Source organism: Neoarius graeffei, chromosome 1 (genome assembly GCF_027579695.1).
Source record: "Neoarius graeffei isolate fNeoGra1 chromosome 1, fNeoGra1.pri, whole genome shotgun sequence".
Taxonomy (NCBI): domain Eukaryota; kingdom Metazoa; phylum Chordata; class Actinopteri; order Siluriformes; family Ariidae; genus Neoarius; species Neoarius graeffei.
Genome location: NC_083569.1, coordinates 78,042,087 through 78,114,175, shown reverse-complemented (window position 1 = coordinate 78,114,175; position 72,089 = coordinate 78,042,087). Strand labels below are relative to the sequence as shown.

At 41.6% G+C, this 72,089-nt stretch overlaps 1 protein-coding gene across 1 annotated transcript; it reads right to left on the bottom strand.

Moving 5' to 3' along the window:
- Positions 1-16,988: 16,988 nt before the first annotated feature.
- zgc:109889 (uncharacterized protein LOC553542 homolog) lies at positions 16,989-57,546 on the bottom strand. Its single transcript, XM_060924993.1, has 9 exons — positions 57,414-57,546; positions 50,113-50,247; positions 34,731-34,884; positions 27,687-27,804; positions 22,797-22,880; positions 22,338-22,516; positions 21,684-21,962; positions 21,217-21,557; positions 16,989-17,146 (listed from the first exon to the last, which is right to left on the bottom strand). The coding sequence occupies exons 1-9, from the start codon at positions 57,544-57,546 to the stop codon at positions 16,989-16,991; spliced, it is 1,581 nt and encodes a 526-aa protein (XP_060780976.1).
- Between the last annotated feature and the right edge of the window lie 14,543 nt (positions 57,547-72,089).

The window sequence follows — 72,089 nt, the reverse complement described above, 5'->3', positions numbered from 1 at the left end:
TGTCATCTATGTTCTATTCTGAATAAAATATGGAATTTTGAAACTTCCACATCATTGCATTCCGTTTTTATTTACAATTTGTACTTTGTCCCAACTTTTTTGGAATTGGGGTTTTATATATATATAAAATCCCAGCTGACTATGGGCGAAAGGCAGGGTACACCCTGGACAAGTCGTCAGGTCATCACAGGGCTGACACATACCCCTTTTCCACCAAATCAGTTCCAGGGCTGGTTCGGGGTCAGTGCTGGTGCTGGTTCACAACTCGTTCAACTTGCGAGCCAGCTGAGAACCAGTTTGCTTTTCCATCGCTCGCGGTGCTAAGCGGAGCCACGTCATTACGTAGCTGTATACGTCAGTTACGTCGCTGTATATGTCATTACGTCGCTGTATACGTCAGTTACATCGCTGTATATGGAAGTTACGGCGCTACGTTTACATAAACCTTGGCACGAATATCAAAGCAAAAACAACACGGAAGAAGCAGCAGCGGCAACAATAATAATAATAATAATAATAATAATAATAATAAATGACTTCACGTTTGTACAGCTGCTGCTTCTTGTCGCTTAAAAATGGCAATCTTTCGTGGTCTTGTTATTGTTGTTGGTTTTAACAACTCCGCCCCCCCGCTGACGTAAGTGGTTCTTTCCTCTGGCCCAGCAGAGAGTTGGTGCTAGCCTGGAACCGGTTTTTCTGGCCCCAGAGCCAGTTCTTTGTCAGTGGAAACAGAAAACCCGGTTCCAAACTAAGCACTGGCCCCGAACCAGCCCTGGAACTGCTTTGGTGGAAAAGGGGCAACATAGACACAGACAACCATTCACACTCTCATTCACACCTACGGTCAATTTAGAGTCACCAGTTAACCTAACCTGCATGTCTTTGGACTGTGGGGGAAACCGGAGCACCCGGAGGAAACCCACGCGGACACGGGGAGAACATGCAAACTCCACACAGAAAGGCCCTCGCCGGCCACGGGGCTCGAACCCAGGACCTTCTTGCTGTGAGGTGACAGCACTATGAGAGAGAGAGAGAGAGAGAGAGAGAGAGAGATACACCAGAAACATGAAGGAAATTAAAATGTAGGTTCACGTTAAACACAAACTGCATTTGTTCATGAAACATTCTCACATTATAAATACTTAATTTTATAAATACCCCTCAAATAGACAGACAGACAGACCACTCTTACCATCACTACCAGTTTTAAATTTCTTGAGCATGGTTTCAATAGACACACAAATGCTGCTGGTTGGAGGAATAATGGATTAAAACATCATTTAACACATGACTGTGTATATGCAACAAGAACCACACTGGTGTTTCTCTCCGTGGGCTTTTATTGGCCATTGGGACATGCATGTACTGGCCTACAGCTTCTTCTTAAACACACACTGAATGCCAGCTTTCTTTTACTGAGACACTCTGATCTCTTACTCCAATTACTTTACAAGCAGGCTTAGTGAAATTTTATTTGGCCTTGTATACAACAGTGCAAAAACAACAACAACAAAAACCTATAGATCATATTTCCAAACCTTTAAAGCCTGCCACTTCCTTTCTGTGCAGCCATCAGTAGCATAAATAAGCTTTTGAATTTAAAAAAAAGAAAAAAAAAAGTAAAAAAATATTTAAAGGGGACATGCCATGGAAAATTGTTTTGTTGTTTTTGAAATAAGATTGGTCGATGTGACTTGGGGACGTACTGGGCCTTTCAAAGTGGACTGTTACCCTCCCAGTCTGTAATGGCCATAGAAAGAAAATAGGCAGAGAGAACAGGCCAGTTACAAGAGTCTGTTTCCTATGTAGAAAATTCCCTTGGTACCACCCCTCATTAACATATGACAGCCCATAACCTTCTTACCTCGAAGGAACAAGCGGAGATGTCGGGGACAAAGTGCAAGTGTGATGTTCGAAGATGTACAGCATAAACCCCGAGTCTGGATATTCTTCCAAAGAAGTTTGCACACAAAAAGAGTGGCTCAGCTTTAGTTTCGGGGACGTCGCTGAAAATTTCAGCTTGACATTAGTGTTGTGTTCAAGCGCATTTTAGTTCTATCAACTTTGGGCTAGATCAGATGGGCTTTGCTACAAATCTGGTATTGAAAGATGGAGCTCTGCCAGTTCTGTTGGAGTTGACCACCAGTCACAAACTGGAAGGAAAACAAACATTCAAAACATTCAGGCACTTAGCTTGGGAAGGTAGCTTACCCAATGTTCGGGATGTGACAGGGCACACAAACTATGTATGTAAACATAGTATGTGTATAGTTTCTGGCAGGGGCGCTGTCGGGGGGGTTAGGATGATTCTAAAGGCCCAGGCGTTGTCGAGGGGCCCTTGGAGGACAATATTTTTAATAATTTTGTTTCTGAAAATGAGCAAATGCCGTCTGGTTTGGTTTTCCATTTTTCCGTAAAATTATTAGAATAGATCGTCTTTATATTTCACCCCTCTCCCTATTCAGTATACGGCAGGGCTCGAAATTCGCAGTGGTCCGGTCGCCCGAGGCGACTTGTCATTTGGCGGGTAATTCCTGTCACCCGGCTGGCTAGTTGAAAATAAAAAAAGATATATGAAGCGAAGATTCAGACACACCGTCAACTAAAGCCGCCACATATTAAGCGTGTGCCGTGTCTGTGTTAATTGGCAGGACGGTCAGGCTGTCGGTTTTTTCCACTACTGCGCATGCATATAACAGACATCCCAAGTCTCCCGGAAGTTCCGGGAGTCTCCCGCATATTGATAGTGGCTCCCTGATGCCTGCAAATTAGATAATATCTCCCGGAATCTAGAGCAAGAGCATGCACGCGAAACATTAATGTCTACATCGCGCATATGACGGAGTGTGCGAGAGAGACTGTGTGTGTGCCTGTTCATGAAGCGCATGCTAGACAAAGAGCATCCTGATTGGTTTACAGACATCCCAACCTGCAGACCCCCACCCCCCCCGCTGATGGGGAAAAAATTCCAATATATTATTATTTGTTGATATCATATTATGGTGCTCTGTGTTGTTCTCATTTATGTATTTAACAACAGTATCAAAATACTCCGGTTCTTGAAATAAATGCACATTAGTCATGAACAATGGTAACTACTCTCTTTTGTGTTATTTTTGACAGAAGTAAAATTCATACATGAACAAATTTTGGCTTGTTGATTTTCTGTTTGGCTAGTTACTTTGGAAGGTAACTAGTCCGGCTGGCTGGTGAAAAAACATACGAATTTCGAGCCCTGTACGGTACAGTCTTGTGTAAGCAGAGCCAGAGCATGGCCCTGCGTTAGGTTTGTTGCTTTCCAATCCAGCACTAACGTTAGCTGCGTACAACAGAAACAAAATTGATGGTAAATTGACACCGCCATGAAGAAGTTGGGCTGCCAGAAACGCAAAGAGAGGCAGTAATGAACACAATTTTGGTCTGCAAAGAGCTCAGTGAATTTGTAGGTTCACTATACAGCTCGCGCACCAGCTAGGTTAAGATGCATGCTCATAACTAGCTTGTTCACTAATGAGGTCTGCCCTCAACATGCACAGATGCAGTGTCAGGATCAGGAAACCCTCCCTCAACCCTCCTCCCAGCTGAAACAGAAGGAGGTGAGAAGTATTTTGTTGATGTATTTACAGAGGGCGGCACGGTGGTGTAGTGGTTAGCACTGTCGCCTCACAGCAAGAAGGTCCTGGGTTTGAGCCCCGTGGCCGGCGAGGGCCTTTCTGTGCGGAGTTTGCATGTTCTCCCCGTGTCCGCGTGGGTTTCCTCCGGGTGCTCTGGTTTCCCCCACAGTTCAAAGATATGCAGGTTAGGTTAACTGGGGACTCCAAATTGACCGTAGGTGTGAATGTGAATGGTTGTCTGTGTCTATGTGTCAGCCCTGTGATGACCTGGCGACTTGTCCAGGGTGTACCCCGCCTTTCGCCCGTAGTCAGCTGGGATAGGCTCCAGCTTGCCTGCGACCCTGTAGAACAGGATAAAGCAGCTACAGATAATGAGATGAGATGTATTTACAGAGCAATCTGTAAATAAAGGGTTTTGGGGTTAAGGCTCATGCAGACCAAATTTTAGTACTGATTCTGCATTAAGCATGTGAGCAGCTAGCTATAGGAAGCAAGTACAATTTTAGCTGATAATGTTCAATAATGAAATGGACAACTGGCATATGAAATGGACAAAACCTAGCTAAAAAGATTGTTAGATAGCTTGACTTAAGATTTAAAGGGAATAATGCCATTGCCACTTTTAAGATCACCCTTTGAAGAAATGTGTTTCCCTTTATGATCAACTAATGTTACTAACCAAGCATGCAGCTCATTCCATCCAAATGTTAGTAGCTAATACATACATATTAGTTCTCACACACTGTGCTAGTACACAACAAAGCCCATAAGTCACTTTAAAACTGTATGTACAGAATACATGTCAAGTTATACGGTTTCCCCGTATTTTGTACAGGAAAATGCAATTTTTTGGCTAATACGGCGTACACTGATTTTCATACGGGAAAATTACGTTTTGTATCACAGATTTTTTCCGTTACTCCGAGAAAATTTTCTTAGCATCCACCATTTATTTTTTTCAAATACGCATGCCCAATTAAAAACGGAACTATTTTCGATTTATGTGGTTTTATAGTTGCACGTGGTTTTCTCGGTCATTTAAGTCCATCGGCTCGGACTGCCCAGACTTCTGTGACGGCTGCAGAAGTTATGTTCTGCCAATTTCTCGTGGAACACAACATCCCCCTGACTGTGACAGACCATTTTTCGCAGCTAGCGAAAAAAATGTTTCCTGATTCAAAGACTGCACAGGTAAGCATTTGTGTGGTTTATTTATTTTACTGTTTGCATGTAGGAAAGCTCCCTCCATTATCGTGATAATTTAGGGAGGCGATACTGGGAGTCACCATTTATACAACGCCAACTGTAGTTACCCGGTGATTTCTGGTTTCGCTTCCCTAAACATTTTAATTGCTGACAGACATTATATGTAGACACAGATGACCAACACTCATTACTACGATCAGTCGTCAGTAAACTGGAAAAGTATTGAATGAAGAGTAATGGTGGTAATGACCGTTGGTAACCTGTCTCTAAAATGTGTAGTCGTGGATGGAAGCAATTTAACACCATCTACATGTTTGCCGTGCTCTGATTTTCTTTTATTGACCAGGAAAATAATAGATGTTTACTGGGGAAAGGTCTTCGATATAAAAACTGCTCTGGCTGTTGCCAGGTTTCCAGTGCTAAAACAACTTTTTACTGCTTTGCTGTGCCTCCCACAGAGCAATGCAGATAGTGAGAGGGCTTTTTCATTGGTTGGGAAAATTCATACTGAGGACAGAAAAAATATGGCTGCAGACACATGAACTGCATATCTGCAAATTAAAATGAACTGTGATGAGGAGCTACAACTGCTACCCAAGCAATGATATTATAGCTAGTGCCAAATCTGCAACATCTTTGTACAACAAAGAACACCCCAAAAAGGAATAAGATTTAAATTCTTGTTATAAATTACTGGGAAGATTTTCAATTTAACTTCATAATTTATTAATATTTTCACTTATCCTTGTTTACATAATATACTTGATGTGGTTCAGTCATCTTTAGTTGGATCGAACACTGCTTGTGGGGTCAACACTTTTTTTCTCAAATGGAACTTTTACTAACCTTCATTTACTGTTTGGCATGATTATATATAATTTATTACATGTAACCTACTATTTTAATTAACATACCTACTTAGTACTGCTGTTATATTTCAAGTAATTTTCTTTGGTGGAATGTAATAATGTAGGTGATGTCAACACTTGTCAAATAGAACTTTGTGTAATTTTTATGAACTATTTAATATTAATACATTTTATTTGCAAAATTTACATCAATAATTCTGGTATTACTGATACAATGTATATTAAATAATTAAGTTTATGGTTCAGTCATTCTCTTTAGTAGATAATTGTTTACTTGACTGTACATATAGTCCTTTTTAATTCAGTTGTTTTCTCTGGGATCTAAAATTTCTTTTTATTCAGTACATGCTTATTTGATCCCTTTAACTTGATGCAGTGTGATAAATATGCCTATTACAATAGGAGTGTATAATGTGGAATAAAACAATCGGTGCTTTGGATTATATATTGGAATTTTTTCGCGTGTACAAGGGTTCATGGGTGTATGTAAGGGAAAAGTACAGATTTTGTAAGGGCATGGGTAACTAAAGGTTGACATGTACAGTGGGGCAAAAAAGTATTTAGTCAGTCACCAATTGTGCAAGTTCTGCCACTTAAAAAGATGAGAGAGGCCTGTAATTTTCATCATAGGTATACCTCAACTATGAGAGATAAAAGGAGGAAAAAAAAAATCCAGAAAATCACACTGTCTGATTTTTAAATAATTTATTTGCAAATTATGGTGGAAAATAAGTATTTGGTCAATAACAAAAGTTCATCTCAATACTTTGTTATATACCCTTTGTTGGCAATGACAGAGGTCAAACGTTTTCTGTAAGTCTTCACAAGGTTTTCACACACTGTTGCTGGTATTTTGGCCCATTCCTCCATGCAGATCTCCTCTAGAGCAGTGATGTTTTGGGGCTGTCGCTGGGCAACACGGACTTTCAACTCCCTCCAAAGATTTTCTATGGGGTTGAGATCTGGAGACTGGCTAGGCCACTCCAGGACCTTGAAATGCTTCTTACGAAGCCACTCCTTTGTTGCCCGGGCGGTGTGTTTGGGATCATTGTCATGCTGAAAGACCCAGCCGTGTTTCATCTTCAATGCCTTTGCTGATGGAAGGAGGTTTTCACTCAAAATCTCATGATACATGGCCCCATTCATTCTTTCCTTTACACGGATCAGTCGTCCTGGTCCCTTTGCAGAAAAACAGCCCCAAAGCATGATGTTTCCACCCCCATGCTTCACAGTAGGTATGGTGTTCTTTGGATGCAACTCAGCATTCTTTCTCCTCCAAACACGACAAGTTGAGTTTTTACCAAAAAGTTCTATTTTGGTTTCATCTGACCATATGACATTCTCCCAATCCTCTTCTGGATCATCCAAATGCTCTCCAGCAAACTTCAGACGGGCCTGGACATGTACTGGCTTAAGCAGGGGGACCCGTCTGGCACTGCAGGATTTGAGTCCCTGGCGGCGTAGTGTGTTACTGATGGTAGCCTTTGTTACTTCGGTCCCAGGTCTCTGCAGGTTATTCACTAGGTCCCCCCATGTGGTTCTGGGATTTTTGCTCACCGTTCTTGTGATCATTTTGACCCCACGGGGTGAGATCTTGCGTGGAGCCCCAGATCGAGGGAGATTATCAGTGGTCTTGTATGTCTTCCATTTTCTAATAATTGCTCCCACAGTTGATTTCTTCACACCAAGCTGCTTACCTATTGCAGATTCAGTCTTCCCAGCCTGGTGCAGGTCTACAATTTTGTTTCTGGTGTCCTTTGACAGCTCTTTGGTCTTGGCCATAGTGGAGTTTGGAGTGTGACTGTTTGAGGTTGTGGACAGGTGTCTTTTATACTGATAACGAGTTCAAACAGCTGCCATTAATACAGGTAACGAGTGGAGGACAGAGGAGCCTCTTAAAGAAGTTACAGGTCTGTGAGAGCCAGAAATCTTGCTTGTTTGTAGGTGACCAAATATTTATTTTACCGAGGAATTTACCAATTAATTCATTAAAAATCCTACAATGTGATTTCCTGGATTCTTTCCCCCCATTCTGTCTCTCATAGTTGAGGTATACCTATGATGAAAATTACAGGCCTCTCTCATCTTTTTAAGTGGGAGAACTTGCACAATTGGTGGCTGACTAAATACTTTTTTGCCCCACTGTATACGTACAGTATGTACACTGGTTATCGAGCTCATTTGGAGCAGCTGAACATTGAGACACTAAATATTTGAGGTTGAGGGATTTATTCTCTGCCATTTCACCTCTTTGTATGTTTAGATGCTTTGCCATTATTCACATTTATATTTCCTTATTGATCAAGTCTTTATTTAATAAGTTGATGAATGTTGAGTTTTTCCCTCACTGGACTGCTGATTACTGTATTTTCTATTAAATTGGCACAGCCAAAAAAAAAAAAACCAAAAAACAAACCCTCGGTGAATTTCTTGCAGTGCACCATGTAATCATCATCTATAAATTAAATAATGATTCATCAACCTGGAAATTTAACTGATTATAAATGAGTCAGTACATGAAGGAGACATGAGGATGAATGTGGAAGTGTGTTGGCGACAGCAAGGCCAGCCTACACCAACCCTGTGTCTGAAATCGCTCCCTACTCATTATATAGGGCACTATATAGTGAGGACGCCATTTTGTACTGCTATCCGAAACGATCTCATCTCATTATCTGTAGCCACTTTATCCTGTTCTACAGAGTCGCAGGCAAGCTGAAGCCTATCCCAGCTGACTACGGGCGAAAGGCGGGGTACACCCTGGACAAGTCGCCAGGTCATCACAGGGCTGACACATAGACACAGACAACCATTCACACTCACACACACACACCTACGGTCAATTTAGAGTCACCAGTTAACCTAACCTGCATGTCTTTGGACTGTGGGAGAAACCGGAGCACCCGGAGGAAACCCACGCGGACACGGGGAGAACATGCAAACTCCACACAGAAAGGCCCTCGCCGGCCCCGGGGCTCGAACCCGGACCTTCTTGCTGTGAGCTGACAGTGCTAACCACTACACCACCGTGCCGCCCCGTCCGAAATGATAGTGAGGATTATTACACCCTATATAGTGCACTCAAAGTATCCCATAATGCATCACGAAAAGTAGTGCACAATGATGGTCATTAACCAAGCAATATATCCCATCATGCATTGCGGTCACGCTGAAAGAAATCAAATTAAAAGTCTCAAATGTGATTTAATAAAAGGCAGCAGCAAAGAAGAAAGTATTCAGCCTTGATTTAAAAGAACTGAAAGATGCAGCTACTTTGTATTGATTAATGTTGGAAATACGCTCAGTATAATATGGATTTATCACAAAAACACATGCGTATTTATTATTTTGAAACCCACCAGCCGACTGATCTGGCACTTTTTAATTGGGCGACAGTAATGCTGTAAATACCAGCGCGACAGACTAGTGTCCGAAAGCGTTTTTTTTTTTTACCAATGAGCTTGCTACATAGTCCTCTATTTTGTAATTCCCTATGTAGGGAGTAGTGAATGAGTGAGCGATTTTGGACACAGGGTAAGTTTATGCTTATCTACTAGCTACGGCCTGGGTAGATCACTAATTAAAATACTGACACCTAGTGGTGAAAAGTAATATCAGGGTATAAACAAGGTCTGCGTCTTCTGTGATCCATTCAGTCGAGGTGTTCAAATCCAGTGGGTCGTTATTGGTGTCTGACAAACTAAGACACTTGAATTTGTGTGTTTTTGTTAGAAGATTACACTAATAACACTTCCTCTGGATAAACTAAGGCCCTGTCCACACAGCAATGGATTCAGGTGAATCTGATAAAATTGCTTATCGTTTAGGCCTGGTGTCCACATGGCACCGGCGTTTTGGGTGCCCCAAAACGAAATCTTTTGAGAACGGGTTCCAGAGTGGAAAAATCTGGCAACGGCGCCGTTGGGAAGTCGTCTGGATGAGTAGAACGGATTTGTTTACGATGACGTCACAACCACATGTGCTTCACGCCGGGTAGAAGTGTAACGAACTCGATGCGAGTTGTCAACAAATCCTATAACTTGGTTCATGAAACGCACTTACAAAATATTTTCACTGTGAATATTTATTGTGTAATGGTGCAAAGTGAGAGAGAGAACAGCCCTTAGGGCAGAGTCAATCCCGCCAGCAAAAATAGGGAAAAAAAGGAGCGATCTCACCTCTTCAGATGTTGGTTTAAGTCCTACAATACATTCCTCAAAAAGGGCGTAGAAGAACAAATTAATCCATCAACATGTAGCATTCAATTTATTCCGGACCATTAAAGACGCCGCCTTCCGCGTAGAATCATACGTCATCCTCGCCGCCATATTGGATGGGGCAAAGCAGAGAATAAAGATGCCTCATTCATGTGCTGCGTTTAACTGTACCAACAGGTTTACCGTCCAAACGAGATCACATGGGATTACCTTTCACAGGTGAGACTGGAAAAATACTTTTCATTGTATTTGGTCATTATAATGTAATTTTACGAACAGATTTTTCTGACTTTGTGGCTAATATGAAATCTCGCGCATAATAGTTTATGCGCATGCGTCCTTACTTCTATTGTTCTGTGTCTCTGATGGGACCGTCTTACAGCGCACTTAGAGGTGTGGCATGTGTATTGCATCATTTTCAGCAAGCGTTGCGTTGCCATATGGACCTGATATTTTACTGATCCGTTGCCCATGTGGACGCGATATATATATATATTTTGTTCAATCTCGTTGCCGTTGTCGTGTAGCCTGGCTAACGCGACTTCAAAGCTCTCCGAGCATTTGGTCTGGCCAAGCTATTAAGCCCCACCGTTTCCCAGAGCCCGTGGTTGACCCGCCTCCCTGAAATGCCTCAGTTTGCTACTGGTCGAAGCCAGAAAAGGCTGTGACGAAGCTTAAACCAATCACATCACTCTTTCCTCTGACGTATGTGACGCGACGGGGCTAACTGGTAGATTAAACTCTTACCGAAGCCGGTCGGGAGCAAGGCGAAAACGTCCTTCCTTTCAATAAATACCTCCAGGGCTGCTCTTTGCTCCGTTTTCAATGAGAACTTCCAGTTGAATGCTTTAAATACAGCATCTACCGCTGTGTTAAAGGTTTGCCGCTGCTCCATGTTCGTGATGTGAATGAAGTGCTTCCGGCATAGATTCTGTAAACAATCTATGGCTTCCGGTCGCAGTTCTACTACGTCACTGCCTTGAACACGCCTCTACCCAGGGCCGTTGGAGATGCTCAAAGTTGATTGGTTCCCGATTTTTCGGGAGCTTGGAAATGCTGTAGATAGCCTGCCTGGCCAGACTAAGCTCGGAACAGGCCCTCGTGTTGCGTCACGCTTAGGATGGGTGGGCCCAGGCTAGTTGTCGTGTGGATGTAGCCTAAGTGTTCGGGGGAGGGGGGCAACATTTCTAGCAGCGCCCCGGTTTCTGGAATATTTGTTCCATATGGACACAAGCGTCTCGAGGTCATCATAAAAACCGTACAAAAACAATTCAGTGTTGTGGTGGGCGGTGCGATTCATTCTCCTTTGAACAGTTCAAGAAACTGAATTGGGTATTTTCTTAAGAGTCCACATGAGTCTACACTTTTTTTTGCTCTTTGTTGCTTTTTATTAGCGAATTGCCGTGCGCACTGGACAAAAAGGTTTCCAACCGATTGTATGCAGTTGACTAGAAGCAGCTGAATTTAAAAAAACAAAAAACAAACAAAAAGTCTTTCAAAAGAGTGGCTTGTTGGCAAACTGCACACCACTAATTCTGTGGGCGTGGCCGACAGTTCTCATTTAAAGATGTTAACCAATCAGACAAAATCTACTTACATATTTAAAAGGCACAGCTACAAAATCAGCCCGTTTTATTCGACGGGGTTTTCATTTAACAGTTATTCGCTGAAGTGAATATCAGGTGAATAATAACAGAGATGAAATCAAGGTTATTATTCACTGATATTCACTGAACTGAGTATAAATACACAGGTGATTATTTAAAAAAATAGTAAAAATAATTTCAGACTCCAAAAGCAGCATGCAAATGTAACAAAGGCGCGGCACAGACTTGTCACTTATCTACACCGACTCGCATAAAATATTTGTTTTGAAATCGGTAAAATAACTCATAAGTCCACCTTATCTTTGATTAGTTTTAGACCAAACCAAACTTCGTAGCATCTTTAGTGCTTTTAGGAACAGCATTTTCTTTCATTTGTAATTCTTCCTCACTTACGGTGATGAAATGATTGGCTGCCATTTTGCCAAGTCGCTTGAGGTGATTATTGAGAAATTGGTTGAGAAATTCGGACCGTCACCTCCGTATTTGTGCTAAATTACAGTACAGGCATTTAGCAGACACTTATTCAGAGTGACGTACAACAAGTTTTTGCCTAATCTGCATGTGGGAGGAAATGGGGAGAACACACAGTACAAACCCCACACAAAAAAGGCTGTGAGATTTGAACCCAGAACCTTCTTGCTGTGAGACGACAGTGCTAACCACTGCACCACTGTTCCATATGCTAAAACAGCATGAATTTTTTTTTTAAATAAAAAGAAACTCACAAGAGCATGTCAGGGAATAATATTAAATAATTGAAAAGGGTATGGCATGTCCCCATTAAGTGCTTTTACTTTGGGCAAATTAGTGGCACACAAATTGATGGAAATAAAACTCTCAAAAAAGGCAAAGAGCTCTCCGAAACCAAATTTCTGACTTATTTATATTTGTAAGACTGGGTAGAGACATGTTTAATAAAACAGTCATCTCCTTCTTTCTTCTTCTATTACCGGTGACAGCCGGACCCATAACACCTTTCAGGTATGAACTCTGCATTTCTCATGTTTCTGTGTGAAGAGAGATTATTAACCCACGCTATTCACTGCAAATCGACTGAAGTTATTCAGAGTATTAAAAAAACAAACACATAAAACACTCCAGACTTAATTCATTCTAAATCAAATATGCTACGTCATGTTATTTCACAAAATAAGCAACATTTTAAAGGCAGCCTCTTAATCCAGATTAAATGTCTTTATGATACAGTATACCATATCCTTATCTTTGCTGGCGTAAAGAAAGATAAGTCTGTTATTTCACCTTACTAAATGAACACGTTAAAATATACCGTATATACATTTAGATCCTTCATATCGCTGAGCTGGCACTTTATACTGTACATAGTGGGAATAGTTGTGAGTGTGTCCAGGTTTGAGCTTCTAACCATCTGAGGTCTGGGGAAAAGGACAACCGGTTAACAGCTGCCTCTTCGACAAACATGACAAATGAGCCAAGTTAAAAAAAATAAAAAAAAGTTATAGAGAATGGTCAAGAATTGAGCATGAAAAGCTGTGAAATTGGAAGATGGCAGGAACACATGGCGCGTGATTTATAACAAGAGTCATAGTGTGTGGGCTTTATCCTGCTGGGGACACGATAAACTCTGGTGAAAAAAAAAAAAAAAGAGAAGAGAATAATATCTTTCCAACCAGAACAGAGACGAGTTACAATACCCTCAGAAAATAAACTATATTTATTCTATTCACATTCACTGGATATGAGCAATCGCACACTCTGATTGGCTACTCTGCTACTAGGATATCAGCTCATATACCGTAAGTAGAGGAAAACAAAATGACGGCGCGTGTTGCTGAACCAACCGAGGACGAAATAAAAACTCTACTCGAAAACAAAACCACAAAAAAAAGCAACAAAATATGGAATGAAAGTATTTGATGGTAAGAACGTATCTTTTTTTTCCCCAAGAATTCTTATTATTGCATTTTTCACAAATTGCTCCTGTCATTTCACCGACTGGTTTACATTCTAAGTGGAAATGATTTTGTTGGACAGTTTTCTCAAGTTTTGATTTATCGAATTTGCAAAAAATAAACATGCTCCGTTTCTCAAAATCCAATTCACTCAATCGCTCATGGCTTATAGCCAACTTGGTGCTAGGCGTATCGTCAGCTATCAGCTCATGCACGACTCAATTTCGTGGAATAACTGCTAATTATTGTACCTTTATGCGTACATTGGCTTGTCACTGGGGCAGGACCCTCTACGGTACTTACTGGTACACTTTATATACTGATTGGGAACAGATATGTACCTTTTTGGCCTTAAAAAAGGTACAAATAGTTACCTTGAGGTTTAATAATGAGCTGTAGGGGGTCTATTAGTGTAGCTTGTACCATGGGGGACAGAAACAGACTCGGTTTCTGAGAGTGTAGTTGGTACGGCCACAAAGAAAAAAAAAACCTGAAATAAATTTGCCAGCAACTTATGAAATCACGCCATTAATCATAGGTACTACCAATCTGCACTGGGTGACAACAGGATCGCTGCATTTGATATTTTGTTCTTTAGACCAATGACTAGAAGTGCTGGATTATTTTTAAATCCATGTCTGACCAATCCTGCCCACTGCCTCAGTTATTATTATTACCAGCTGCCTCAACACTTTCTAATGAACTTGGTTCTATTTCAAAAATATAAACAAACGAGTAATTATAAACAGAATAAAAGCATTTACAGAAGATGAATGAACGTGTTACACACGTTAGTTGCTCACATGAAACCTGCCACATTGAATACGTCTGTGTTATGCCGCTTTTCCACTACCAACGCGGCTGAGTTGGGCTGAGCCGTGCCGTGCTGAGTCGGGCTGAGCGGGGTTGTTGGAGTTGCATTTCGACTACAACCGCGCTGAACCGTGCTGGCTGGAAGTGGGTGGACACATTGGGTGGAGTTAGTGAAAGTGGGTGGACGTCAGGTGATGTCGTTAGGCAGCGCAAACAGTGACATCAGTGATCTTTTAAGCGGTAGTCTCACGACCCGGATAGTAAACAATAAACATGGAGGACATGGAGTCGTTAGTGTTGCTGGTCTTGGTGCTGTGGCTTGTTGTCGCCGACAACGCCAACAGATACTGGCAAGAGCGTATAGATGAGGCGAGGCGCATAAGGCTTCATAATTCTCGTAATTCTTCTTCTTCCGGGTTTACAGTGTTTACAGATCCCAGCGTGCTCGCGGGGCGTGTGTGGGCGTGTGAGGACACTCCTCCTCACCAATCAGCGCGCAGGGGAGTGTCCGCTCATGCCCCCAGCCTCACTCAGCTCGGTTTGGCTCGCTTCAGCCCCACTCCAAAACCGTGCGAGTTTTGGGGGCTGAGCAGGGCTGAAGCGAGCTGAGTCGTGCTGTTCTTAGATAGTTGAAACGCGAGCCGTGTCGGGCTGAAGTGAGCTGAAAAAGGGTAGTGGAAAAGGGCCATTAGTGAACGTAACCTTCCTTTATTCTACTGTACAAGCTTCATATCTGACCGCCTGTTGCTCCTTTGCAATTTTTAATTGTTGCTGGCTCCTAAATATCACAGTCTTAAAGGAGAACTGAAGGCAAATTTTATCATCAAAATTCTGTTTCTCTCATTCTATTAACTGTAGGAATGCAGTTTTGATCGCTATTTTGTCGCTGCTAGAGCAAGTTTGAAATATGCTCTGTAATATATCAGTCCATATGCCAAAGCAATGGCCGTAAACGAGATTCGTTGAGACCTGTGCGAGACATCGTAGGACGGAAGTAAAACGTACAGCGGAAATCAAAGTGAACAACATCTGCCAACGTTGTCAAAAGACGCGCGCGCCCTCTTTCGAATGCTGACGTAATCAAGCCGGAAGTTTTGTTTGTTTTGATGCCAATCGGGAAAGTTTGAAAAAAGTCAGCAGTAATCATCATTTAAACTCGTTTTTGTGCAATATTTCATTTGGAAAACAGTTTTCAAAATGGCGGCACTGACACCTGGCTGACACTTGACGTTTCGAAGTCTCGCACAAGTCTCATGAAGATCACGCGGATAAGCGACGCCTGCCGCGGACCAAACGAACTAAATTCAACACGGCTAAAAACCGAATAGGCCGATAAGGATAATATTTAATTGCAATTAGTTGCCAATACGAGTCACGATATAAGGTTACTGAAACCGAAAACGTAACTGAATAACACGTTAATTAAGAAATAAAGCAAGTTTAAAAATGACTTCAGTTCCCCCTTAAATACAAGTGTAAACGACCACCAAGACACATTCATGGTGCATTCACCTGAAAGTGGTCTGGGACGCATTTGACCAAATACCTTTTGTAGTGTAAACGCTAATGTGTCCCTTGGGGAGGAAAAAAAAATTAAAAATACACCATTAACACAGGTCGTGGTGGAGATGAGCACTGATGTATGAGGTTGAAGTGGAAGAGAATAATGACTATGTTGCAGGTTTAACATTTTTAACAGAACTGTGCACGGGCTCTTTGACCTTGTAGCAGCAGTGACGCCGGTAGTAATGAAATCTGAACATTAGTGGTCAACTGGACACCTCGGAGACACATGAGAGACACAGGTGTAAGCGGCGATGTGTCTCCAGGTGTTCTGGTTTCCTCCCACAGTCCAAACACATGTGGATTAGCTCATATGGCTACTCTAAATTGCCCATAGGTGTGAATGTGAGCATGAAAGGCTGTCTGTCTCTCAGAGTTAACCAGTCCGGGGTGTACCCTGCCTCTTGCCCAAGGTCAGCTGGGATTGGCTACAGCTCACCTGCAACCTGGAATGGATAAGCAGTATAGAAAATGAATGGACCCTGATTTTTCAGTAAATGCGATTTTAAAGTCCACCCAGGCTGGAAATAATATCTTATTTTGCCAGTGGCAGCTAACATTAGCGTACAGCCTTGTTTTTATTTTCTGCAGGCTCTGTATTGCTTTAAATATTTGACCTGGAAATAACCTAAATTAAGCAATACTGTCCAATAGAATTTAGAGACTACAGAGACGTCTTGAACTTTCACGAGCAGATGCTACTCTAAGGATCTGATAATAGAATTTTTTTTCACAATACTGTTAGATCTATTTACTTAAAAAGTAATTGTTAACTTTTTTTTTTTGTCTAATATGGATCAGACGGATTTCCCAAAACTGCCATATTTGGCTTGTGAGCCAACAGGTTTTAAAATTTCGATCTCACCTGTGCTACAATTTTGTGCTTATACTTGTACATTATATTTCCTAATCCTTGCATCTAGCCAGCTCTATGAACACCTGCCTCAGATATGAAATAACATTTAAATTGTAATTTATAAGCCTATAAACATGCAAAACCTGGACTATCTGTTACTGTGAGAGTTCTCGTGTACACCTAGAAGTTTTTCCAGCCTCTGGAGACACAGAATCTGGGCTTCAGTCAGGCTTTTGGAAAAACAGCCCTCAGCAGAATTACTTGTGCTCTTCTGAACATCTGATCTCCGTTTGCCTTATTCTGCTTTCTCCTTCAATCGGACCACTCGTTTTCGTCCAGCTCAGAGTCCTCGTCTGATTCGCTGTACTCCACAGCGATGCGGCGTGACAGAATTGTGGCCACATCATTGCCCACAGGCTCCTTCTTAGCCTCCAGCTCCCTCTGCTCCTGCACTTTCCTTAACTGGATTCCTGAAGGGGAGGGGAAGGAGACATAGATAATTAGTATTTATTCTATCCACATTCACTGGATATGAGCAATCATGTGCTCTGACTGGCTACTCTACTACTAGGCTATCAGCTCATATACCATGAGTAGAGAAAAACAAAAGGGCGGATTGTGTTGCTGAACCAACCGAGGACAAAATAAAAACTCTACTTGAAAACAAAACCCCCCAAAAATAATAAAGACAAGAGTGCTTGGAGAGCACAATATCCCCCGCTGGCAGCTATGCCAGAACTCCGGTAAAATGCGACTGAATTGAACGAAATTGCAATATGTGTATTACCGACATACAACAAAGAGTCCTGCCAAGTTTCGTGAAATTCCTCCAAAAATTGTGAGAGGAGTTGATTTCAGAAGGTGAGCACCCTTCCCGGGACGGACGGACATCGCCACGACATAATCCTCCTTCGGGCCTTTCTGCCAGCGGGGGATAAAAATTGTGAGGGAAGTTGATTTCAGAAAGCAAGCACATCTTGATGAAATTGCCAAAGTACAGATTTGTTAATAATCAAGGGCATAACTCTGGGAAAATTTGCCCAAATTAAACAAAATTTCAATATGCATATAACAATCATACAACAAAGCCTTCTGCCAAGTTTGGTGAAATTCCTCCACAGATTGTGAGAGGAGTTGATTTCAGAAGACCACAAACCTTCATGAAATTGTCAAAGTACAAGTTATTTAATCAAGAGTCAAAACTCTGGTCAAATTTTCACAAACGAAATTAAATAGCAATATGCGTATTACCGTCATATAACACGGCCTTTTGCCAAGCTTCGAGAAATTTGTCCAAAAATCGTGAGGGGAGTTGATGTCAGAAGGCAAGCGCACCTTCATGAAATTGTGAAAGTACAAGGTTGTTAATCAAAGGACCACAACTCTGGGAAAACGCGACCAAATTGAACAAAATAACAATATGCGCACTACCGACATAACAATGTCTCTTGCCAAGTTTGGTGAAATTCCTCCACAAATTGAGAGAGGAGTTGATTTCAGAAGGAAAAAACACTCATGAAACTGTCAAATTATAATTTTGTTAATCGAGGGCTGTAACTCTGGTAAAACGCGACCCAATTTAATGAAATTACAATATGCATCTTACCGACATACACCAATGGCTTTTGCCAAGTTTCATGAAATTCCTCCAAAAATTGTGAGAGGCATTGATTTCAGAAGGTGAGCACCCTTCCTGGGATGGACGGACATCGCCACGACAATCCCGCTTTGGGCCTTTCGGCCAGCGGGGGATAAAAAAAAAGCAACAAAATATGGAATAAAAGTATTTGATGGTAAGAACATATCTTTTTTATTTTTCAATAATTATTATCGCAATTTTCACAAAGTGCTACTGTCATTTCGCAGGTTTGTTTACATTCCAAGTGGAAATGATTTTGTCGGACGTTTTGTATAAAGTTATTTATCAAATTTACAAAAAATGAAAATAAAAATGCTCCGTTTCTCAAAATCCAGTGAATGCAGATCAAATAAAACTGTTATTCCACTCTATCTCGTCATACATGGCTTATTGCCGACTCAGCACTACAAGCCTCATCAGTTATCAGCTCATGCACGACTCGATTTCGTGGAATAACTGAATATCTAACTGGTTTAAAATCACTCACTATTTTTGCATCACATTACAAAGTTTTATATTAAACTAGCCAGACAAAGATTAGAAATGTAATGATCCAACCACCTGTGGCCAGAATACTCTCTTTAACCTGTCAATCATAGTGACACAGCCAATCAGGGGAATCTGGGAGCTCATGTATGTGGAAGAGGGCAGATAGTGCTGTCCTCAGAGTGTGTTACGCTGCCCTCTAATGCAGCACGAGCAGAAGTTTGGAAAGATGCACAGTTGCTACATGCCCCGATACACAATCCTCCTCGGTCTTCTTTTCCTACAAGTTATGCCACGGAAAAAATCCCCAAAGCTGCGGGGTCCCGTGTTAGAAGTCCTGTATTTCGTAAACTTCTCGCTCCACCAACCTTATTTTGATCATGAATCAATAAAGATCACTCGACCCAACATGTTATTCAATTCAAGTTGATAATATTGATCCAAATAGCTGATTTTTTTTTTTCCAACTAAGAAGAAAACTTCCAGTCTACTCCGCCAGTGCTGCCATTTTGGAAATCACATGATGCAATGCTGCGTGCTGATTGGTTGAAAGGTGAGTGATGCTGAATTCATCTGTAAGAAACAACGCACTGAGGTTTTAAATGGGAACCGTCAAAATGAGTAACAAAACGCTCAACACACCGTGTCATGGTATGGATGGGTCGGAAATTAAAGAAGTAGTACACAAAGTCTACATTTATGATGCACTGTGTGGCTTTAAATCATTATTCTCTAGTTTATTTGGGCGCTGATTGGGGGATACTGATGGGTAAAACAGCATGGCGTGTAAGGTTCACGAACACAGCTCGAGCTTTGGCCAATCAGCGTGAAGGAATGCAATCATGTGATTTTCAATCATGGCAGCGCCGGCGGCGGAGTAGATTAACTTTTCGTCTCGATTCAGAAAATCGCCAGCAGTGGACACTAACAACGCTTTAAAGTTGCTGAAATGTTGATTCGGGAAACCTTTATTGTTTCTGTTTGCTCACGAGACTGATAGATTGCATGAGGAGTGGACCGTTCATGAATTACAGCTTTGGGGATTTTTCCGTGTCATAACTTGTAGGAAAAGAAGACCGTACTGGGGCTAGGGATGTTAACCAATGACCGTTTGACCGATGGTTGACCGAATCAGCGTCAACCGGTTAATTTTTTTTTGGTTGTCGGTTAAAAAAAAAATCAATCGTTTTGTAGCTGCCGATTTTGGAGCGGAGAACCTGGAATTCTGTGTTGTAAACGCTTGGGGCGTGCCATGCGGTGTAAGGACAACAGCTGACAAATCAGAAACACCCATTCAGTCATGTCCCGCCCTCCCGCCCCAGTTGAAGACAGCTGCCACTCGGCGAAAGAAAAGTGTAGACACAGGCTTTTTAGCTTACAAATTACTATTCTGTTTTTTTTTTAAATTATTATTAGAAGGCACATCGAGTTTAGTCCTGCCTTGGCCAGTGCATTCTGAAAGTATGTTTCGGTCTGTAGCCAACAATGCATGTTATTGCAGATCAGATCTCTCCACAGAAAATAAAGGCGCAGATGCCGACTTTTGGAGGGAAGGGGAGAGAATGAAATGACAGCGGTGTCTGAGGGGGAGTGACAAACGCAGCTTTTATGTCTGTGAGCCAAGTCGGTGACGGCTTCAGAGCAACTTCAATACCATGCAGTAATGGCGTGTTGATATTGGTAACGGCGTTATAATGATTGTAGCTAATTAATTAGATTACCCGGCGTTATAACAGCCTTTATTTTAACGCCGTTATTCCCATCACTGAATGTTATGTACTTCTAGCACTTGACTTTATTTTCAACGCCATCATGGCCAACTGAAACTGTCTCTAAGCTGGAGCCATTTGTCCTCCGCTCCAATACAAACCCCTCGACATCAGTGCCGCGTTTGACTCAATGTTTCGCGCTGTAGAAAAGGTAATGTGAGTGGAGGGCAGCGACTGGGACTGAATGTGCGGATGCTCGCGGTTAGATTTAGAATAGATTCTAATAATTCCAATTTTAGAATTTTAAACTCATAGGTTAACCAACTTTAACCGGCTAATGAGGCTCGGTGGTCGGTCAAGATTTTTTTTAGTTTTCGCCATCCCTAATTGGGGCATGTAGCGAGTGTGGAAAGATGTGGTTGGCTCCTTAATGTCTCGCTCTAAAATGCCTTCACTTTCCCCAGACGGAGGAAAAAATACAAAAAAGAAATGTCATGATTTACAGAGTCCAAGCTCTGGAGTGCATCTTGACTTTACTTGATAATCTGCTCATCAGTTATCATTTCAACTTCCAACCTGAAAAGAGCTTGACTCCTGGGACTGAAGGGAAAAAAAAACCCACCACAATGAACTGGTATAAAGCTTTTTTTCTGGCTCTTGACACTGACATTCAAGCCACAAGTTTCTCTTGGTCTCTGTCGCTCACCTCGGCGTATGGCAGCTAGTAGGTCACTCCTGGCATCGCTCATGGGGACCAGGGGCACCTGAGCCTTCCTGGGGGCCACTATCTCAGCCGGGGCTGGAGGCAGGCTGTGTGCGAGCGGGTGTGTGTGTGTCGGGGGTCCTGCTGGAGGTGGTGGAGGAGCTGCGGGAGGAGAAGAGCCGTAGGGGCGGGACAAGGCGGCCATAGTGCTGACAGGAAGGGAGGAGGAAGAGGAGGGAGCAGTCGGGCTGTCAAAGGCTGTCTGAGCTGAGGGGATGACGGGAGGAGGTGGAGGAGGAGGAGCAGGAGGGATGAAGAACTCAGAGTGCTGGGACTGTTGAGTGCTGTAGGGAGAAGTGCAGGAAGCAGATTTAGTCTTATAAAATATAATGAAAGTCATAAAATGCTTGTATAAAGATAACTGCAATATGACTTCACACATATTACATTTTCAATACACGCGCACACACCTGTAGTCTTTAGCTTGAGCTGGGCGAGGGCCGTTGAGGGTGGGGTCAGTGGGCGGGGTTGTGTGTGAGGGCTGGATTCTACCCAGGGTGTCTCTCCCAGCCGGAGTGGACAGGGTGCCAATGGGCCGGTAGCCTCGCTGCAGTGTCTGGGTCTGGGTGGGAGTGAGGATGAGCTCCTTACCATCCGTGGTGGAGTGAGTGCTGCTTGCTGGTGTGTGTTGTGCAGGTCGGTTTGGGCTGCCAGGGTACGAGTGCTCACCTACATCTGATAACACTGACCTGAGACGACAAAGGGAGACTCTGATTCACAACAACAGTCTGTCTTCTATAGGTGCAACTCTTAATCTCGGTGATTATTTCTTATTGTTTTGATAGACAGTCCAAACTCTCCCTTAGGTGTTCGACTGAAGCCCATACCATATAATTTGTATACTAATTAAACCCTTTCGCTAGCATATGCGCTTTCTGGTTAGGGATGGAGCATGTTTTGTTTTATTTTAGATCTATGTTTAGATTTACAATGTTTTTATTGAATTTAATAACAACAAATGACCACTAGATGGCAGCAGAGAGAAAGAAAAAACCCACCTTCCCCCCCAAAAAAATACTCACGCGCCAGTATTGGGTTCATACTGGATGAAGGCTGCTTTTTACCTGTTGTCAGGGGATAGCGAGCCCTCTGACGACATGCCGTGGTACGGGGAGGGTGTAAAGCGGGCATCGGGGCGAAATTCTTTGTCGTAGGCCAGCACGTTCCATTCCTGCCTGCGGTTCCGAGCCTTCCGAACCTTCTTCACCTCACGACCTGGTTCCTCCACCTGCTTCTGTTGCTCCTGAGAGAGAGAATGACAGTCATACAAAGACAAATATTAAATTTTAAAAAACAAACAAAAAAAAAAAACAATTTCCCCTATTAGGTTCTATCCTACACACACGGTTTTAAAATTACACACAAACAGACGGACAAATATCAGTCACTGAGAAATCAGAAAAGCTGGTGAAAAATCATAGGGACACATGAAGGGCTGGCTATCTGGACTGAAAGATGGATGAAGAAAGAAATAAGGAAGAGGAGAGGGAGGAATGAGAGCAGCAATAAGGCAGGTCTCTTACAGAGTAGATGAGGGGGCTTCTGGGAGCGGCCTGCCTGGCCAGGGACTTAGACTGGGCCGAGTGAGCCTGGGCTGGACCGCTCGTCTGGAGAGAGGGTGCATAGTCTCTCTGGTTAGAGTGATGACACACGCACACATTCACAGGACACACACAGAGGGGAAAACTCCTGGCAGAGTGGTGATGTGGGTGGAAAATGGAGCTGATGTGTTGGCATCCTGATTCTTTTAGTTTCAGTGGAAAAGACATGACTACATTGCATATTTGCAAGTGTTGGTAGTGTGATATGAGCTGAAACATACATACATATTTTATACATATAACCATCCAAGGAAACAGGACGTTTTGGACAAAAGTGGGGCATATACAGTGGCATGCAAAAGTTTGGGCACCCTTACTGAAAAATGTCTGTTACTGTGAATAGTTAAGTGAGCAGAAGATGAACTGATCACCAAAAGGCATAAGGGTAAAGACAATACATTTCTTTTAGCGTTTTCTGCAAGATTTGTGTATTTTTGTTTTGTACAATTGGAGAGTGAAAAAAGAAAAGGAACACCATGCGAAAGTCTGGGCACCCCAATACATTTGAGTTCTCAGGTAACTTTTACCAAGGTTCCAGACCTTAATTAGCTTATTGAGCTGTGGCTTCTTCAAATACTTCGTTAGGAAAGGTCAGATGATGCAGATTTCAAAGCTGTATAAATTCTCTGACTCCTCAAACTTGTCCCTAAAATCAACAGCCATGGGTTCCTCTAAGCAACTCCCTCGCATTCTGAATAATAAAATAATTGATGCTCACAAAGCAGGAGAAGGCTACAAGAACGGAGCAAAGTGTTTTCAGGTCGCTGTTTCCTCAGATCGTAATGTTATTAAGAAATGGCAGTTAACAGAAACGGTGGAGATCAAGGTGAGATCTGGAAGATGAAGAAAACTTTCTGAAAGAACTGCTCGTTGGATTGCTAGAAAGGCAAATAAAAACCCTGTTTGACTGCAAAAGACCTTCAGAAAGATTTAGCAGACCCTGGAGTGGTGGTGCACTGTTCTACTATGCAGCGACACCTGAACAAATATGACCTTCATGGGAGAGTCATCAGAAGAAAACCTTTCCTGCATCCCAGCCACAAAATTCAGCGTCTGAAGTTTGCAAATGAACATCTAAATAAGCCTGATGCATTCTGGAAACAAGTCCTGTGGACTGATGAAATCCAAATAGAACTTTTTGGCCACAATGTGCAAAGGTATGTTTGGAGAAAAAAGGGTGCCAAATTACAGGAAAAGAACACCTCTCCAACTCTGAAGCGTGGGTGTGGATCGATCATGCTTTGGGGTTGTTGCAGCCAGTGGCACAGGGCACATTTCATTGGTTGAGGGAAGCATGGATTCAAATAAATACCAGCAAATTCTGGAAGCAAACATCACACCATCTGTAAAAAAGTTGAAGTTAAAAAGAGGATGGGTCCTACAATAAGACGATGATCCAAAACACACCTCAAAATCGGCAATGGAATACCTTAAGAGGCACAAGCTGAAGGTTTTGCCCTGGCCTTCACAGTCCCCTGACCTAAACATCATTGAAAATCTGTGGATAGCCCAGGAAACTTGTAGAACTGGAAGCCTTTTGCAAGGACGAATGTGTGAAAATCCCCCAGGTAAGAACTGAAAGATTATTAGCTGGCTACAAAAAGTGTTTACAAGCTGTGATACTTGCCAAAGGGGGTGTTACTAGGTACTAACCATGCAGGGTGCCCAAACTTTTGCTTCAGGCCCTTTTCCTTTTTTGTCATTTTGAAAATGTAAAAAATGAAAATAAAAAATTGTTTTTGCTTAAAATATAAAGGGAATGAGTCATCTTTAACTTTATGCCTTTTGGAGATCAGTTCATCTTCAACTTGCTTAACTGTTCACAGTCACAGCAATTTTGACCAGGGGTGCCCAAACTTTTGCATACCACCGTATATGGACAGTATACTGTATATGATGAAGTGTATCACATCCCCCCATAGCAGACTACTAGGACTTAGTATTCGCTTTTAATCAAGATTAAGTCTCCAGCAGTTTGCAGTAGGTCCTTGCTGACAGTGTCCTACATTCTCATATACATTCAGATAATCTATTTACGGTAATCCCCTCGTACCTTTCCCTAAGCTTGTGCTGCCTTCAAAGCTCACTAATGTTTGCGACCCTTGCTTGCTAAAATGTTCTGAATGCAAAATAGTAAAGAGAAAAAAAAAAAATTCATTACTTTATTTTTCAAGGACTGTGGTCAAATTGGGTTCAAACGTCAGAGGAGAAGATGGTGAGGTGGTTAGGTCGATACCTAGCCTACTAATGTAATGTAATAACCTGCTCTGCTTTAGACACCACCAGGGGCGGATCTAGAAAAATATTTATGGGGTGGCAAGAGGGGGGCAGGAATTTTTGAGGGGTGGCAACGTATTACAGACGTGTATATATACTGAATTTAATCACAGTTATCACAGTTTGATGACAAATAGTATGTACACACTACAAAAGGGCACGGGCTTCCATTTACAAACTCATACAGACAAACTTGGGGCGTATTCACACCTACATTGTTTGGTCCGGACCAAACGAACCAAATTTCCCTTGGTCCGGACCTTTTGGGTTGGTCTGAATACAAACCACCGAACTCTGGTCCGGACCAAACAAGCGGACCGAGACCGAGCTGCAAGGTCGGACTCGGTCCGGACCAAAGGAACCCTGGTGCGGATCTTTTGGAGGTGTGAAAGCAGACTGGACCTAATCCGACAGTTTTGCTTTTTTGTACCTCGGGAGCTTCCGTCGTTTGTCGAGCATTATGGGAAACAGAGTCTTGACACTCCACCGCAAAGTGCAAACACTGTTTCGGTTGTCAAGGGAACCTTACAACAGTCGTTCAGTCATTCAGACCAGTGGCAGGCTGGACTACAGAGTACAAAAAATGAGTAGGGGGCAAACGTGGGCCGAGGAAGAAACGCGTACCCTTGTGGATATATGGGCAGATGTCCACATATCTGAGCTTTCGGAGAGAACACACAAAAATGCCGACGTGTTTGCTGTATTCAGTGAGAAAATGAAGGAGAAGGGGTTCACGCGCTCCCCAGAACAATGTCGGCTAAAAGTGAAGAAACTCCGTCAGACCTACATTAAAATCAGGGACATTCTTTCAAAAAGTGGCGGTACTAGCGACTTGCGTGAAGAGCCAGAACTGTCACAACATGATGTGCGCTCATCAGCGCTATCCTCCGTGACTACTTTTGAACTTAACGCTTTGTGCGCGTGTCGTCTCTGACCAATAGCTGAACGACCTCAGGGCGCGTGGCTTTGTTGACAGATTTTGGTCCGCTTACTAAAATGTACAGTGTGAAAGCGAACCGCACCAAAATGAAAAAATTAAAAAAAACATTTGGTTCGGACCAAAGCAAGTGAACTATCGAACTATCCTGGTCTGAATACACCCTAAATCTCATGCTTTTATTGTTCACGAAGAACACACATTCTCAGATGAGGTCTATACCATTTCTGGACAGTTTTATACTGTATATGCAAAAGAACAGACACTAAAAAACAACACTGCTTCAAGTTCAGCATGATTTAAACCATTTACACCAGTGTCACATTTTATAGTTTTTTTTTCTCACGCTTTGTAAAGGCTCACCAGTGAGCATAACATGAACTTGTCACGCCTACAACAGCTGAATGCGGCGATTTCCATGTTGCTCAGCAAAACGCTTCACAAATTTATCAAGATCTAATGCTTTTGTGCGCTTTGATTCAATGCTGAGTACAGCCAAACTTGATAGTCTCTTTTCTGTCATAGTCGACCGCAAATAAGTCTTCATGACTTTATGTAGGATTCAAAGTAACTTTACAATGTTTTCCTTGACAGACGTTGAATCAATATTAACTTTTGTGGCCGACTTTACACAAAACTAATGTCAGACCTAGCTAACATTACATGTATAGTTAGCTAAATAACGTTCTCCAACCTGATTTTTATCCTCTCAAAATCAGCATCGCAACTATGCTAGCACTGTTCATTCATTATAATTTCATTTCTTGATAGATAATCAGCTTTTACCTCTGTCCTCCCGTGTCTCCTTTCCTCGCGACTCCTGGCTCCCTCGCTTCGCGCCTCTCAATTTTCCAAAACAACCAATCTCTGGCGTTATCTCGTGCTGCATTCGCTGCAATCGGACATTGGAAATTCGCGCACGTAAACGTTAAATTGGCCGTAATTTTTCTTTGAATTCGTCGCTGCCAACTGGGGTGGCAAGGCTTTCTTTTAGGGTGGCATTTGCCACCCTATGCCACCCCGGTAGAGCCACCCATGGACACCACACAATGTCCATCAAATGATCAGTGTTAACTGATGTGTATGTCTTTCAACAGCATATTTAAAAAAACAAAAAACAAAAAAAGTATCAAGAGCTCAGTTTGAAATTGATAGGACGAGCTAAGTCAGTCAAAAATCTGTTTTTTCCCCCCTCGTATAAAACAAATCTCTTGCCGTCGTGCTCACTGTGTGAACACTACGAGATGGATGTGCTGCGCTGTTAAATGCTCCACTGCATTACTAGTGAAGTGTGCATTTCTACAGAAGCACCTCCTTAGCATGTGTGTTTTATCTCATGTATAACTTACTGGTTTAACACAATCCTCTGATTCATGCAAGGAAACTAGATGGGTTCAAAATACGTGTATAAATCTCAAAAATGTTTGAAATTCGGATACTGATCATTGTGATGTTGCACAGCAAGTGTAATCCAAAGGGGTGGAATACATGTGTGTGTGGTGAAGAGTAATGATTACGTTTAGTAATGGAAGCAGCAACCGAAGATAAACACTGAAGCGGATAAAACATTTCTCTTAGAGTCCAACCCACACACACACCTTCTGGCGTCTCTTCTCTTTCCTCTTGTCCTCTGTGGCTTGCAGCATTTTCTCCTTCCAGAGGTTGAAGAAATATGACGGGTCTGTGTAAAACTTCAGAGCATCCTTCTTATCATCTCTGAAGAACAGAAAAGAGAGGGGGAGAGGAGGAGAGAGAACATTACATTCTTTATTCACTTTGTATTGTCTTCTTGTTTGTTTGTTCAAAAGTGCGAAAAAAAGTGTTTTTTTTTTGTTTGTTTGTTTTATATGAAGTCCATCTGTAGTCCCTGCATGCATCTTCTGGACACGCTCATGTGACACACAGTACCAGTCAAATGCTTGGACACACCTAATTAAAAAGTTTATTTATTTATTAATTAAGAAGACACGTCATGTCTTAAAGGGCATATCACGGGTAAATTCAGGAGCAAGATCACTGTAGTTCTCTTATTTTATATTAAACTTTGGTCAAATATCTGTAACATTTTGCATTTTGTGCAATTTTTTTTTTACCTTGCGCAATACCAGAAAAATTCAGTTGAAATCAAGCCATTTGAGGCGAATTGGTCCGCCTCTGAAAAAACTTGGCATTTGGATTTCCTGGGAAACATTGATTTTCGTGACGTCGCGTGCGGGACGCCTCCCTCTGAATCCTACGTCAGCGCTGGTTTGTTTATGAGAAAACGACCTGGTGGTTTTCTGCAAATTTCTTCAACGTTATCACGTAATTATTAAAATGGTTAACAGATGTATCGTAGGAGGGTGTAGCAACACCAAGCTTGATAGGATTAGTACTCATCGTTTCCCAAAAGACCGGACAATGAGAGAGAAATGGGAGCGCTTGGGCTACACAGGCTGTGCACTGAAACCGTGCAAAGCTCACGCAGCCTGCTGGCGCTTCCGCAGGTAACGTCATGAATCTGGCTCCAGACTCCCTTGGGATTTTTCCAGATGCGTTTTATTTTATTTTTTTCTGCTGTAGACAGAGGGCCTTGTGTAAAATTACCCTTCTGGATGAGTGTGTAAAGGGACATACTTTCATATAAAAAAAAACAAACAAAATTGGTCCAGAATATGCACTTTAAAGTAATGATGGATGTCGTTTCTCTTTACTTAGTTGAGCAGCTCTTGACATAATATGGATTGCTGCAGTTGTGATGTTGAATAGGGCAATTTACTTACAGTATTTTCATTATATACTATCTACCGTTTGATCTCAAACACATTAAAGCGAGACGGCCTTTCGATTTCATAAAATTGGTGAAATTTAGTTCCCTCTGAAATTTGGTTGTTGTGATATATACGTTTATTTCTGTAATATCTCAAAATATCAGGTCATTCTGTGGCTGGGAAATTATTTAATTTGAGGGGATTCCTGAGCAAATAATGTGCATGAAATCACTCACTTCGTGCAGTCAGGCAGACAGAGGAAGTCCGTGTGCGCATGCGCAGGTTTACCACCTTCTTTTCCTTCTTCTTTTGGGTTTTACAGCAGTTGGCATCCACAGTGTTGCATTACTGCCATCTACAGGTTTACCTTTGACCGTGCACTGACAGTTCCATCATTCTGTCACTAAACGAACAGCTGATCACACCGAGGTGCTCGCTGACCACCGATATTTATTAGTTTGGTCCTGCGTTTCCTTTCCTTCGCAACATAACGTCTTTTCTTCTCACTTTCCGTTACTGCAGTCGGTCTTTCAAGTTTCATTTGCACACTCACGTCCTCCATTGTTCTCTCCTGTTTCAAATTTGTATCCCACAATTTTGTATCCCTTGCATGAACGGGGAAAGCGCACCATGTCGTGCATGATGTAGCATCTTGTATAGAGTCATGGTGAAGCAGGAAAAAATAGCGGAGAATTCAGGGTCATGTAGCTCTAAATTCATTAATTGGTCTAGTTTTTGAAACACCTCATAAAATTGGAAGTCTGTGATTCGAATTCAGTAGCTTTTGGTCCACTAAACAAAAATAATCGGGTGTCGGGGAAAATTCTTTTTATGAACTACACTTGAAAAATCTTCAAGGCCGTCTAGCTTTAAGAAGGCAAGAAATTGCACTAATTAACTTTTGACAAGGCACCTGTTAATTGAAAAGGATTCCAGGTGACTACCTCATGAAGCTGGTTAAGATAAATACCAATAGTGTGCAAAGCATCATCAAGGTAAATGCTGGCTACTTTGAAGAATCTAAAATATCAAACATTTTGCTTTTCACACTTTTATCACATATTTAAATAATACTGGCTGGCATTGAGTGGTATATCAGACGAGTCAAAGAGGAGTTCAATATCATGCTAGCTGAATGGAATACACTACCGTTCAAAAGTTTGGGGTCACCCAGACAATTTTGTGTTTTCCATGAAAAGTCACACTTTTATTTCCCACCATAAGTTGTAAAATGAATAGAAAATATAGTCGAGACATTTTTCTGGCCATTTTGAGCATTTAATCGACCCCACAAATGTGATGCTCCAGAAACTCAATCTGCTTAAAGGAAGGTCAGTTTTATAGCTTCTCTAAAGAGCTCAACTGTTTTCAGCTGTGCTAACATGATTGTACAAGGGTTTTCTAATCATCCATTAGCCTTCTGAGGCAATGAGCAAACACATTGTACCATTAGAACACTGGAGTGAGAGTTGCTGGAAATGGGCCTCTATACACCTATGGAGATATTGCACCAAAAACCAGACATTTGCAGCTAGAATAGTCATTTACCACATTAGCAATGTATAGAGTGGATTTCTGATTAGTTTAAAGTGATCTTCATTGAAAAGAACAGTGCTTTTCTTTCAAAAATAAGGACATTTCAAAGTGACCCCAAACTTTTGAACGGTAGTGTATAATCTGATACACCACAAAAAAAAAGACTATTATTATTATTATACATACATACGTACACACTCAAGTGAAGTCTTCTTGTAAAAGTCTCCATCACTTTTCCTCACCAAGTAGAACTTTGACAATATTTCAACTATTCCTCTCTCTTCCAGTTTTTTTATGTCCGTTGGCCTGTTTTTCTCTTGTAAATATGCGTGAAGAATATCCAGTGAAGTTTTGGTAGCCTTTCAGTTATTCAGCGCGTCTTCCTCTTTCAAAATCTTCTGTATTTAATGAAGAAAACCTGGCGGCCATGTTCGTTTACAAATTGTCACAATTGCTCGCTAGCATGGAAGTTTTACGTGTAATATGCATCTTATGTCATTTTCAATTCACTGTGACAGTTTACTGCGAGTGCCGCCGGCGAACAAAGAAATGCTTCTCCGCACGCGCAGCAGAAAACTCGGTCATTGGATATTCGCATCAGCTCCGACGTGTGATATGTTGTCGACAACCATGTAATAGTGTAAACCATATTCAGCACTCATTGTCCAATGCGCAGAGTGACGAAATGCACACAGGATAAGCGATATGCTAACAATATTGCATGCTATCAAACCAAATGAATGAAACCCGCTAGAAGGGAATAGAACACGTTTTTATTCCATGGAAAAAGTGTCCTGTATGGATAATAATTCCACGTTATTTCAGTTTTGATGTCTTCAGTATTGTTCTACAAATGTAGGAAATAGTTAAAATACAGAAAAAAAACTATGAATGCATAGGGGTGTACAAACTTTTGACTGGTACTGTACATTTCACACTACCTTTCCCCTTTCCCACTCATGAAGTTGATCCTTCATCATTCCTTTTCCATCTCCCTTTCTTCTTCCCTTCCCACACCCTACCAAGCTCATCTGCTGCTTCACTGTGTGCATCTGGATTACTGACTGTAAAATACAAATATCTACAGTATATTACATGTAAATGTAAAAAAAAGAAAGAAATGAAATGAACAGAATACTCTAGCAGTCTAAGTCTAGTTGTTAAGACAGTCAATAAATGTTTGAAATACACAACTATTCATTCATTTCCTATACCACTTATCCATTGTGGGATGTGGGTGAGCTGGAGCCGATCCCAGTTGACATTGGGCGAGAGGCGGGGTTCACCCTGGACAGGTCGCCAGACTACTGCGGGGCTAACGCTGAGAGACAGGCAACCATTCACGCTCACATTCACACCTGTGGGCAATTTAGGCCCTGTCCACACGGCAACGGGTTCAGGTGAATCTGATAAAATTGTTTATCATTTAGGCCTGGCGTCCACACGGCACCGGCGTTTTGGGTGCCCCAAAACGAAAATCTTTTGAGAACGGGTTCCAGAGTGAAAAAATCTGGCAACGGAGCCGTTGCGAAGTCGTCTGGATGAGTAGAACGGATTTGTTTACGATGACGTCACAACCACGTGCTTCACGCCGGGTAGAAGTGTAACGAACTCGATGCGAGTTGTCAACAAATCCTATAACTTGGTTCATGAAACGCGCGTACAAAATATTTTCACTGTGAATATTGTGTAATGGTGCAAAGTGAGAGAGAGAGAGAGAGAGAGAGAGAGAGAGAGAGAGAGAGAATTGCCCTTAGGTCAGAGTCAATCCCGCCAGCAAAAATAGGGGAAAAAAAAAAAGGAGCGATCTCACCTCTTCAGATGTTTATTCCGGACCATTAAAGAATTCTGGAGGATATCAGAATGTTGGCGTACCGGCTTCCATCTACCCCCATTCATTCCTCTTTCCGCGTCTCCATTCAAAAAACGAGCACGTGATTTAAAGGGACTATATCCATAGGATAGGGAGTGAGAAAGTGTGTGCGTGTTACAGTGACAGGGATAGTCACTGTGCGCATGCGCATAACTGCGCATGCGCACAGTGACTATCCCTGTCACTGTCACACGCACACACTTTCTCACTCCCTATCCTATGGATATAGTCCCTTTAAATCACGTGCTCGTTTTTAACTCGTCTACTTCTATTGTTCTGGTGTCTCCGAAGGGACCGTCTTACAGCGCACGTAGAGGTGTGGCATGTGTATTGCATCGTTTTCAGCAAGCGTTGCGTTGCCATATGGACCTGATATTTTACTGATCCGTTGCCCATGTGGACGCGATATTTAAAAAAAAAAAATCTCGTTGCCGTTGTCGTGTGGATGTAGCCTTAGAGAAGCCAGTTGACCGAATCCACCTAATGTCTCTGTACTGTGGGAGGAAATCCACGTAGCCACTGGGAGAACCACAGGTAACCCAGGCTGACGATTTGTATAAGATGTATGTACTGTATAAAAATGAATAAAACGATTGTCCAAATTTCACAAATAAAGCTTAGATCGCAAGAAAACAAGTGTACTTATCGTTTCGTGCACGTATTTGGTCATTTTAAGCGTATTTTAGCCATTTTTGGGTACCCCATACTCTTGTGTTACCTAAAAAATAGCAAGGTTGGAGACTCCAGCGAACCACCACGCCAAGTCACTCTGCTTCCACCTGATTTTTTTTATTTATTTTTTACTAAAAATGAGGATTCTTCCAGATTTAAACCCACCAGGCAAAAGAAGAATGTCTAAGAATATCCAGGAGGTATTTCAATCAAGATATCTTTTAACTAATAGTATAAATTTCACCGTTTAATTCTGAAAAGCAACAGGCCAAACTTCTTGCCATGGAAAATCTGGACGGAAACGAGTACGTTACGCCACAGGAAATCCGAAACCAAACGTTATCTCGAAGCTGATTGGACCGTTACGAACAATAGATAATTCAATATACTTAGCTGGATATTTTCTATGTCTCTGGTAGCATGAGCCACAATATCATCTCGAAAGACCAAACTACCAATCCTAGGCTCGTAATGTTTCAAAATCCTATAAAACAGGAAGGATTTGAATAGAGTTTTCGTATTTTTAAATTATTGAAAAATAACTTATCACAGTGACGACAATCTAATTTCCTAACTTACCAGGTTTTCAGCAATGTATAGAAAAGACACAGAACATCCTTTGATTTTCTTTCTGCCTTGAAATGTTATCACATTTCCGTTTTAACATTTTGGTTTATTTACAGTTGTTACAGAGCCCGTTTGGGATTTAAAATTGCCAACACTTTTCCCTGCTTCGTCAGGTGTGTTTCTGATTGGCTGCTGTAATATTGTACCCTCCCCCGCTTAGCTTTGATTTGTTGGACTACTTTTGCCCTCGGTACTCCCCCCGTAGTAAGTGTTTGAATTATCTATTGTTCGTAACGGTCCAATCAGCTTCGAGATAACGTTTGGTTTCGGATTTCCTGTGGCGTAACGTACTCGTTTCCGTCCAGATTTTCCATGGCAAGAAGTTTGGCCTGTTGCTTTTCGTAATTAAACGGTGAAATTTATACTATTAGTTAAAAGATATTTTGTATTGAAATACCTCCTGGATATCCTTAGACATTCTTCTTTTGCCTGGTGGGTTTAAATCTGGAAGAATCCTCATTTTTAGTAAAAAAAAAAAAAATAATTAAAAAAAAAATCAGGTGGAAGCAGAGTGACTTGGCATGGTGGTTCGCTCCAACCTTGTTTTTTTTTAGGTAACACAAGAGTATGGGGTACCCAAAAATGGCTAAAATATGCTTAAAATGACCAAATACATGCACGAAACGGTAAGTACACTTGTTTTCTTGCAATCTAAGCCTTATTTGTGAAATTTGGACAATCGTTTATTTATTTTTTAATATTAATTTGTATACAGTACATACATCATCTTGTACAAATCGTCAGCCTGGGTTACCTGTGGGAGAACATGCAAACTCTACACAGAAGTGGCCCAGTTGCCTGGCAGGTTCGAACCAAAGAACCTGCTTGCTGTGAGGTGACAGTGTGGATTTTCCAATGCAAGGATATTAGAAACAACGCATCCCGAGTTCATCCCAAACTGTATCCCATACACACTTTTTTTTTTTTTTTTTCTTAAATCAGGGCAACTGCATTGCAAATTAATTTTTATTCTGGTGCTCCGATATGAATTGGTGAACCTCATCATCCCTAAAATATACTCATGAGTTGTTAGGGAGGGGAGGAAAAAGAAAAAGTGGGGGAAAAAAAGGGTAACTAATGATGAGAAGGGGAAAAAAGAAACATCCTAATCAAGAACAATAAATTGTCATGAGCTGGTTAAAATGAGCATTAGGAAATGCATTTTAATGGTGAAGTTGCTCGACCTGTATGGAGTGAGGATATTGAGTGGTGGAGGCTTGTCTCCACACTGATAGATCTCCATAACAGGGTTGGGGATGGAGGCACGCGACACCACCTGCTGATCCTGAGTGGTAGAGCTCTTAAACGCCTTCCTCATGTTGATGTCCTGCAGCGAGACTGAAATGAAGAGAGAGGCAAGGAAATAAATAACAGGCACATAATCAATAAAAGTAGTACAGCCATATTAAATAAATCATGAAAGACCATAATGTGTTTCAGTATAAATACGGAGGTGATTACAGGAAATCGGGCGTGCTGATTGGTTGAGAGATTCAGATTGTTTCTCGATAAATCAACTCAGCAAAATGGCGGCCGATCGCATGTCGCTGTAAGTGAGGAAGAATTACAGATTATGAAAGAGAATGATGTTTCTAAAAGCACTAAAGATGCTACAAAGGTAAGTTGGAATTGTGATTTATTTTATCGATTTCAGAACAAAAAGTATTTTATGCGACTCAGCATAAATAAGTGACACTACATTTGCATGCCACTTTTGAAGATTTAAACAGAGGATTTAAAAAAAAATTAATTAATAAAATCACTGGTGTATTTATCTCATCATCTCTAGCCGCTTTATCCTGTTCTACAGGGCCGCAGGCAAGCTGGAGCCTATCCCAGCTGACTACGGGCGAAAGGCGGGGTACACCCTGGACAAGTCGCCAGGTCATCACAGGGTGTATTTATACAAAAAAAAAAAAAAAGTATCCACCTCAGGCTCAGTGAAATATCAGGATTATTATCCATACAGGACACTTCTTCGATGGAATAAAAACGTGTTCTATTCCCTTCTAGCGGGTTTCATTCATTTGGTTTGATAGCATGCAATATTGTTAGCATATTGCTTATCCTACGTGTATTACGTCACTCTACCCAATGGAGAATATGAGGAGACTTGAGGTCTTCCACAACAGATGCCTCAGACGAATCTGCCAGATATTTTGGCCCAACAAAATTTCTAACCAACAACTATACAAGAAAACCAGCAGTCAAAACATCACCAAGGACATTACATTAAGACGTTTAAGATGGCTTGGACATGTGTTAAGGATGGAGCAAAACCGAATCCCAAGAGTTGCCTTAAGATGGACACCACCTGGAAAAAGAAAACCTGGAAGACCTAAAAACACCTGGCGTAGAACTGTGGTACAGGAGCTTCAAAAGATGAACCTGTCGTGGGGAGAAGCACAACATGCTGCCAAGGACCGCATGCGATGGACAGAGCTCATTGAAGCTTTATGTCCCACAGGGGACGAAGAGGAGTAAGTAAGTAATCAATCCAATGGAGAAGGAGTGTTGAATATGGCTCATGATATTGGATGGTTGTCAAGACATGACGTCACACGTCAGAGACGCAAAACTTCCACGCTAGTGATCGACTGTGGCAATTTGTAAACAAACATGGCCGCCAGGTTTGCTTTGTTAAATACAGAAGATTTTGAGAGAATTTTAAAAGATAAAGCTGAACGAGTCAAAGGCTCATTCAGTATCATGCTAGCTGAATAGAATATATCTGATAGACCACAAAAAAAAAAAAACCCAGCCAATATTATACACGCACACACTCTTCTTGAAGGCCAACGCTAGCTTACCTGCGATTCGGTGATATTATCTAGCAGTGCAGTCACCTTCCAGCCAGTGTAGCGTTCATCAGTAGTGTTAGCGAATGCTAATAAAGCGGTCAAGCCAGTGTTATCAAGAGCAAGTAGCACAGGCTAACGACCGAGGAACCAAGAGTTCTGTCTCCAGACTATTCTTCCACGCTGCATGCCCGCTACGTTACTTTTAAAATCAACAGCGCTAACTGGCAGCCCAAATTCTCTCAAAACCTTCCGTACTTAATGAAGCAAACCTGGCGGCCATGTTTGTTTACAAATTCTCATAGTCGCTCGCTAGCGCGGAAGTTTTACGCCTCAGACGTGTGATGTCGTGTTGTCTTGACAACCATGCAATATCGTAAACCATATTCAACGCTCATTCTCCATTGGGTAGAGGTGCCGTAATACACGTAGGATAAGCGATACGCTAACAATATTGCATGCTATCGAATCAAATGAACAAAACCTGCCAGAAGGGAATAGAAGTGTCCTGGACATATAATAAATCATCGATCTTCATCTCGCCTTTGGTGAATAATGACTATGCCTGCGTTCAATTCCTGAAAACATATCATGGCAGTGAGGAAGTGTGTGCACCTTTTACATAAAGAACACGAGATGATGGACCTTGTTTACCCTGCTCAAAGAAAAAAAAAAAAAAAAGCACTAGTACAGAGGTCTGGGTCACACTTGGTGAATAAGCGTATCAGATGGTAGATCTGGTAGATCTAATACAACAAGAGTGTGGAGATACAACAGCGATGATACAGAGGTATCATTATTTTGCTGATTTGCAGTCTGTTGTACTGTATAGTGCAGCCTTTCTCAACCGGGGTGCCGCAGCACCCTGGGGTGCCATCTGGCTTCGTTAGGGGTGCCGTCAAAAAATTAAATATTCTAACATTGAAATAAATAAAATGAATTAAAATTCCAAAAAACGATAGTTACCCTAATGCAGATCATCGCCACCTCATGCATTCTCAAAATTTGTCTCACGGTCCCCTTTCCCATGTCACAACGTCACTGCTGGGGTCAGCGTATGGTCAGTGTGACTGCATATATTTTATATGGGGGCGCCTTGAGAATTTGCATATAACCCTGATTCCAAAAAGGTTGGGACAAAGTACAAATTGTAAATAAAAACAGAATGCAATGATGTGGAAGTTTCAAAATTCCATATTTTATTCAGAATAGAACATAGATGACATATCAAATGTTTAAACTGAGAAAATGTATCATTTAAAGAGAAAAATTAGGTGATTTTGAATTTCATGACAACAACACATCTCAAAAAAGTTGGGACAAGGCCATGTTTACCACTGAGACATCCCCTTTTCTCTTTACAACAGTCTGTAAACGTCTGGGGACTGAGGAGACAAGTTGCTCAAGTTTAGGGATAGGAATGTTAACCCACTCTTGTCTAATGTAGGATTCTAGTTGCTCAACTGTCTTAGGTCTTTTTTGTCGTATCTTCCGTTTTATGATGCGCCAAATGTTTTCTATGGGTGAAAGATCTGGACTGCAGGCTGGCCAGTTCAGTACCCGGACCCTTCTTCTACGCAGCCATGATGCTGTAATTGATGCAGTATGTGGTTTGGCATTGTCATGTTGGAAAATGCAAGGTCTTCCCTGAAAAAGACGTCGTCTGGATGGGAGCATATGTTGCTCTAGAACCTGGATATACCTTTCAGCATTGATGGTGTCTTTCCAGATGCGTAAGCTGCCCATGCCACACGCACTAATGCAACCCCATACCATCAGAGATGCAGGCTTCTGAACTGAGCGCTGATAACAACTCGGGTCGTCCTTCTCCTCTTTAGTCTGAATGACACGGCGTCCCTGATTTCCATAAAGAACTTCAAATTTTGATTCGTCTGACCACAGAACAGTTTTCCACTTTGCCACAGTCCATTTTAAATGAGCCTTGGCCCAGAGAAGACGTCTGCGCTTCTGGATCATGTTTAGACACGGCTTCTTCTTTGAACTATAGAGTTTTAGCTGTCAACGGCGGATGGCACGGTGAATTGTGTTCACAGATAATGTTCTCTGGAAATATTCCTGAGCCCATTTTGTGATTTCCAATACAGAAGCATGCCTGTGTGTGATGCAGTGCCGTCTAAGGGCCCGAAGATCACGGGCACCCAGTATGGTTTTCCGGCCTTGACCCTTACGCACAGAGATTCTTCCAGATTCTCTGAATCTTTTGATGATATTATGCACTGTAGATGATGATATGTTCAAACTCTTTGCAATTTTACACTGTCGAACTCCTTTCTGATATTGCTCCACTATTTGTCGGCGCAGAATTAGGGGGATTGGTGATCCTCTTCCCATCTTTACTTCTGAGAGCCGCTGCCACTCCAAGATGCTCTTTTTATACCCAGTCATGTTAATGACCTATTGCCAATTGACCTAATGAGTTGCAATTTGGTCCTCCAGCTGTTCTTTTTTGTGCCTTTAACTTTTCCAACCTCTTATTGCCCCGTCCCAACTTTTTTGAGATGTGTTGCTGTCATGAAATTTCAAATGAGCCAATATTTGGCATGAAATTTCAAAATGTCTCACTTTCGACATTTGATATGTTGTCTATGTTCTATTGTGAATACAATATCAGTTTTTGAGATTTGTAAATTACTGCATTCCATTTTTATTTACAATATGTACTTTGTCCCAACTTTTTTGGAATTGGGATTGTACTTCTGAAGGGTGCCGTGAATGAAAAAAGGTTGAGAAACGCTGGTATAGTGTATACAGTGATGATTCAGGTAACAGCGAGTCCTAAATCAGTTTGCACGAGTCGCTCTGGTTAAATCTGTCCTAAAGCTCTTTATAGCAAAAGGATTTTCCTCGACAGGGACTGAACAGAGAAGACTCGCAACCCTGACAGATGGACATTCTCACATGCTCTCTTTCTCACATTCTGTTTGCAGAAAAGGGTGCGCAGTCTGGCTGGTTAGAACAATCTCACACACAAAGAAAGAAAAAAAAATGCAGCTGAGCAGATTCTGTTACAAGCAAATAAAATGGCACCATGTTTGTGGCTATGCTGCATGCGGGCAGAGTGCTTCAGCTCCATATGGCCTACTAACTGCTTTAAACAGCACCATCATGTTCACACAGCGTAATGTTCATCTGATAATGACTGCACATAAACAATTATGTAAAACCCTGGAAGGAGAGATTACACAACTACAGTGGTGCTTGAAAGTTTCTGAACCCTTTAGAATTTTCTATATTTCTGCATAAATATGACCTAAACACAAACCAATCAGATTTTCACACAAGTCCTAAAAGTAGATAAAAAGAGAACCCAGTTAAACAAATGAGACAAAAATATTATACTTGGTCATTTATTTATTGAGGAAAATGATCCAATATTACATATCTGTGAGTGGCAAAAGTATGTGAACCTTTGCTTTCAGTATCTGGTGTGACCCCCTTGTGCAGCAATAACTGCAACTAAACGTTTCCGGTAACTGTTGATCAGTCCTGCACACCGGCTTGGAGGAATTTTAGCCCATTCCTCCATACAGAACAGCTTCAACTCTGGGATGTTGGTGGGTTTCCTCACATGAACCGCTCGCTGCAGGTCCTTCCACAACATTTCAATTAGATTAAGGTCAGGACTTTGACTTGGCCATTCCAAAACATTAACTTTATTCTTCTTTAACCATTCTTTGGTAGAATGACTTGTGTGCTTAGGGTCGTTGTCTTGCTGCATGACCCACCTTCTCTTGAGATTCAGTTCATGGACAGATGTCCTGACATTTTCCTTTAGAATTTGCTGGTATAATTCAGAATTCATTGTTCCACCAATGATGGCAAGCCGTCCTGACCCAGATGCAGCAAAACAGGCCCAAACCATGATACTACCACCACCATGTTTCACAGATGGGATAAAGTTCTTATGCTGGAATGCAGTGTTTTCTTTTCTCCAAACATAATGCTTCTCATTTCAACCAAAAAGTTCTATTTTGGTCTCATCCATCCACAAAACATTTTTCCAATAGATGGTTTTCACTGACGTCACGGCATTCCGGGGAACGCCCCCCAGCTGCCATCTTGGAGGGCAAACAAAACGGACCATCGCCACTACCGGCTACGTTATCTCGGACGAATTTATGAAGTTGTATATAAAGATCAATGTCGGCAAAATCAAGCAAACAGAAGTATATAGATACATTGGACGACATCTCACGACAACGGTATGCAGCCAAACTGGCCTTGATTGGGGGAATTGACCCCGACGAAGTGAACAAAGATGCATTTTCAAGTGACTATGCAGGGCTGCCAAAGCCTGAGACTGCCAAAGCCTGCTTCAAAGCCTGAAACTGACTTCATCAAACTTTAAAGGCTGTCTGATATATACAACTTTATTCACAGCGCGCCTTTTGGCGGATGCCGCCTGAATCGCGCAAATCCGTTTTTTTTTTTTAGGGGGGGCGTTGGGAGTGTCTGATTGTAATTTCAAAGTAAATTCTGTCTTAAAATTACTAAATAAGCAAATCCGTTACAGTCCATGAAACAGGAAGTATAAGGATAAGAAAAAAACAGTTTAAATCGGGAAGCTGCGCACATATGCGCAGTCCTGCACACCGCTCGGGCTGCACAAACGTGCGCAGCTTCCCGATTTAAACTGTTTTTTTCTTATCCTTATACTTCCTGTTTCATGGACTGTAACGGATTTGCTTATTTAGTAATTTTAATACAGAATTTACTTTGAAATTACAATCAGACACTCCCAACGCCCCCCCTAAAAAAAAAAAAAAAACCCGGATCTGCACGATTCAGGCGGCATCCGCCAAAAGGCGCGCTGTTTGCATCCCAAACACAAATTAAATCATACAGAATAGACCTAAAATGTTTTTCAAAAATGACCCTTGCGTGAGTGAAGTGACAAGTTTCAAATAGAAACGTGACAAACGAGCGATATTAAGTGTACATAAACGTACACTCAGCGGTTCCAGTTAGGCATTCTCCAGAGATTGTTCACATGATGTTTTGGTTTCCAAAAACAAACTTAAACACAATTGATTATTTATTTAAACAACTTACCACTTATAAAATGATCGGAGCAGACTTTGCTGTGTTTGGAAGGCTGATAATCCTTGCGGTTGATTCTCGCAAGCCATAGATTTCTCCTTTGTATGCTGAGTTTGTTTGCTTGCCTTCGTGCTCCTGTACAGTGGAAATTCCATAAAAGCGCCGCTTGACTTCATCATCTGACCTATTACGACAGCCGTGAATACAACAGGTGTGCACCATTGCTAGCTTTAAATAGTAGTAATGTAACTATAAATAATATATAAATGAATGTAACTCGCGCGCTACAATGTGTGCTCAGTGACCCATACGGTAAGCTTGCCCTCCAAGATGGCCGCCACCAGGGGATCCCCAACTCTGTGACGTCATGTGAAAACTATCTATAGCCTTCTGGCTTGTCCATGTGATCTTTAGCAAACTGCAGACGAGCAGCAATGTTCTTTTTGGAGAGCAGTGGCTTTCTCCTTGCAACCCTGCCATGCACACCATTGTTGTTCAGTGTTCTCCTGATGGTGGACTCATGAACATTGGCTAATGTGAGAGAGGCCTTCAGTTGCTCAGAAGTTACCCTTCTGGTTTTGTAATGGTTTTGTAACCTTTTCCAGCCTGATGAGCATCAACAACGCTTTTTCTGAGGTCCTCAGAAATCTCCTTTGTTTGTGCCATGAGACACTTCCACAAACATGTGTTGTGAAGATCAGACTTTGATAGATCCCTGTTCTTTAAATAAAACAGGGTGCCCACTCACATCTGATTGTCATCCCAATGATTGAAAAACACCTGACTCTAATTTCAAATCCTAATCCTAGAGGTTCACATACTTTTGCCACTCTCAGATACGTAATATTGGATCATTTTTCTCAATAAATAAATAACCAAGTATAATATTTTTTGTCTCATTTGTTTAATTGGGTTCTCTTTATCTACTTTTAGGACTTGTGTGAAAATTTGGTGATGTTTTAGGTCATATTTATGCAGAAATATAGAAAATTCTAAAGGGTTCACAAACTTTCAAGCACCACTGACTGAACAGTCATTCATTCATTTTATCCTGGTCAGGTTCACTGTAAATTCAAAGACTGGCTGTGAGACGGGAAGACACCCTGGATCTCAGGGCATTATGCGTGCACACGCACGCCTCGAGTTTCTGGGAAGCAGGAGGAAACCAGAGCAACCCACACAGACATTTGGAGAACATGTGAAAACCCACACAGACAGTATTAATAATTCGGACACATTTCCCTGAACTGAGAAATTTGTCAGATGGAAGAAGAATTTGTGATTACGTAATAGAAAATTTGTTGTGTGGGTCCGATCGTGCACACAAACCCCTCAGGAGTGTGTGAGGAACTGGAAATGTGTTTCACTGTTGGATAGAACTCAAGGTGAAAACAACTTTGTGTTTGTGTCATCCTAAGGGCCTGGTCCCACAACACCGATAACTATAACTACACCTACAACTCCAACTCTCCCTGAGTTTAGTTCCAGTCTGGAGCAGTCACACCACAACTATAATCTCGCTTGGTGCTGCCACTCGGGTAAATAAATGCATGCAACTTAGGAATAGTCATGGAAGCTTTTTCCAAGTAGTAGCACATTCATTCCAGGTCGTACTGTACAGCTTGGACTTCAAAACAACCCATGTACACACTCCGGTGGTTGATAAAATACTGATAGGTCACGGACTACGTAAATATAATTTAAAAAAAAAAAGGATACAAAATACAGATTGGTTACGGATTTTAATACGGATGCATCACGGACGTTTCAGTATTACAGATTGGTTACGGATTTCATACGGATGATGCATCACGGATAAAAAAAAAAAAAAAGTTAAGAAGTCTAAAACAAAATGTTTGGACTGCTGAAGCTCGTCATTAAAATATCTTACCTGCATTTATATGTTTACTTTATTATTGATTTTTCATTGGGGGGGGGAAATAAATCACATATCTGTGAATAAAAGATCTGTGCTTCGTATTATTATTTTTTAATTTTCTGTGAATCCGTATTCCGTGACTTCATGATGCAACAAGGATGTACAAAGAAGCCCAGGGAAAGTAGCACGTGCTCGTCACATGCAAACAATTACCTGATTGGTCAGATGTTTTATCGGATCAGGTTAAGGCCTGGAAAAAAAAATTGTTCCAGAAGCAAATCTCAGCGATACGGATAAACCCAGGCCTGGGCTATAGGTATTGTTATCGGTCTGGTGTGAGCACCAACCACATAAATTGCAGGGGAAAGATTGATTTATAGTTATCAGCAGGGTGCGATTTGTCAAAAAACCAGAAGGGGGGGATGTTTTTTTTTTAATCATGAAACGTCACAAAATTAAGGTAACAATAGGCTAACAGCTCAATAACATCCGATGATATCAAATGAATAACACTAAATGAAAACGAACACTAAACCAGAGATAGTAAATTCATCTTCCTATCTCTCTGACTAAATACACGAACACTAACACAACAAAGTTCGCATTGCTTGTCGCGTTGCTGTGATGTTTCTCTCCCTCCGGATTAAATGGACAGTGACTCGAAAATCACTAAAATACATGAATACTAAATGAACAGTTTGCTCTGATGGCGCAGTTCACATTGTGCGCAGCTTTCCGATTTAAACTGTTTTTTTCTCATCCTTATACTTCCTGTTTCACGGACTGTAACGGATTTGCTTATTTAGTAATTTTAATACAGAATTTACTTTGAAATTATAATCAGACACTCCAACGTCCCCCCTTAAAAAAAAAAAAAAAAAAAATCGGCCGTGAAAAAGGCAGCATCCGCCCAAAGGTGCGCTGTTTGCATCCCTGCATAGAACGCAAAGATATTGTTATTATCTACAATGTATCTATTTGCTGGGGACGTTCGTGAACATCAAAGCTGCCACTTCGGGTCATTTTGAAAGTGAGTGCAATGTAGACCATAGAAAACTGTGTCACAACATGCCTGTCATGTCAACTTTTTTTTTTGGTTTGTTTGTTTTATTGACGGGGTTGTCCCCGAGGATTTTTTTTTTCAGCAGAGATAAAAACCAGAGGGGGGGGATGATCCCCACCATCCCCCCCAGCAAATCGCACCCAGGTTATCAGTATTGTGGGACCAGGCCTTAAGGCCGTAACTTGTAGTTTTGATCTTATGTGATATAATCATGCACTTTTAATGTTTAATAGTGAAATCTAACAACTGCGCTTAGACTTTTACTCCAAGTGATTATTTCTCAGTACAGGGAAATGTGTAGAAATGATAATACCCTACAGATGTGGTAGAATCCCTTTAATACACTGTATGAATTGAAGGTAAATTTCAATAGGAGTTAGGAACTGATCATACTGTAGGCCAGGGTTCATAGTGCTAGTAAAATAATCCCAATGCTAACGTGTGTATTTCCATTGCACACGGTGTGACTCTTTATCCTGCCTGCAGACTGAACATAGATATAATTATTATGTAAACACAGTGAGACAGCAGGCCAGTGGAATGAAACGCCGTGACTAGTTAATTATTCATGAGCTGCTACACAGAGCTGAGCCATAATAAAACCCTGATTAGGCCTTAAGGGCCATGGCACCGCCTGACTGAACATTAAAGATTAAACAGGATGCAATTTTGTACGAGAGAGAAAATTGTAATCAAATAAGGCTGCGAGCCTTTATGTGGGTTAATCTAAACGCATACGAGTGTGATGGACAGGCTACACTCTAATAAATCTGTGTTAGAGAAAAAAAGTCTACAGATTTCAGCAACGCTACCGTTGACGTATGGTCTGCTTCATAGGAAAATAATTATGTTCCAGAGTTTGGTCATGTTTCATCCATCTTCAGTTTTCAGGGGCACATTCATATCGTCTGAATGGCCTCTAACTCGACTGCAAAATCTACAAAAATCAGCCTTTAAATACAATCAGTTCATACATGTGTATCATTTCTACACATTTCCTTTAAATACAACACGCTTACGGCCCTGACCCTCCACCTCACCACTTTGGGAACACCACTGTAAAATTTGCATCAACTTTTAAATATCTCGGCTTGACAGTATCCAAAACAGGTGACCTAAGAACCGAGACTGATCGACGATGAGCACTGGCATCTGCAGTCATGCAGTCACTATGGAGACCCATCAACACATCTCCCAAAGGACAAAACTCTGCATTTACAACTTCTCGGTGCTGCCTGTCCTCCTGTACAAATCCGAGACCTGGCCATTAAACAACACCCAGGCGGCCAGGATCGACGGCTTCGACAGCAGAGCCCTCAGGGGGACTGAAGGCAGCGAGTGGTATGAGCACATTACCAACCAAGAGATCCAAGATTGAACTCAACAGCCTCCTGCTGCCTGTCTTGCAGCAATGCAGTGAGTTAGATGGTTTGCACACGTCCTGCACCTCCCCCCCAGAGCATCTTACCCGGGCCATCCTCAATTTTGACCTGCATTGTGCTGGTTGGAAGCGACCCAGAGGGGCCCGCCGCACTCGCTGGCTCGACATTATAGCCAGAAGTCTTGAGACGTGGCGCCACCATGCACCAAATCCGAAAACTGCCTCAGGACAGACCCGGATAGAGGGCACTGACAAACCTGGTTGGCTCTTGACCCCATGCAAGAGGATGAAGAAGTGATAAATTTATACTGCAATTTATCATTTACAATGATTCGAATCGATGAAATAAAAAGTGAACTGCAATTATTATCAGGCTGCGTATCTCTTCGTGTTTCCGAGCTGTAATTGCATTGTTTAGGCAGCAGAGGGTGCAATCATATACAATGGTGAGAATGCACATGACTTCAGCATAGACGGATGTAACACAGCTCTAATGCCAGTCAATAGCATAAGAAACCAGAGCTCTCTTTTTACAGACTACTGAAATCTAAAGAAAAAAAGAAGCAGATGAAAGTAGTACAAATGTTCATAAAAGTTTATTAGTAAAAGGCATGTTTGTAATTAACTTTTCATTTTTAATAAAAAGAATAGTTTAATTAATAGGCTATTAAATTTTACACCAACCTTTACAAATATGGGTAAATATTATTAAGAAAATGAAACAAAACGGGGTTATTTTAATTTAAGAAGAGGACTATTTAAGTCGATAAAGAACAGGAAAATAAATGGTGCAATTTTTTTTGGCCATAAAAATTTCTTCTAGATATTTTTTCAAAAAATCTCTTACGAAAAATCAAATCATGAACCTGATATCATGAATAAAATTGAATTGTGAACTGGGTGAATTGTTACATGCCTATTTTGTAAATAGTTCTGTGTACTATACTGCTGTATTGTAATATTTAACAGTTATTCCACAAAATCGAGTTGTACGTGAGCTGATGGCTGATGAGGCGCTGAGTTGACTATAAGCTACGTACGACAAGATTGAGTGGAAAAAACTGTTTTATTCTATCCACAGAAACAGAGCATTTTTATCAAATTTGCAAAAAATAAAAACTTTATACAAAACGTCCGACAAAATCATTTCTGCTTAGAATGTAAACAAACCAGCGAAATGACAGGAGCAATTTGTGAAAAATGTGATTATTGAAAAAAATATATATGTTCTTACCATCAAATACCATATTTTATTGCTTTTTTGTATTTTTGGGGGTTTTGTTTTCAAGTTTTCATTTCGTCCTCGATCGGTTCAGCAAACATTCTGCCATTTTGTTTTTCTCTACTCATGGTATATCAGCTGATATCCTAGTAGTAGAGTAGCCAATCAGAGCACACGATTGCTCATGTCCAGTCAATGTGTATAGAATAATGTGTTGTGACACGGCTTAACTGTTTGCAAATCACGCTTTTGAGTTCTGGACAAAGTCATGCCTACTAGAAAAGTGTTAATATTTGCTGTTAACATCTGGTGAACAGAAACTGGAGTTTTAGTACAAGCACTTCTCTCCTCATCAGGCTGCAGAGGTTATTGATCTGAACATGGCTGTTCCTATGCAGTACTCAGACTGATTAGTATGCAGTAGGACTCTCTCATTGACACCGGTCTGTCTACAATTCATTCTAACCCTCTTTCTCTCTTATCTACAACATTTCTCACTGTTTTCATCACTCTTATCTGTGTGTGCACGTACAGAAGGAATAAAAGACCAGCGGAAACCTGATGTCTGGTTATGAATTAATAATCACAATGCATATAATGGGGAAGGGCTGCAGTGAACCCCCACTTACTCCTCATACAAGATGGCCACACACACACACATGGTTTATCAATATTCAGGGACTGGTTTTTTTTTTTGTCTTCACTCTTCACTGCTGTGTTTCTGAAGCATTATTCCCACTCGGACTCACTCCATGCTGTATACAGTCTCAGGGTCATTTGCAGGTTGGTCACATACACAAAACAATCACTTAATGGAGTCCCTGTGGACCTTTATCAGTGCACACGTTAAAAGTGCGTGAAGCATGTGCGTGTGTTTCTCTCCCCAAAGGAGCATCAATGTCAGGTTTAATTGGACGACGGAGCTGATAATTCCCACCACTGATTTTAAAAGAGTTCTGTCAAATTTTACATTCATTTTCATTCTAAACAATAAATTAAAAAAAAAAAAACCTGAAAACCTGCCACCTACTTTACGATGAGTAATCTAGTTAGAATGTTGTTTGAAGTGTGTTTGCCATGTTCAGATCAGTGGTGAAATTTGTTTCAAGAAAAATTCAAAACAAAAAAAAACCCATGGTATAATATCATTTATTCTATCCACATTCACTGGATATGAGCAATCGTGTGCTCTGATTGGCTACCCTACTCCTAGACTATCAGCTCATATCCCGTGAGTAGAGAAAAACAAAACAGCAGTGTGTTGCTGAACCAACCGAGGACGAAATATAAACTCTACTTGAAAACAAATCCCCCAAAAAATACAAAGAAAAAGAAAGCAACAAAATATGGAATGAAAGTATTTCATGGTAAGAAGGTATCTTTTTTTTTTTTTCAAGAATTATTATTATCGCATTTTTCACAAATTGCTCTGGTCATTTCTAGTCTGGTTAACACCAGACCATATCACAAGTGAAATATGGTCTGGAATCCGCCTATTGAATTTCTCGTAGGGGAGGTGTGGTTTACGATTGTCAACGGCCGTTTATTGGACGTTGCGAATGTCTATCATTTGGCGTATACGTAGCCCATGGCCAATCATGGCAGTTGTACCCGGTGACGTAGTTAGAGCGACGAAGAAAGACTGTAACGCCAAACGCTGTTCTTTTTTTAAAACAAACTTTCGCTCTAAACTATTCAGAACAGTGTCTAAAGCTTGATCGAAAGCTTGGTTCGTATCGCTCGCCACCATGTTAAATGTGATCCGTAAACAGTCCCAAATAAACTACAAGCTTCTGTTTGTCGAGTAGTACGTGTCACCGTCTTTCCACCCCTCCCCACTCTCTGATTGGCTCCCTAACTCAGGCGAGCCTTTAGACCATAGTTTCCATGCTGTCTTTTCAGATCGGAACGATTGTGCAAAGCAGCATGGGATTTCCCAGGCTAGGTCATTTCGCCAGTTTGTTTACATTCTTCATCTTTAAGCCTTAAAATTTGTTGAATTTTTTTTTTTTAGACTGGTTCAAAAGCTCAAAGAAGTTTGAAAATTACAGAACTGAAATGTCCAAGGAAGATTTAAATAAATGTCGAAAGCTATTCTAGACCTCGGCACGACAGCGAGCCGGTACTTTCTACAAAATAAACAAATGCTAAAAAGTCAATTTGTGCAGCCATCGATAGGCTTTTAAGAAGTCCGCCTGAGCGGAAATGATTTTTTCGGACGTTTTGTATAAAAGTTTTGATTGATCGAATTTGCAAAAAATAACAATAAAAATGCTCTGTTTCTCAAAATCCAGTGAATGTGGATAGAATGAAACCGTTATTCCACTCAATAGCTAACTATCAGCTCATGTACGACTTGATTTTGTGGAACAACTGTTAATTGTGCATTTGTCCGGATAATAAATCCCCCACTGCCATCTTTCCCACACAGCCTTCAACTGGTTTTGGCCTGATAAACCGTATATCAATTTCAAGCATACCAGAGAAAAAGAGCCACACCGCTCCCAAACCTAATACTGTTATCAGGCACAGTTCTCTCTGCTTCAGTCATAACTCTAACTGCGTTTAAACTGAATGCAGCGTCGGAAAACAAAATCAAACTGTTTTATTTGATACATTATATTCATTGGAGGATTTTCCTGAATTATTTTCATTCATTATTATTGTTCATGCTCTGATATAGATTAACAATACTGCCTGGAAAAGAAACAGCCTAAAGAAATGTATGTATTAATACAAACACAAAACCATGCAGATAGAAGTGCTTCAGCTCCACCGCTCTCTCTCTCTCTCTCTCTCTCTCTCTGTGAGAAACTGGGGCATCACTGCACACGAAGGGGGCAGGGGCTAAAGCGAGGGAGGGTAACTGGATTCACCCACAGACACACGGAGAGGGAGCTGCCCAGAATGAGGACATGAAACGCTGTGATAAAAGGAGAGCAAGAGCAGGGCACAGCAAGAGGGTGAGGAGGGAAATTATTTCTGTCAATAAGACATTCTCTCTCCTTCTTGTTCTTATTTAAAAGCTAGGTCACTTTACCAACGATAGTCTCAAAGGAGATTTTAATAGGGGACAGTGCTCAGAGGAGAACTCGCTGCCTCTCACACTGAGAATGTGAACGTCACAACACGGTTTTATAGGAACTCTGGATCGGCTCTTACCTTCTTCCACGGTGGAGTCCAACTGGGTGACTTTAACAGCCAGCAGGTCTACGCGCTCCTGCAGGTGACTCATGCGCAAGCAGAAAGTGTTCGCTTCTTTAAACAGCTCCCCGAACACATCTTCTGCATGACGACCTGAAAAAGGGCCAGCTGCATTAAAACCACAGCAGCAAAAAAAAAAACAACCAAACAAAAAAAACAACAAAAAAAGGATAGTTCATCTATCTTTGGTACCTCACAAAAAAAAAAAAAAGAGGCATGAAGAAATAATTTTGTCATCTCGTAATGAAATGCACACAAAAATGTCAGCGATTACTAGATATTTAAAATAAACAATCAAAACGGTTTAGTTTTACTTGAACAGAAGCATTTTCTTTTTTGGGATAAGTAGCCGAAATTAGGCAGTTGACTGTACAATGTAATATTTTGGAATTTTGTCATCTGTGTTCATAAAATACTACTGCAAGCTACATGCAGAAGGCTTTTGTAACGTGTGCTGAGCTCTTCCTCCACTCCATACAGTAATCTCATGGAGTGCTAAAGCAATAAACACCAGTGTTGTAGTCGAATCACTAAACCTCGAGTCCAAATCCAGTCTCGAGTCCCCAGTGTTCAAGTCCAAGTTATTTAAAAAAATAAATAAAATAATACAGGGCTTGAAATTCATATATTTTTTCACCAGCCAGCTGGACTAGTTACCTTCCAAAGTAACTCGCCAAACAGAAAATCAACTCGCCAAAATTTGTTCATGTATGAATTTTACTTCTGTCAAAAATAACGCAAAAGAGAGTAGTTACCATTGTTCATGACTAATGTGCATTTATTTCAAGACCCGAGTATTTTGATACTGTTTTTTTGGTACACTTTACAAATTGGCATTTGCTGTTCCACGTCCTCCTCGTGATATCCAAAAAAACCGCCAGATGACTGACCCCTTACTAGTTCTTTTAGGAACCAATTCGTCCGCTTCCATTTTTAATTTGTGGCTGAAATTGACAGAGCTTACACGGTAGCCTATACAACACCAGCGATTGCACGAACTGAGTCAGCGCTGTAAACCGAAACTAGAAAATCTTCCCGCAAGTTCCTTTCAGCACCGAGATGTCGCCCAGGATTGGTTGGCGAGTGTGTGACATTATTGTTTTCTTTACCCTTAGGCAGCCTCTCACATTACTGCCTGAGGGACAGGGAGAAAACCACCGGAAAAGGTTTTAAACAAACACAACAAACACGAAACAAACGCAAGTCGGCAGATGACCATAAAATACTCGATAGTTACAATATAATAAATTTTATACAGAATTTTCGGAGATATATCAAGTATATTCGATATATCGCACAGCCCTAGTCTGAATCTTCGCTTCATATATATTTTTTATTTTCAACTAGCCAGCCGGGCTGCCTAGTGACAGGAATTACCCGCCAAATGACAAGTCACCTCGGGCGACCGGACCACTGCAAATTTCAAGCCCTGTAATAATAATTTGAGTCGAGTCCACTATTGATCCGAGTCGAGTCCAACACTCCAACTGCACCATTTGACGGTGGCTGTTTTAGCGCTGTTAACATTAATTTGTTCCTGAACTTGACGTATGCCCAGGTGAGTGTGCTTCTCTTTATCAGGGAGTGCGAAGTATTCTGTCAGAGAGGGTTGGGAGATGGATGTAAGTGCAGATGATGTGTTTATTAATGAGTGAAGAGGGTAAACAATCCAGAACGGCAGGCAAAATCATAAAACAGGCAACAGGTCGAGTGAGGCACAAACAGGCTATCGTCGACTCGGCAGAATCAAAGATAAGAAACAGGAAATCAGGGATCAGGAAAGCAAACAAGGACATAAGGCTCGATAAGGTGTCAGCAACACAACTCAATACTTCGCAAAGTAAGTATGTTTTCACAGTTTTTATATAGGTGCACTGATTGCACCTTAACCCTGTGCAGGTGCAAGTCGTTCATAGCGTGTGCGCGAGAGTCTGCTTGGCGCGCGCACTGTCCGGAGCGCGCCCAAGAGTCTATCTGATGCACGCACCAAGGCATGCAGGTGTGACACTCTTGCACAAAATTAGTACAAAAATTAATGTAGGCATAAATATCTTATGCATATCTTATGCCAAATTATTATGGCGGTACAAAAAAAAAAAAAAAAAAAAAAAAAAAAAAAAAAAAAAAAAAGAGTCGGAACGCAGTTAATGCATGAGTCCGAGTCATTAGTGCTCAAGTCCAAGTCAAGTCACGAATCCTTAAAATTAGGGCACAAGTCAGACTTGAGTACGATAAGCCTGATAAACACACAGAATTATAGACTCTGACCTAAACCATACATAAAACACACACACACGACTTTTGTGTGTCGACATATTTAACAAGCTAGTATTCAGTTTGGAACACAGCACAAGTACTGCGACTCTGAGGATATAATTATCTGCCCCAATTTCCTTAACATTACAGAACTTATTTGTTACAGTTATTGAGTACTGGGTGAAGGAGACAAATCTCTCTGTGACACCTCTCAGTCATCTCAGCGCAAATCTCTGAAGCCGATTGGACACGTCTAGCCCAATAAGTGTAGCTAACCGTCAAAACTAACCATCACCTCTTGTTGCTTCGGATGTGTGCATTTGTATTACCGGATATGCATTCTCTAACCTGTGCCTTTTGTTCTCCACCCTGCCAAAAATGTGACACATCTAAAATACATAGCAACTAGACATCTAACGATATATTGTGCAACGATAAATCATGATACAAATTTAGGAAGATTCGAATCAAAAAGATGAAATAAATCACAATAGATTTTTTTTATTAGGCTGCATAATCTCTTAGCGTTTCCTAGCTGTAATTGCGATGTTTGGACAGCATAGAGCGCAATAACGTACAATAGTTTTGGGAATGCCAAAGCAGAAGTAACACAGCTCTAAACCCACAAAAAAGCACACAAAAAAACAGACTGGAAAATGGGAAAAAGCTGTTGTGAGACTGACTGTACAAGAAACAAGAAATCTGAGCTCTCTTTTTACAGACGGCTGAAAGCTAGAGAAAAGAGAAGCAGATGGAGGTAGTACAAACATTCATAAAAAAAGTATCAAGAAAAGACCTATTGGTTATTAACGTTTCATGTTTAATAAAGGATTATTTAAGTTAATAGATTATTATATCTTACTCCAACCTTTACAAATGTGTGTAAATAATTATTGTTGGTTATTAAGAAAGTCAAACAAAGTCTTTATTAATTTAACAAAAATATTCAAGTTGATAAAGAACAGGAGAATAAATGATGCATTTTTTTTGTTTTTGGTAATTTTTTTCCCAAAAATATTGTAGGAAAATCAAATCGTGAACCCAACATTGTGTACCGAATCGAATTGTGAATTGCGTGAATCATTACATGCCTAATATCAACAAATCGAAGTTCAACACCAACAGTGAGCAGACACCCTGGATGACTCACTCTCGCCCATTATAACCAAGTTTACCATACAAAGAGACAGAAGAAAACACAAACACATCCTGATAAACTCCTATCATCAGCAATTTCACAAATGGGTAATGACACAAATTCAACAATGAGGGGGAAAAAAAAAAAAAAAAAAAAATCAGACCATCAATTGTTCACTACATTCCCCCCGAATTAGAGAACAAACAAATGCCTTACCTGTACAACACAATTAATTAATATCTTTATAGAGGATACCAACATGACAGAGTGATTTACAGAAGTGTCCTCAACAATATAAAATCAATTAAAAACACAATGATATGGGGCGTCGTGGCTCAGATGGATAAGGCGCCATACCATAAATCCGGGGACCTGGGTTCGATTCCGACCCGAGGTCATTTCCCGATCCCTCCCCGTCTCTCTCCTGCTCATTTCCTGTCTCTACACTGTCCTATCCAATAAAGGTGGAAAAAGCCCCAAAAAAATCTTTAAAGGAACAGTCCACCGTACTTCCATAATGAAATATGTTCTTCTCTGAATTGAGACGAGCTGCTCCGTACCTCTCCGAGCTTTGCGCGACCTCCCAGTCAGTCAGACGCGCCGTCACTCCTGTTAGTAATGTAGCTAGGCTCAGTATGGCCAACGGTATTTTTTGGGGCTGTAGTTAGATGCGACCAAACTCTTCCGCGTTTTTCCTGTTTACATAGGTTTATATGACCAGTGACATGAAACAAGTTCAGTTACACAAATTGAAACGTGGCGATTTTCTATGCTATGGAAAGTCCGCACTATAATGACAGGCGTACTAACACCTTCTGCGCGCTTCGACAGCGCATTGATACCTTCACTCCTGTTTTCCCCCTCTCCCCCGCCCCCCTGACTAGACTGTGTTCCAAGGAGTGCAGGCTACTTGTCTTGGTGGTCACGTTGGTTGTATTGACGGAAGTTAGGGGGGGCGGGGGAGAGAAAAAAAAAAAAACAGGAGTGAAGGTATCAATGCGCTGCCGAAGCGCGCAGAAGGTGTTAGTACGCCTGTCATTATAGTGCAGACTTTCCATAGCATAGAAAATCGCCACGTTTCAATTTGTGTAACTGAACTTTGTTTCACGTCACTGGTCATATAAACCTATGTAAACAGGAAAAACGCGGAAGAGTTTGGTTGCATCTAACTAACTACAGCCCCAGAAACATACCATTGGCCATGCTGAGCCTAGCTACATTGCTAACAGGAGTAACAGCGCGTCTGACTGACTGGGAGGTCACACAAAGCTCGGAGAGGTACGGAGCAGCTCGTCTCAATTCAGAGAAGAACATATTTCATTATGGAAGTACGGTGGACTGTTCCTTTAAAAAAAAAAAAAAACAATGATACAACAACATATGAAAAACACAAGTTAGTGGAGTGGTTTACATCAACCCACAAAATAAAGTGGAACTGTGAATAAAAGTAAAGAACATTCGACATAAAGAAAAATCTATAAATGAAGTACAGTAAGCTAAAAAAATTCATTTAGGTTTCGCAGGTTAATGAAAAATCACTCCACTAAAAAAATAAATAAATTATATAATGTGTATATGTGAAAAAGTTGTTTTTTTGTTTTAAAAAGCAGAGAGACTCTGTTTCGGCAAAACATACTAGAAAACTACTTTGCAGAGGCCTTTTTAAAACTTTCTTAATGTCACTTCCCTCAAGGACTCATCTAACTTGTTCCAACCGTCTGCAGCAAAATCCGTAGATGTCTACAAGCGCCAGTTTCTGTTGGCGGCTGTTTTTTGGATATTACTGTTAAATCTTGTATTATAGTTGTGATCAACCTTATTGAAATTAATTTCAAACTTAAGCAAACAGCTGGTGTAGACACTTGTAAATGAAAGTAGCTCGATGTTCGGCACGCCTGTGGCTGAGCGCCTTCCACTTAAGCTTTTTTAAGGCCTGTGTTCCTGAGGAAAGAAAAAGTAAATCTAAAATTATTTGTGCTGCTTTATTGTGAAGAAAACAAGAAACAAGAGTGCTCGGAGAGCACAATATCCCCCGCTAGTAACTATATGTATACTGTAAGTGCTTAATGCATCCTCATGAAATTGTCAAAGTACAAGTTTGGTAATCAAGGGCCATAACTGTGGTAAAATGCAACTGAATTGAATGAAATTGCAACATGCGTATTACCGACATATAACAAAGAACCCTGTCAAGTTTTGTGAAATTCCTCCAAAAATTGTGAGAGGAGTTGATTTCAGAAGGTAAGCACCCTTCCTGGGACAGACAGACGGATGGATGGACGGACTGACATCACCATGACATAATCCTCCTTCAGGCCTTTCGGTCAGCAGGAGATTAAAACGAAAACTCCATCAGTCCAGTATAATATCGGATGGTTTCACAGACCCTGTTCACTTTGTAGTCAGACTTTCTTCATGCCTGAATTTAGGATGTGGTGATGTTTGACATATCTGAGCCGGTGTATGACGTATATTTCCAGTTTATCTGACACAGCACTGAGTGTGAATTGGTATTACTGGATTATCAGTATGACTCACAGCAGCTCAGGAACATCGTATTATACATGTGACAGTGGTTTTATCTCCTCTGATTCAGTCTTGTTTTTTTCCTGTGCACTTTAGTCAAGCAAGAACCACTGCCTTGCGAAGTCACATAATAAATACAGCCATACTAAGCAAATGTCTCTGAAGAGTCACTTTACCAATAAGGCTAAGGGGAAGCACATTCTTCAATATCATTTTAGCTGTCAGTTTTACTGTGTCATTTCTTCTCAGTCGGGGCTAAATGTTCACCACTGTGAACATTTAAAATGAAGTTTTTCCTTCAGTCGATGACTCTAGATTCACTGGAGCATGCTTCTCATCAAAATTCTATTGGTGTTGTTATTTAACCCCAGTGGCCAAAGCTCTGGCTCAATTGGCTCGGTTCAATGCCAGTGGCCAAAGGTCTGGCTCGGTTCAACGCCACTGGCCAAAGGTCTGGCTCAATTGGCTCGGTTCAACGCCACTGGCCAAAGGTCTGGCTCAATTGGCTCGGTTCAACGCCACTGGCCAAAGGTCTGGCTCAATTGGCTCGGTTCAACGCCACTGGCCAAAGGTCTGGCTCAGTTGGCTCGGTTCAATGCCACTGGCCAAAGGTCTGGCTCAGTTGCCTCGGTTCAACGCCACTGGCCAAAGGTCTGGCTCAGTTCAACGCCACTGGCCAAAGGTCTGGCTCAATTGGCTCGATTCAACGCCACTGGCCAAAGGTCTGGCTCAATTGGCTCGGTTCAACGCCACTGGCCAAAGGTCTGGCTCAATTGGCTCGGTTCAACGCCACTGGCCAAAGGTCTGGCTCAATTGGCTCGGTTCAACACCACTGGCCAAAGGTCTGGCTCAATTGGCTCGGTTCAACGCCACTGGCCAAAGGTCTGGCTCAATTGGCTTGGTTCAACGCCACTGGCCAAAGGTCTGGCTCAATTGGCTCGGTTCAACGCCACTGGCCAAAGCTCTGGCTCAATTGTCTCGGTTCAACGCCACTGGCCAAAGCTCTGGCTCAATTGGCCCGGTTCAACGCCACTGGCCAAGCCTTTGACTCAATTGGCTCGGTTTAACGTGACTGGCCAAAGCTCTGGCTTGATTGACTCAATTTAATGCCACTGGCCAAACCTCTGACTCAACATTCTCTTTATTTTCAGCCACATTTTATTACCACATTTTTTTTATTCCATGTCAGGTAAATTTTTATTAATTGATTGGTTGGTCCTTGACAAGTCAACTACTCGTGCTCATCACTAACTGAAAGATGGATGGAATTAAGGCAAGAAGAGCAGATGTTTTGATTGATATAGTGCAGAAAAAGGATCGTTGGGAGGGACTGACTTACTGAGGCTGCCAAGCTGTTTGATGACGGCTGCCAGGGTGCTGTTGGTGACACACTCAAGCTCACTGGAGACTCGGTCAGGCAGGGCTCCTCTGCACAGGTGCCTGGGCTCAATGCTCCTCTTTACTAGTGGCATGGCGATATACTGCTGAGAGAGAGAGAGAGAGAGAGAGAGAGAGAAAATCAATACAATTGTGACAGTCAAGTCAAGACAGAATGAAGCTACAGAAATTAAGATCTGTATCCCAATCTGTTCGGGCTTCCTTCCAGAGAAGACTGGAAAAGCACTTTACATGAGGAATGCAGTCTAAAAACGTCACTCCATATCAATCCCATCCAGTGCTCGGTCAGTTGTGATGCATGTAGCAGTGTCTTTGATTACGCACTTGTATTTTTTCACTTACATGACTACCAAAAAAAAAAAATCCCTTGATTAGCAAACAGTTCCTTTAAGAAGATTGCAAAGACACACTTTTGCGTTCCTTTTTACTATTCCACCCACTTGTTTATGCATATAGCCTAGAACATGCTGTTCTGAAAAAAAAAAAAATCAGAAGTTTGTTCATGTGCAAGTCTCAGTAGCGCTTCTGATGAATCATAAACCAGCCTGCTGCCATCTGATGTACGTTCTAAACACAGACTGACCTCCCTACCGTCTGCTGGGGTATAATAATGGCATAAAGAGCATCACATTAGAGCAAGCATCCCTGCTATGAGCCTGGTGTGTGTGTGTGTGTGTGTGTGTGTGTGTGTGTGTGTGTGTGTGTGTGTAAGTAATTACCCCTGGGGCCAATTCTCATCTCAGGCTGTTTGCACTGTGGCAGACAACACAGAACAAAAATGTGATGAGTCACAGATACACGACCACACACACGTAAAACCCCATCCGCAGGGGACGCACACAGACACACCATATAGGGTGTACAAGGGTAATAAAAATTCTGCGAATGCAGTAATAAATGGCACAAAACCGTTCTATTAGCATACTTTAAAGCATAATGCATGTTAAGCTCAATGTATCCCAATTGTCCTGAAGCACAAACGTATGATTAACTGATGAGTTGGTTCCAATGTAATGAGGTGAAGGAAATTGTGCACTAGGGACCGTTGCCTTTGTCCGGCTCGGTCTGACGCTCTTCAAAGATGTTCACTGTACTGTCATATAGAAATCACTGAGTGACTCTGGTCCGTCCCCTCCACACACCCACACACAATAGACTTTTTTCAGCATGATCAACATGCCAGAGTAAGAAAGAATCATGGGTGTGGCACGAGTGTACATGTCGCTCGCTGGCTTGCTCGCACACACATGCACACACACACTAACCTGGACACAGACTGCACTGCTTAGCAACCAGAGAGGGTCGATACCCCGTCACCAATGAGAAATGTGGAGAACGACTCTGGTATTCTGGTAAGCTCCGTGTGTGTGTGCGTGCATCCGCTGCACAATTGCAAAAACCACCTGCAATAGTCAGTCACCTTCATATTACCCTCACATTGTTAGAGTCTTATTTTATCCTAGTGTTGTTTTGAGGCAGGGTGTTTAACAGTCAGGATCTCATCTAAATAGCATCACCTCACAGTGGTTGATTTTTAGTGAAAGCCCTCCTCTAGTCTCGAAGACAAATCAACAGCTAACACCGAATCTCTCAAAAACTAATTATTGGTAAAATCAGTACTTTCTGGACGAGTTTTCTATTGTTCTACTTTGCTCAAACTTCATGACTTTACATGTGATGGACATGAATCCAGATTTGGAATCAAAATGAGAAGTGAGAATAAATCTGTGTGTATACAAGGGATTTATATTTAAATTTATTCTATCCACATTCACTGGATATGAGCAATCGCACGCTCCGATTGGCTACTCTACGACTAGGCTATCAGCTCATATCCCATGAGTAGAGGAAAATAAAATGGTGGAGCGTGTTGCCGAACCAACTGAGGATGAAATAAAAACTCTACTCGAAAACAAAACCCCCCAAAAAAATGCAAAAAAGGAACAAAATATGGAATAAAAAGTATTTGATGGTAAGAACGCATTTTAAAAAAAAAATTCAAGAATTATTATTATGATTGCGGGCGGCACGGTGGTGTAGTGGTTAGTGCTGTCGCCTCACAGCAAGAAGGTCCGGGTTCGAGCCCCGGGGCCAGCGAGGGTCTTTCTGTGTGGAGTTTGCATGTTCTCCCCGTGTCCGCGTGGGTTTCCTCCGGGTGCTCCGGTTTCCCCCACAGTCCAAAGACATGCAGGTTAGGTTAACTGGTGACTCTAAATTGAGCGTAGGTGTGAATGTGAGTGTGAATGGTTGTCTGTGTCTATGTGTCAGCCCTGTGATGACCTGGCGACTTGTCCAGGGTGTACCCCACCTTTTGCCCGTAGTCAGCTGGGATAGGCTCCAGCTTGCCTGCGACCCTGTAGAAGGATAAAGCGGCTAGAGATAATGAGATGAGATTTAACTTACCAATTTTTAATATGAATTTATATCAGATGTGCGTTTATGTATAAAAATGTACACCAAGATTTGCCCAGCTTTTCCCAGAATTTTTTTTTTTAAGTTGTCCACAGAGATTCACTCATATTATACAAGACATTCTAGGGACCTTCATTTTCCATTTTGTCAGCCTTCTCTTAACCCATATATAGGTGACATACAGAGGATCATCTCTTTGGAACAATCTTTCACTTGCAAGTGACGTCAAAGCAAAATAGAAACCCGGATGTCGGCCATGTTGGTGGATATACAAATGCAAGGTCAAGTGACATTCCATACAAAACAGTCATGCGTGCGCAATTCTCTTTGTTTTTCCACTGCTTTAAGCGTTCTTTGCCATATCTTTGTGCTGTATATGGTTGTGGTCACAACAGTACTCATGACCGTGGCACGTTCTGATTTTTTAGAATTCCGTCCGCGATTCGGAAAGAGGGTGAGGAAACTCTGAGGCTTAGTACGGAGAGGAGACGAGCACGGCTGAACAACATCGGCAGGGCTGATCTAACAGAGGCTAAAACCAAAACAGCTCGTATTTGTAGTGATCATTTTCTCTCATGTGAGATACAAAAGCTTTCTCGATAATATCATGGAAGAATTTTGTGTTGCTAGAATCTTGCTATAAAATGAGCGTTCTCTTGTTGTACTTCACTCGCTCGTTGTTATAATTTTAACCCATGTATTACCATTTCACTTCTAGGAGCGCCAGCAAAATAATACGATAGAAACAATCCAGACTGGGCACCCGCTCAGAAAATGGGCTATGTTTCGTCCAAGGTCGGACTTGATTCTTCGGCAGCCGAACCAGATAGAACGCGATATCTGGGTACTCGACGGTCGGTAGAAGCGTCTTATCTTCAGAAAAGTCTGACTTTTTTAAATAATATGGATCAAAACCACCCATATATCCATCTCTTTGCATCGACTCTTTGCTCGAGAGTTCAAATCGTGGTAATACTGAGAAAAGTTAGCATTGTTTACAGACACGCTTTCAGCGGCTGCCGTCTGAGTTGCTTTGTTTATCCACCATCATGGCAGGCGCTCAGGACGCAGAACATTTTGATCATGTGGTTGCAGGTCATCTATATACATCATTACAATCAATATCCATATTATCATTGTTCAAAAAAAAATATTTGAAAAGGTCTCTAATCAACAAAGATTTTAAGACTGCTTGGATCTTATTTTAATTAGTTGTCATATTTTTATGCATTTTGTTCATTTTTTTTTAAATGTCATTTTCATTGCCACTTAGTGCAAACATTATTTTCATAAGCCTTTTTTGGCTTCTAATCAACCTTGCACAATGTTTTATATATATATATATATATATATATATATATATCACACACACACACAACTAAAGCAAAAGTCAGATGTTTTTGAAGCATCTGGCTGAGACTCATGGTGCACTGGGACTGGGATCCTGAAGGATACAACCAAAAAAAAAGGATGTGTAAGCAAAAAAAAAAAAAAAAAATCAGCTTGCAGACAAAGAAAGAAGAACGAAGGCACTGCACTACATGTCCTTAGTAACCACCTGGTCAGGGCCACAGTGGTTTCAGTTTGATGACCAATTTGTTGATGTTTTGTGAAATAGAACCAAATAAATTGGTTGGAAAATAGCATGGGCAGGCATTTAAAAAAAAAAAAAAAAAAAAAAAAAAAGAATAATAATATATATATATACACACAGTGGCATGCAAAAGTTTGGGCACCCTTACTGAAAAGGTCTGTTACTGTGAATAGTTAAGTGAGCAGAAGATGAACTGATCACCAAAAGGCATAAAGGTAAAGACGATACATTTCTTTTCAGCGTTTTCTGCAAGATTTTTGTATTATTTTTGTTTTGTACAATTGGAGAGTGAAAAAAGAAAAGGAACACCATGCAAAAGTCTGGGCACCCCAATACATTTGAGTTCTCAGGTAACTTTTACCAAGGTTCCAGACCTTAATTAGCTTACTGAGCTGTGGCTTCTTCAAATACTTCGTTAGGAAAGGTCAGGTGATGCAGATTTCAAAGCTGTATAAATTCTCTGACTCCTCAAACTTGTCCCTAAACTCAACAGCCATGGGCTCCTCTAAGCAACTCCCTCGCATTCTGAGTAATAAAATAATTGATGCTCACAAAACAGGAGAAGGCTACAAGAACGGAGCAAAGTGTTTTCAGGTAGCTGTTTCCTCAGATCGTAATGTTATTAAGAAATGGCAGTTAACAGAAACAGTGGAGATCAAGGTGAGGTCTGGAAGATGAAGAAAACTTTCTGAAAGAACTGCTCGTTGGATTGCTAGAAAGGCAAATAAAAACCCCTGTTTGACTGCAAAAGACCTTCAGAAAGATTTAGCAGACCCTGGAGTGGTGGTGCACTGTTCTACTATGCAGTGACACCTGAACAAATATGACCTTCATGGGAGAGTCATCAGAAGAAAACCTTTCCTGCATCCCAGCCACAAAATTCAGTGTCTGAAGTTTGCAAATGAACATCTAAATTAGCCTGATGCATTCTGGAAACAAGTCCTGTGGACTGATGAAATCAAAATAGAACTTTTTGGCCACAATGTGCAAAGGTATGTTTGGAGAAAAAAGGGTGCCAAATTCCAGGAAAAGAACACCTCTCCAACTCTGAAGCGTGGGTGTGGATCGATCATGCTTTGGGGTTGTTGCAGCCAGTGGCACAGGGCACATTTCACTGGTTGAGGGAAGCATGGATTAGAATAAATACCAGCAAATTCTGGAAGCAAACATCACACCATCCGTAAAAAAGTTGAAGTTAAAAAGAGGATGGGTCCTACAATAAGATGATCCAAAACACACCTCAAATCTTCGCATCTGGGTCACACCACCCTTCACATCTGATGAAGGCGTCGGAGCGGCTCTTCCTCAGCCTCCTCAGACCCCAGGTGCAATACGCCCAGGACTGTCTGCAGTTTGCGTATCAGGCAGGTGTTGGTGTGGAAGACGCCATCCTCTACCTGCTACACCGAGCCCACTCACATCTGGATAAGGGAAATGGCACAGTAATGATCCTCTTCTTGGACTTCTCGAGTGCCTTCAGTACCATCCAGCCCCTTATGTTTCAGGACAAACTGAACAGGATGCGAGTGGACTCCTGCCTGGTCACCTGGATCTCCAGCTACCTCACCAACAGGCAGCAGTACGTCAGGCTGAAGGACATCACTTCTGACGCTATGATTAGCAGCACCGGAGCACCCCAGGGCGTGGTGCTGGCCCCTCTTCTTTTCACCCCGTACACCACGGACTTCTGCTACAACTCAGAGCTGTGTCACATCCAGAAGTTTGCCGATGACACAGCCATCATGGGGTGTATCAGGGACAACAGAGAGGAGGAGTATAGGAGCCTGGTGAGGGACTTTGCTGTCTGGCGCAACAGGAACCATCTGCAGCTCAACACCTCGAAGACCAAGGAGCTGGTCATTGACTTTGGGAGGTCCAGACTAAGGTCATGACCAGTTCTGATCAAGGGAGTCGAGGTGAGGCTGTGGATTCCTACAAGTACCTCAGGCTGTGGCTGGACTGGACTTGCAACACCAACCACTTGTACAGGAAGGGACAGAGCAGGCTGTACTTCCTGAGGAGGCTGTGGTCCTTTAACATCTGCCGGAAACTCTTGTGGATGTTTCATCAGTCCGTGGTCGCTAGTGCCCTGTTTTACACCGTGGTGTGCTGGGGGGGCAGCGCATCTAAGGAGAACACATCCAGGCTGGACAAACTGATCAGGCGGGCCAGCTCTGTGGTTGGCATGAAGCTGGACTCTCTGGTGACAGTGGCAGAGAAGAGGACTATGGACAAAATACTGAACATCATGGACGATGCCAGTCACCCTCTGCACACCGTCATCAGCAACCAGAGGAGCCTGTTCAGTGACAGAATGCTCCTTCCCAAGTGCAGGACTAACAGACTTAAAAACTCCTTTGTCCCTCACATCATCAGACTGTACAACTCCTCTCTGGGGGGGAGGAGGGGGAACAGGAGGACAGAGGATGGGAAGGAGCAGTAGCCTAGCCTGACAAAAAGCAATACTGGACAAAATGTGCAATACCTCTCCTGCTGAACTTTTTTTTATATGTAAATACTTAATTTATCTAGAAGTTTTCTCTATTTTCTATTCTCTGTTTAACCTGTAATGATGCTGCTGGAATTTTAATTTTCCTGAGGGAACCATCCTAAAGGGATCAATAAAGTTCTATCGAATCTAGTCTAATCTCAAAATTGACAATGGAATACCCCAAGAGGCACAAGCTGAAGGTTTTGCCCTGGCCCTCACAGTCCCCTAACCTAAACATCATTGAAAACCTGTGGATAGCCCAGGAAACTTGTAGAACTGGAAGCCTTTTGCAAGGACGAACGTGTGAAAATCCCCCAGGTAAGAACTGAAAGATTATTAGCTGGCTACAAAAAAAGTGTTTACAAGCTGTGATACTTGCCAAAGGGGGTGTTACTAGGTACTAACCATGCAGGGTGCCCAAACTTTTGCTTTGGGTCCTTTTCATTTTTTGTCATTTTGAAAATGTAAAAAATGAAAATTAAAAAAATTGTTTTTGCTTAAAATATAAAAGGGAATGAGTCATCTTTAACTTTATGCCTTTTGGAGATCAGTTCGTCTTCAACTTGCTTAATTGTTCACAGTAACAGCAATTTTGACCAGGGGTGCCCAAACTTTTGCATACCACTGATATATATATATATATATATATATATATATATATATATATATATATATATATATAAATAAAACTTTTTTTTTCTAGCTCAGGGTTTGTACATTTTTCAGTGTTTCTGGGAAAATAGTGGCTTAGGCCACACCCACTTTAGGTTTATAGATACCTCAGTATAAGCCCACATCACCCTAACCGATGTGACTGGTCTGACCTCACTCTTCTCTCCACAACAACGCATGATGTTTAATTCAAGAAACGCACTAGGAAGCTTTTAGAAAGCCCAAATACATTCTCCTGAAATAAAATATTTACATTATGCTTCTGTGTTCTGTCAATCCTGCTTTGCTTCCTGTTCCGTCTTCTCTTTATTTCACTCTTTTACTCCATAAATAAAGCAACCAGGCTGTATCTGTGAGTACAGGTGTGATGGGTGCGATCCTGACCACCTGGAGCGACTGCCCCGAGATCAGAGATCTGCAGAGTACGAATAACACAAGGATGGGTTAATTAAGACAGGTGAAGTGCTGCTGCATTTGTGATCGCATTCGTGAGCATATCATACAGAGATATCTCATCTCATCTCGTTTTCTCTAGCCGCTTTATCCTTCTACAGGGTCGCAGGCAAGCTGGAGCCCATCCCAGCTGACTACGGGCGAAAGGCGGGGTACACCCTGGACAAGTCGCCAGGTCATCACAGGGCTGACACATAGACACAGACAACCACTCACACTCACATTCACACCTACGGTCAATTTAGAGTCACCAGTTAACCTAACCTGCATGTCTTTGGACTGTGGGGGAAACCGGAGCACCCGGAGGAAACCCACGCGGACACGGGGAGAACATGCAAACTCCGCACAGGGAGCTCGAACCCAGGACCTTCTTGCTGTGAGGCGACAGCGCTAACCACTACACCACCGTGACGCCCCTCATACAGAGATATATCATCTCTAACCAAACAAGCTCTAATTTACAGTCCCCTTGAAATTTCTGGAATGGTAAGGCCAATTCTTTATTTTTTGCTGTACCCTCAAGACATGAGACCCAAAAGGATGAATATTACATTACAGGTATGTAGCAGACGCTCTAATCCAGAGCGACATACAACGTACCCAGAGCAGCCTGAAGAGCAGTTGAAGGTTAGGTGCTTTGCTCAAGGGCAGTTTAGCCATTCCTGCTGGTGCAGGGAATCAAACTGGCGACCTTTTGGTTCCAAACTTGCTTCTCTAAAGCCCGGCATACATGGGTGACTTTCCGTCGCTCGGTTATACAACTTTTTGATGCAAGCGAAAAATCGCTTCGTGTGCGGATATTTGCGATGGTGATTTTTTTGTTGTTGTTGCTTGCGACAGATCTTAGGTATCAAACATGCTTGATATTCTGCGACCCCAGAAAATCCTGCAAATCCCAGGCCTCAAACCAAGAATAGACATTCAGAGCTATTAATTGTTTAATGAATCTAACGACACACACCTGGGTCACAAGAAACACCTGTCAGTCACATGTTCCAATAATTTGATCACTTGAAAAATTGGTGGGTTTAAATTAGAGGTCATGTTCTGTTTTTTTAAAACATCTAGATGTAAATATCAAGAAATGAGAACTGAAATTCTGATCTGTCATCTCATGGCGTCCTCCACATTGCCTAATGGTTAAGCCCGGCGCACATGGGCGACTTATCACAAGCGTATTGCAATTTTTGGACGCAAGTTTCGCCTCTTGGGTAGCTGCGTGCGTGTTATCTGCAACCAGTGGGCGATTTGGGGAGGGGGATGCAAGTCATGTGGAAATCACTCCGCGGGCGGGGATTGGCGTAGCCTTCGGAGGGGATCGCTTTGTTATCACAAATACATGCACACGCAGCGATATCTCTGCAACAAGTCAGCCAAAAAAAAGCCAGTCGCTGACTTGTTGCAGAGATATCGCCGCATGCGCATGTCTTTGTGATAACGAAGTGATCACCTCTAAAGGCTACGCCGATCCCTGCCCCCAAAGTAGTCACGTGATTTCCATGTGACTTGCATCCCCCTCCCCAAATCGCCCACTGGTCGCAGATAACGCACACGCAGCTACCCAAGAGGCGAAACTTGCGTCCAAAAAAAAGATCGCGATACGCTTGCCCATATGAGACGACAGATCAGAATTTCAGTTTTCATTTCTTGATATTTACATCTAGATGTTTAAAAAAAAAAAACAGAACATGACATCTTTTATTTGAACCCACCAATTTTTCAAGTGATCACATTATTGGAACACGTGACTGACGGGTGTTTCTTGTGACCCAGGTGTACGCCGTTAGAGTCATTAAACAATTAATAGCTCTGAATGTCTACTCTTGGTTTGAGGCCTGGGATTTGCCTGTAAAGACTGATATTGTTATTAAAAAGAATAAACCAACTTGAAGACAAGAGAGCCGTCTATGGGAGCCATTTTTAAGCTGAGAAAAGAGAGAAAATCAAATCAGATCCGTCATGCTAGACGTAGGAGGTTTGTTCATGATCCAAAACATACAAGCTCGTTGGTCAGGCATGATGAAGGTAATGTCACGGCTTGGGCTTGCATGGCTGCTTCTCGAACAGCTCACTGATCTTTAGTGATGATGGAACTCGCGATAGGAGCAGCAGAATGAATCGCATCCAGTCTGATTAGGAGGAACTTCATCATGCAGCAAGACAAAGAGACAAAAAACACAAAGGACTTCATCAAAAAAAGAGTGGGGAAGGTTTTAGACTGGCCGAGTCAATCACCAGACTTTAACCCAATTGCGTTTCATGTGAAGAGGATACTCAAGGGAGAAATTCCTCTAAAACAAACAACAACTGAAAGAAGCTATAGTACAAGCCAGGAAAAGCGTCACAGAAAAGAACAGTGATATCAGTGGGTTGCTGGCGTGATGCAGTTATTGTAAGCAAGGGATATGCAACCAAATATTCAAGTTTTATTTACTTTAAGACCATCTTATCCAAATAAATTGAGTGGTCTGCCACCAAAGGTGAGATGTTCGAAGTTGTTTAACACACGCAGATGTAAATATCAGGAAACAAAAGCCGTCTCAGATTCAGCTTTTGATCTTAAACCCAAATGTCTTCAGTGTATATGGAAAAAAAAAGAATTGTCCTTGCCTTTCCGATATCTTAAACAAGTACATGCCTATATTCATTAAGCAAACAAATCATTAAGCATTACAGACCATTAGTTACTCGCTCGCCCAGTTCCAGTGTGACAGCACTGTCATATTCGTGTTTTTCTGCCCTTCTGCACAACAAACAGCTCTCAACACTGTGCACTGTGTGGCGTAGAGAAATGTCTGAAGCAGGACGGCGAAGAATAGACGAATGGATTTGGATGGCACTGTTCCCAAACCCCCGCCTTCCCCGATCCCCTTTTTCCACGGCCCTGGCAAAGGCCCTTTGATGTGTGAATCTCCGTTCTCTCTGCAAGTCTCTTCTAGCTCAGCCAAAACGCAAACAAGAATGTGATGGCTTTTTCCGGTTGCTAATCCAGTACGCATAAAACTGTCCCAAATCCTCACAACACACAAGAGAGAAAATGTTACCATGGTTTCCTTTCATGTCTATCAATTTTTTTGCTTGGTCAGAGAGAGAGAGAGAGAGAGAGAGAGAGAGAGAGAGAGAGAGAGAGAGCAAAGTGGAAAAAGCAAAAGGAGAGAGAGGGAGAGCGACAGAGACAGACAAAATGGGAAAGTGAAAAAAGAACAGAGAGAGTGGGAAAAAAGTTGAGAGGGGGAGATGGACAGACAGAAAACAAAATGGGAAAGTGGAAAAAAGAGACAAAAAGACAATGGGAGAGAGAGACAGAAAAAAGAAAAAACAAAAGTAGAGAGACAGAAACAAAGCAAAAAAGAGACACAGAGAGAGACAACAAAATGGGAAACAGAGAGAGAGACACAAAATGGGAAAGACAGACAGACAGACAGACAGAAAAAGTAGAAAAAACAAAAAGAGAGACAAAGAGACAATAAAATGGGAGGGAGAGAGAGACACAAACAGTAGGGAAAAACAAAAGGAGAGGGAGAGAGACAGACAACAAAATGGGAGAGAAAGTGAAAAAAAGAGACAGACAGACAGAGAGCGAGACAAAATGGGAAAGACAGACAGAGGGGGGAGGAAGAGGGGCTCCCATTGGGCTGCAATGGGGAAAGTTATGAAAAAGTGAGCCATTCTGAATAAAACAGTGAGCAGGAAGCAGCCTTATACAGCAGGGGAAAACACAGACTCGTTTTCCTAAACACACACACACACACACTTTTTCAAGGTTCAGAAGTCTTCAAATTAACAAATTTTGAATTTCTGTAAAACAAGCAAACAAAAATGTATATTTTTAACTTTTGGACTCTATGAGAGCTTCACAAGTTGCATCAGATGTGCTCAGCATGGGGTTTCCCAACACCACACTGGGCTGCTCTTTGGTAAAGTAATGACCGTCGTATGAGAAGCTTCTATCTGGGTGAAGAATCAACAGCAAACAGAGTCACTACGGTCAGAAAGTCTCGGCTTGCACGGAGGAGCGTCAGCGTATTCGTATTTCGTATTCGGGATCTCGACCTACATCCACATCAGTGAGTGATGGCTGATTTTCTATGCACTTGCCTGAAACGGAGTCATGATTTCAGCGACTGAGGAGATCATTGCGACTAGTGACACTTGGACTTAGATTTGATCAATTCGTCACAAATTAGGTATGAGGTACGGTGCAATCAAGCAACGAATCCAAACACAAATGGTTCCTCGGGTCAATCCCATGGCACGTGTGCTCCAACGTTTCTTCAGTCTCGCACTACAGTGGTGCTTGAAAGTTTGTGAACCCTTTAGAATTTTCTATATTTCTGCATAAATATGACCTAAAACATCATCCGATTTTCATACAAGTCCTAAAAGTAGATGAAGAGAACCCAGTTCAACAAATGAGACAAAAATATTATACTTGGTCATTTATTTATTGAGGAAAATGATCCAATATTACACATCTGTGAGTGGCAAAAGTATGTGAACCTCTAGGATTAGCAGTTAATTTGAAGGTGAAATTAGAGTCAGGTGTTTTCAATCAATGGGATGACAATCAGGTGTGAGTGGGCACCCTGTTTTATTTAAAGAACAGGGATCTATCAAAGTCTGATCTTCACAACATGTTTGGGGAAGTGTACCATGGCACGAACAAAGGAGATTTCTGAGGACCTCAGAAAAAGCATTGTTGATGCTCATCAGGCTGGAAAAGGTTACAAAACCATCTCTAAAAAGTTTGGACTCTGCCAACCCACAGTCAGACAGATTGTGTACAAATGGAGGAAATTCAAGACCATTGTTCCCCTCCCCAGCAGTGGTCGACCAACAAAGATCACTCCAAGAGCAAGGCGTGTAATAGTCGGCAAGGTCACAAAGGACCCCAGGGTAACTTCTAAGCAACTGAAGGCCTCTCTCACATTGGCTAATGTTAATGTTCATGAGTCCACCATCAGGAGAACACTGAACAACAATGGTGTGCATGGCAGGGTTGCAAGGAGAAAGCCACTGCTCTTCAAAAAGAACATTGCTGCTTGTAGGCAGTTTGTTAAAGATCATGTGGACAAGCCAGAAGGTGATTGGAAAAATGTTTTGTGGACAGATGGAACTTTTGGTTTAAATGAGAAGTGTTATGTTTGGAGAAAGGAAAACACTGCATTCCAACATAAGAACCTTATCCCATCTGTGAAACATGGTGGTGGTAGTATCATGGTTTGGGGCTGTTTTGCTGCATCTGGGCCAGGACGGCTTGCCATCATTAATGGAACAATGAATTCTGAATTTTACCAGCGAATTCTAAAGGAAAATGTCAGGACATCTGTCCATGAACTGAATCTCAAGAGAAGGTGGGTCGTGCAGCAAGATAATGACTAAGCACACAAGTCGTTCTACCAAAGAATGGTTAAAGAAGAATAATGTTTTGGAATGGCCAAGTCAAAGTCCTGACCTTAATCCAATCAAAATGTTGTGGAAGGACCTGCAGCGAGCAGTTCATGTGACCCACCAACATCCCAGCTGTTCTGTATGGAGGAATGGGCTAAAATTCCTCCAAGCCGGTGTGCAGGACTGATCAACAGTTACCAGAAACGTTTATTTGCAGTTATTGCTGCACGCGGGGATCACACCAGATACTGAAAGCAAAGGTTCACATACTTTTGCCACTCACAGATATGTAATATTGGATCATTTTCCTCAATAAATAAATGACCAAGTATAATATTTTTGTCTCGTTTGTTTAACTGGGTTTTCTTTATCTACTTTTAGGACTTGTGTGAAAATCTGATGTTGTTTTAGGTCATATTTATGTAGAAATATAGACAATTCTAAAGGGTTCACAAACTTTCAAGCACCACTGTACGTACAGAGACATTACAAATAAAATAAAGCCAGGAAGGAAAAAGCAGAGCTCCTCGATACGTCTGGCGAGTGAAGCGAGAACAGATAGTTTGCTTTGCTAATCTTCTAATGAAGCTAGCATGAAGTCTATCACGTAACATTAAAACTAAAATGCATCTTAAACAATAGTGGTGCGTATAAAATCTTCTATTGGGCTGGAGGATATACATTTTATGGTAGCTACTACGGTACCATTTCTCACTGCAGGTAAATAAATAAATAAAACAGGGCAGTACACACCCACAAGTGAAAACAGCAGCAGTCACGACACACTCAAGAGATAAACTCCAAGAAACACAACTTGTAGCCTGCTAGTGTGAACGCAAGATTTAAAACTGCCTCTGACTGATTTGCTGCCGTTACTTCAGGCACGGTTTCCAGATCTATCAGAGGATTTGAATATATATTTAGCACGATATTGTGATTTATTTTGACATATCAGAACATTATTTAGATGACTTTTGCCTTTTTTTTAATACATAAAAAGGGGACATGTATGAGCCCATCTCATTTTGGCTCATGTGTCGATCAATGTCACTTACCAACTCACAAACATTGCTCTAAATCCAACGTTCCCTCTATCCCTCCGACTCCTATGCACTCATCACACACAATTAAATGTGGTAGCCTCAGCACAATTACGAGCGAGTGAAGGCCCATGTGAGCTGCGGTGTCCCCATTCCCCTCTGTGTGCTGTTCTGGTTGAGCTCGAGCTTCGAGTCAGATCTGCACAACACATCCACTTTATCCAGCAGGGCTTTCAGTCGAGTCAGGGAAAAAGTATGTGCATATTGTATTTACAAATACACTGGGATATTGTGTCTCAAATCAAAACTACATAAAATACACCCTTACTTTAGCAATGGGGGACCGTAATACTCACCAGCATGGACTTTTGCGCAGGTGTAGATTAAATAGATTTGCTTGGATTGGATTTTGCTCCAATATGAAAGTCATATTGGTAACATAGTTGAATAAAAACAGTACGAGTAAGCATTGAGTCTAAAGATGATAGAAATTACTTTGCATTTTCTCGGATAATGTTTTTATTCTGGTTAAATCAGGATCACCACTGCCTCACATGGCGTGGT

Coding starts and splice junctions, on each gene's coding strand:
- zgc:109889 (XM_060924993.1), bottom strand. CDS start 57,546: ATGCCACTAGTAAAGAGGAGCATTGAGCCCAGGCACCTGTGCAGAGGA. Junction 27,805..34,730: donor AATATCCTCACTCCATACAG/GTCGAGCAACTT, acceptor TCTGTTCTTCAG/AGATGATAAGAAGGATGCTC. Junction 21,558..21,683: donor GCTCAAGCTAAAGACTACAG/GTGTGTGCGCGT, acceptor TTCTCCCTACAG/CACTCAACAGTCCCAGCACT.